General features: G+C 39.0%; 2 protein-coding genes across 2 annotated transcripts; one reads left to right on the forward strand and one right to left on the reverse strand.

The window, feature by feature from the left end:
• The first annotated feature begins 22447 nt into the window (after window positions 1–22447).
• Window positions 22448–48478, forward strand: LOC128508259 (CD209 antigen-like protein E). Its single transcript, XM_053479488.1, has 6 exons — window positions 22448–22679; window positions 30297–30431; window positions 46866–47099; window positions 47775–47899; window positions 48134–48234; window positions 48331–48478. Exons 1-6 carry the CDS (start codon window positions 22448–22450, stop codon window positions 48476–48478), a joined length of 975 nt encoding a protein of 324 aa, XP_053335463.1.
• A 20294-nt stretch (window positions 48479–68772) lies between these two features.
• Window positions 68773–70187, reverse strand: LOC128508260 (C-type lectin domain family 4 member E-like). The gene is made up of 4 exons (XM_053479490.1): window positions 70016–70187; window positions 69216–69340; window positions 69017–69117; window positions 68773–68920 (listed from the first exon to the last, which is right to left on the reverse strand). The coding sequence occupies exons 1-4, from the start codon at window positions 70185–70187 to the stop codon at window positions 68773–68775; spliced, it is 546 nt and encodes a 181-aa protein (XP_053335465.1).
• Window positions 70188–72089: the final 1902 nt, after the last annotated feature.

Below are 72089 nucleotides of genomic sequence, written 5' to 3' on the forward strand. Positions count from 1 at the left end.
GTCACTAAACTGCGGGGTGCTGGAGGACAAGCTTGGATTGGTCTGAGTTACAGAGAGAACAAGTGGAAGTGGGTGGACGATACAACACTGATCACTGGGTAAGAAATCACTGAACTAATAATTTACTTCTGATACAGTTACTGACTCTTCATTAGTCTGAGAAACACAACAGATCCTCTGTACAGTACATTTCTATTTTCAGTTTCTATTTTTAGTTCTATTTTTCCTAGTTAAATTTTATTTTATTTATTTTATTTTATTTTTTTAAATTTTCTATCGTATTTCTTTTATTCATATTTATTACTATTGTAAGCTTTAATTCTCTTTTTAAGGTCACTGGCGGTCGTGTAAGCATTTCACTACATTTCGTACTGTGTATAACACTGTATGTGACAAATAAAATTTGAATTTGATTTGATTTGATTCTCTCCTTCAGGTTCTGGTACAGTGAAGAACCAAACAGTGCTGCAGGAGAAGATCGTTGTGTTATAACTGGTAAAACATCTGATTCTGTGAAGGACTGGGGTGTTTATGCCTGTAGTGATCAGTTTATTTCGATCTGTGAGAAGAAAATCTTTAACTGAACTGCTGTATGTGAATGAAAAGCAGTAAATTGAATGTACATGTGTATCTGTGTGTGTGAGTGTGTTGTGTCTGTAAAATCCTCATTACTGTTAATAACTCTGTAACCATCACGGTGTCACCTGTTTATCTTTCAGAGATTATTTTTCATTCAGGTTTGTTTATGAAACGCTACAGATTCTACAGTAGTGACGTGTACAAACACCAGAGCTGTGGGGTTTCATTTGGGATTTAACTGCATTTGGGCGACTTTACAGTCATGTGTGTGTGTCAACATGGCCGCCAGATTAACTTAGTCTAATCTAATTTAGGTGTTGCAACATTAATAAATAAATATAAATACAGTGGCTTGCAAAAGTATTCGGCCCCCTTGAACTTTTCCACATTTTGTCACATTACAGCCACAAACATGAATCAATTTTATTGGAATTCCACGTGAAAGACCAATACAAAGTGGTGTACATGTGAGAAGTGGAACGAAAAATCATACATGATTCCCAACATTTTTTACAAATAAATAACTGAAAAGTCGGGTGTGCGTAATTATTTAGCCCCCTGAGTCAATACTTTGTAGAACCACCTTTTGCTGCAATTACAGCTGCCAGTCTTTTAGGGTATGTCTCTACTAGCTTTGCACATCTAGAGATTTAAATCCTTGCCCATTCTTCTTTGCAAAACAGCTCCAGCTCAGTCAGATTAGATGGACAGCGTTTGTGAACAGCAGTTTTTAGATCTTGCCACAGATTCTCGATTGGATTTAGATCTGGACTTTGACTGGGCCATTCTAACACATGGATGTGTTTTGTTTTAAACCATTTCATTGTTGCGCTGGCTTTATGTTTAGGGTCGTTGTCCTGCTGGAAGATGAACCTCCGCCCCAGTCTCAAGTCTTTTGCAGACTCCAAGAGGTTTTCTTCCATTTTTGCCCTGTATTTGGCTCCATCCATCTTCCCATCAACTCTGACCAGCTTCCCTGTCCCTGCTGAAGAGAAGCACCCCCAGAGCATGATGCTGCCACCACCATATTTGACAGTGGGGATGGTGTGTTCAGAGTGATGTGCAGTGTTAGTTAGAAAAATAATTAATGCTACAATGTTGACTTACTTTTTAACACCTTTTTTTTATTTTTTTTTTCACCCAAGCACTAAATAATCCAATAAATCCTATACGATCCTAAACATATGAAAATGACTTTGTTTTGATGAAAAAAGTATTAGAAATTATATCCAGACTGCCCTGTATTAATTTAACTATTATTTGTGTTTTTAGTACAGATGATACAAACCTCACTGGTTTAATAACAATATATTAATCAACCCTTTGTATAACAAGGTGAAACCTTGGTGAAAAAAAACAAAAAACTTTTGGATCTGTACCATACATCAATACATGCAGTGTCTGTCCAAGTGTTCGTTATCTGTGTTAAAGTCTCTACATATCCACAACTTTATGTCTTGTCATTTTTAAATGTTGAATGATATTAAAGGCTCTAAAACCCCAAGAAATGCAATAAATGACAAAATAAATGTTCATATGTGCAGTCGTATAAATAATAAAATGCAGCAATAACTAGTCAATTATAGAATAATATTTATTTAATATTAGCTGATTACTTCTCTCAAAATGCTTTATTTCATAATTACCTTTTATTGTAATCATGTTTTTGTTTTTTAAACAGACTGAGACTTTGTCATGACCAGACCATTTGAAGGACTGAAACCAGACCCTGTAAATGTTGTGTCCTTATGTTTGTCCAGCTGAAATTGTCACAGCATCACGCAAAACTGGCTGAACAGAAACTTTGTATTTCCCTTAAGTTAAAATTATATCATTAATGAAATCAAAATGTTAAGTAGACGGGAAGTTAGGAGCATTTGGGTGTCAGATGCTGATGAGCTTATTTTTAGCTTCAACCTTTTAACTATTTCTACAAACTCTTTACACATCAACAAAGGTACTTATTCTAGTAACTACTAAATGAAAGTGCCACTAGAGGGCAGTGTTGTTCCATGCTTTCTGACAGGATGCTCTCCATGAGGCAGATACAGAAGTTCCTCATCCTGAAAGAAGAAAAAGGAATAAACAGTGTGTGAGGTATCACTGACAGTCACACCCACATAAATATAAAGGTATTAATTCACTGATCTGATCTTCTAGTTTTTCAGCATGGAGCATGAAAATCTAGTCTTATTAGCCTCACCTGAGTGTAAAACATTCAGTCATGATGTTCTCTGATTCACTCGGGCATACTGAGTCCACTACAAAGTGTACATCTGAAGCTCCCTCAGCCGGGACTGAGATCATGCCTAAGCAGGGATTTCCTGACTGTGTGTATGCACAAGCAGCAGATCCTTTCCCACAATCCTGTTTTTAGACACTGGGAATGAAAAGAACATGAAGCACAATTAGCTTCGGGCTTAGAGCTGCCATTCACTACTTTCAAATGAAACTCATAGCTCAGTAGATTATTTATTTATTTATTTAATGAACCTTTAACCACAAATAGATTGATGTTTTGCAATATCTTAATTCCCGAAATCTTGAATAAAAATACAGTAATAATTTTTGTAGAGGATCTTCAGATATAGATCCAAGTGTTGTAGTTTCTAAAAAAAAAAAATTGAATTTATGATGAGGATAATCTCAGCTGGATACTGTAGATCTGTACACAAGACCTGCTGCTGTGATCATAAAGCCTGTCCTGTGCTCTTCACACTCTAACTGAACACCATGTCAACACACTGAGTACTGTTAGTCTTCACTCTTCTACTCCTGCATACTGTACTGATTTATAACCCCACCATCACCAGCGTCACACACAACCCATAGATCATCTCCTCTTCTGTGCCTGTACCTTCTCAAGACTTCTTCCTCGTGTCATCTCAGAGTTTTTAATCACCGTTCAGCACTCGAGGACGATCTAAATCTCAATCTTCACCTGGACTTCATGTGAAGCTGCTCGTCTGCTGTTAAAAACGTTTTACTGAAGTGAGTTTAATACACAGCATTCATTTATAAAGCAGCACATCACTGTTTCACCTCCTAATAACTGATCTCCCAGTGCATCACTCTCATCTGTCTATAATTCACTCTTATACACTGTTTACATCTAGAAGTCTGACTCTGTATGACAGATTACACTGAAATGATTTTAGTTCATTTCTCAGGAAAAGTAGGATCAGTTTCACATCATATCATTATATTATTTACAATCATATTCACAGTCTATAATAGAAGTTTAAAATTCCACTCAGAAAATAGACACTTGAGACATGAATTATGAACAGAAAAATTATATTTATTGATTATATTTAGATTCATTTGGACTTTAGTAAAGAAATATTATATTATTTGCTGTCTCTTACACACACACACACACACACACACACAAAAAAAAAGGCCTGTAAATGCCTATATTTATAGTTCAAACCCTAAATCTAGAGTTTTGAGCCCCTAACCATTTTAATTACATTTTAAACTCAGCCTATTACATTACCATTTAAAAAAATGTAAACCCGTATACTGTACAGTACTGTACTGTTGTGTCTCCCGCAGTGCTAGAATGTAAAATACTGATGTTTCCCCTTTATATGTACTGTAATTCATGCAAGCGTGTTTTTCTCTGTATACAATGTTTTTTGTTTTTTTTGGTATAATTACTGGAGGGTAAATACGGTAATAATTCACCGTCCCGAGCCACATTTTCCACTACAGTTGCTTTATGTTATTACTAAAAAATTATACAGTATTATATTTTATATGGAAATTTAGCTGAATTAACATTAATATTTATGTTACAAAATTTGTAAATTACATTGTTCTTAATAGTTTAGAGTTAAAGCGCATGAAAATTTATATATTGTCAAAAAAATAAAAAATAAAAAAGATGGTGGATGATATTTCCGGGGGTTTTCGTGAACATTTATTAGTTCGATTCTAAAGGAAAAATCTGAGAACTACCGAGGCTGTGAACTCTGAACCGCGACTTCACGAGGTCGACTGTATAACAGAAAGCTTTAGTTATATTTACAGTGGCTTGCAAAAGTATTCGACCCCTTTGAACTTTTTCACATTTTGTCACATTACAGCCACAAACATGAATCAATTTTATTGGAATTCCACGTGAAAGATCAATACAAAGTGGTGTACACGTGAGAAGTGGAACGAAAATCATACATGATTCCAAACATTTTTTATAAATAAATAACTGAAAAGTGGGGTGTGCGTAATTATTCAGCCCCCCTTGGTCTGAGTGCAGTCAGTTGCCCATAGACATTGCCTGATAAGTGCTAATGACTAAATAGAGTGCACCTGTGTGTAATCTAATGTCAGTACAAATACAGCTGCTCTGTGACGGCTTCAGAGGTTGTCGAAGAGAATATTGGGAGCAACAACAACATGAAGTCCAAAGAACACACCAGACAGGTCAGGGATAAAGTTATTGAGAAATTTGAAGCAGGCTTAGGCTACAAAAAGATTTCCAAAGCCTTGAACACCCCACGGAGCACTGTTCAAGCGATCATTTAGAAATGGAAGGAGTATGGCACAACTGTTAACCTACCAAGACAAGGTCGTCTACCTAAACTCACAGGCCGAACCAGGAGAGCGCTGATCAGAAATGCAGCCAAGAGGCCCATGGTGACTCTGGACGAGCTGCAGAGATCTACAGCTCAGGTGGGGGAATCTGTCCATACAGGAGGACAACTATTAGTCGTGCACTGCACAAAGTTGGCCTTTATGGAAGAGCGGCAAGAAGAAAGCCATTGTTAACAGAAAACCATAAGAAGTCCTGTTTGGAGCTTGCCACAAGCCATGTGGGGGACACAGCAAACATGTGGAAGAAGGTGCTCTGGTCAGATGAGACCAAAATGGAACTTTTTGGCCAAAATGCAAAACGCTATGAGTGGCGGAAAACTAACACTGCACATCACTCTGAACACACCATCCCCACTGTCAAATATGGTGGTGGCAGCATCATGCTCTGGGGGTGCTTCTCTTCAGCAGGGACAGGGAAGCTGGTCAGAGTTGATGGGAAGATGGATGGAGCCAAATACAGGGCAATCTTCAAGGTTCACCTTCCAGCAGGACGACGACCCTAAACATAAAGCCAGGGCAACAATGAAATGGTTTAAAACAAAACACATCCATCTGTTAGAATGGCCCAGTCAAAGTCCAGATCTAAATCCAATCGAGAATCTGTGGCAAGATCTTAAAAGCTGCTGTTCACAAACGCTGTCCATCTAATCTGACTGAGCTGGAGCTGTTTTGCAAAGAAGAATGGGCAAGGATTTAAATCTCTAGATGTGCAAAGCTAGTAGAGACATACCCTAAAAGACTGGCAGCTGTAATTGCAGCAAAAGGTGGTTCTACAAAGTATTGACTCAGGGGGCTAAATAATTACGCACACCCGACTTTTCAGTTATTTATTTGTAAAAAATGTTGGGAATCATGTATGATTTTTCGTTCCACTTCTCACATGTACACCACTTTGTATTGATCTTTCACGTGGAATTCCAATAAAATTGATTCATGTTTGTGGCTGTAATGTGACAAAATGTGGAAAAGTTCAAGGGGGTCGAATACTTTTGCAAGCCACTGTATTTATATTTATTTATTAATGTTGCAACACCTAAATTAGATTAGACTAAGTTAATCTGGCGGCCATGTTGACACACACACATGACTGTAAAGTCGTCCAAATGCAGTTAAATCCCAAATGAAACCCCACAGCTCTGGTGTTTGTACACGTCACTACTGTAGAATCTGTAGCGTTTCATAAACAAACCTGAATGAAAAATAATCTCTGAAAGATAAACAGGTGACACCGTGATGGTTACAGAGTTATTAACAGTAATGAGGATTTTACAGACACAACACACACACACACACACAGATACACATGTACATTCAATTTACTGCTTTTCATTCACATACAGCAGTTCAGTTAAAGATTTTCTTCTCACAGATCCATTTATACTGTGCACTACAGAGATCATAACCCCAGTTGTTCACAGGATCATTTATTTTACCAGTTATAACACAACGATCTTCTCCTGCAGCACTGTTTGGTTCTTTATCTTCCCAGAACCTGAAGGAGAGAATCAGAGGATCTGCTGTGTTTCTCAGACTAATGAAGAGTCAGTAACTGTATCAGAAGTAAATTATTAGTTCAGTGATTTCTTACCCAGTGATCAGTGTTGTATCGTCCACCCACTTCCACTTGTTCTCTCTGTTACTCAGACCAATCCAAGCTCTTCCTCCACCCCGCAGTTTAGTGACGAATTCCTGTCAGTGTTTGTAGTAAAAATGTAAGAATAAATGACTCTCAAACACACACACACACACACACACACACACACACACACACTCAGACACACTCAGACACACACACACACAAACACACACTCTCTCAAACACTCTCACACACACACACACACACACACACACACACACACAAAGACACACACACACAGACACACACAGACACAGACACAGACAGCCACACACAGACACACACACACACACACACACACACACCTGTTCCTCTCTGCTGGTTATGATCACCAGGTCTGCTCCTGTCTCTGTGCAGTTCTTTCTGCTCTCAGTCCAGGTCTTCTGCTCATTAATCGTGATGTAAACACTGGAGTTGAAATAATTCCATCCTGAACTCAATCATGGATTTTTTTTTTTTTTAAGGGAGAAAAACAACATTATTTTTGCCTCAACATTATTATTTTAACAGTATATTTGTAAGTCAGTATTTTTAACTCCGTAGATAAATTTCTGTTTTCTGTTTTCCTAGTGTCATGAGAGCAACAAAACAACAACAACAACAACAACAACAACAACAGAAGCACAGAGTATTACAGACTCGCTGCTACAGTATAAAGCACATGATAACAGGAACAGACTAATTTTAATGATGTTCAATTAATAAATTAATAAATGTCCATTAAATGTAATTATCAATGTTTACAATTATGTTCATTAATAATCATGTGACAGTGCAGTAAAGTTTTACTCACCCAGATTTAAAAACTTCTGGAGTTCAGCTCTCTCCCTCTGTAACTGGTCTTTGGCTGTATTCAGGTTGTTTTTACAGGTCTGTAACTGGTCTCTCACTATAGTCAGGTTAAAAATACAGGTCTGTGACTGGTCTCTCTCTGTAGTCAGGTTGTTGTTACAGGTCTGTAACTGGTCTCTCTCTTTAGTCAGGTTGCACTTACTGGTCTGTGACTCCTTCAGGTTGGGGTATTTGATCCACAGCACTATGACGGCAGTCAGCAGTAAACACAGCATCACCAGAAACACTGCAATCAGTCTGTACCACCTGCTCCATGCAGTGTCTCCTCCTAATGGTAAATGGACACAGAGATGTGTTTATTTTCATTTTTTAAAATACGTTTAACCATAGACTCACTGACAGACCTTACGCATGTACATGGTCCTATTTGCAGTTAACCACATGTTAGTGGAATATTAGTGTCCATGTAAACACATCTAGTCTACAGGATCTGTCATGTGTTCACATGGATATTAATATTCCACTAATAATCAGAATAATGTCCTGATCTAAATATAACTACATCATGTTAACCACTTCAGTCAGAACAGTCTGACCCGATCCAGCCGATCAGTTTTTAACAGTAATGAGTGGGGGGTGTAAACCCTGCTAATCCATTCAGTAAGTTAATATTATCTGTAGGGCTGCAACTAACGATTATTTTAATAATCGATTAATCTATCGATTATTTTTTCTGATTAATCTGTGAATCGGATTAAATAAAAAGAAAAGCATTCATTTCCAACCCTTTATTTAGAGACCAAGTGTGTTTACTCCGCGCTCAACTAAAGTAATAATAATTAAATGTCTCCACATCGCGCGACACAACAAATAAATAAAACTCGATTACTAAAAGAGTTGGCAATGAATTTCATAATCGATTTGTTGTGTTGCGCCACGCAGAGACATTTGATTATTAAAAAAAAACTTTAGTTGTTGCAGCACTAATTTTGCGTGTAAAGACTTAATGCGATTGCTTCTCACCTAATGGAACAATATGAACAGTTTGACAGCAGAACAACATTTCTCAGACTTTTATTAATTTCGCCAAATGTTTATTCTCTGACAAACATTGTTTATGACAAAATATTTAATTTGAAAACTGCTATTATAACTTTATTTTAGAAGCATAAACTTCCACATTTTGAGCAAAGCTAATTTTCATGTGTCGTAACTATTTAATCACATTGTTTCAACCTTTCATGTGATTAGTGAAGAACGTATGCACAAGAAACTCAGTACACATTTAGAGCACTGTATGTCCTGGGCTCAACTCAACAGGAGGTCAGTTATTTTGGATACTTTGCCAAAATGCACCCGATGGATTTTTATTTACTTCTCCTTAGGGGATTTATACGATCGCCACCAAGTCGAGCTGTTGTAATTTAAAGACATTGAGAACGCAAAATTGTAGAGGGGTTTATCTCAAATGGGTCACTCTCACACAAGCTTTTTGGAGGTCTAAAATTTATCCTATTCTACACATGTACACATCACAAATTTTAACACACACACACCTAAACACACACACACACACACACACAGTTGATTTGTCAAATATTTAGGGCCCAAGCTGACATCAAGCCTATTATGTCATATTGTGTAAAGTGTGCGAGTTGTGCGGTGCACCCGGGCAGCGATGCCTTTTTGTAGGTCTTAATACACTCAAAAGACAAACAGGTTGTGGTGTGATGGTGCAGGGTGCTTGGGCCCACTCATCATTACTTGCAACTATATTTCTCGGTTGTTTAAATTTTACTGTGTGTGCTTTACAACGTCAGACAACATTCAAATGCAAATAATGCACTCTTCCCCAGGTGTGAACATTTCTCACCTACAGTATACAGGGGAAAAGGCAGGGAGAAAACCAGAAATACACCCTTCCCCACATTAAAATAACTCAAGTCAGCTCCTGGGACGAGGATTACTTTTAATAACCCTTCTTCTAGATTCTAAAATTTACAGTGTAACCGTTTTAATCCCTGGAATAAAAGATACGAACATTTTCCTTACAATAACATAAAAATTATGGTAATAATAGTTGTAAAATAGCATATTTAGAAATCATGGGTTGTGTATAGAGTGATTAAAAAAACAATACAACGCAGGTTATGGTAAGGAAACATTGCCTCTTCCATTGCTGGAATTAAAAAAAGGCGGTAGCAATGTATTTTAGAATCTGTAGAAGCTCAATAGTTTGCACACAACCTCTCGCTGGCCGCGCCTTTCTCTGAATGCAGCGTTGATATGGGGGTGGGGCTAAGGAACACGCATCTTGGTTTATTTATCTGCACACTTAGTTTTAGTATTCAGAGCACATGGCGACACCACACACACACACACGCACACACACACACTCAGATCACAAACTTAAATGGTAACTTCCGAAAACCAGAAAAAACGTTATCAGCACGTAACTCCTCCCCCAAAACAGCGCAGCAATTAACATTTACTTACATCTGAATAGAGTTGTTTAAATAAATCATTTATAAATAGTTTATGATGTTTACGTTTATACAATTTATATCTGCGTGCATGTTTATAAGCATTTTAATAAAAACGCTGCCTTTTGTAAAATTAAAATGTGCATGCGCAACAGCACTCACTTTCACTGCAAAAGGCAGTGTTTATTGTTTTAAAGTGCATATACACAATAAAACTATAGTTTTAGGCTAACTTATTATACATTTTTGTACTTCGGCTTTTTGCACAAACGCATAGGCGCGTGATAATAATAATAATAATAATAATACATTTATAGCACTACTACTAATAATAATACTAATGAAAAGAAAAAGTGCAGTCAAAGAAGATTCATTATTGAGGGACAGAAGAAAATGAAGACAATATGTTAGATTGTAACATGACTGCCCCCTACAGGTAATGAAGGTCACGTGCCTGAGAACTTCAATGCCATGGCAGCTCGTGAAATTCCTTTTCTCAAAAGGCGCACTTTTAATGGCCACATCTGTAGCGACTGCTGTACTGAGGAGGGACGGTTGGCCTGACGCTTCAACCTGGACGCTATGAGTAAAAGCTGATCACAGACCTGAGAGATGTGCTGGACTGGATGGTCACAAGGTCACAAACGTCCAGCAGTGCTAGATTATTAAAGGCTTTGTAGATTATTAACCTTGAACTTGACCCTGAACTGAACATGTAATCAGTGTAGTGTATCTCCTGTCCACTAGAACTGTTTTGTTAAACCTGGAGAATGTAAATGTGTTTCCTATCCTCTGTCTGTGTCCGGGTCTCTATGACTGACATGGTAATGACTGGTTCTTTTGATGTTGCGCTTGTACAGTGCCTTGCAGAAGTATTCACCCCCCTTGGCATTTTTATGTTTTGTTTCCTCACAACCTGGAAATAAAATGGTTTGTTTTTGTGAAGTAAACAACAAATAGAAGTAAATTCTTCTTAAATTTGTCAATTTAAAATCTGTACCAATATAGCAGCTAACATTTTCCCTTATTGATGTAGAGCACAAACTGGGCTTTCAGAATGTGGCTGATGTAAATATGTCAGATTCGTGTGCAACTTTAAACCTTATGTCAAATTGCACAAATACAATTTCAAACTTTATCAGAAAAGCAGAGAAAAAGGAGAATAAACAAACCTGGAAGATTGTTGTGAACACAGAACTGAGTTCATTAAAGTGTTGGGTGTGTGTCCATAGCAGAACAACTCAATTATAACACTCAAAGACCTTTTATTTGGGGTAAAGTGACTGATGTGACTAACTTTTTTCAGCAAAACCTCTGTTCCACTGAATAATCTATGACTTTTCATGAATATGTAAGACACATTCACACCTGGCTCAGGTTACATCAGGTTTCACCTGGTCTCCTATTGTCTCAGCTGTTCACACCTACACACTTCTTTTGAGATAAAAAGCACAGTTTCTGAAACATTAATTGAAATACAAATTATGTATATAAATGTAAATAAATCTCTTCTTAATCTATATATCGGCGCACGCAATATCTGTCTTTTGATCAAAACTTCGCAAAGTTAAAGAGCACGCAGACATTTTATTAAAAAGGCTTATTCACAACCACATTTCAGCCATTCACAGACACCATGCATTGTGCCGTGTTGTTGTTTGTGATCTAAGTATTTTATGAATGAAATAAAGCTGCTTATTTTGGTGCACACTTAACTTTGGACCTCCACTTTGATCAAACGCTGCCGATATGAGCATCTGTGTTTTTAGTTATAATCATGGGCATCACTAGGCCATTTTTAGGGGGGCTTAAGCCCCCCCTAACATTTGTACTCAGCCCCTCTAAAAATTCTCCATAAACTTCACACACATTGGTGATCGCTTCGTCCCCTTTAAATTTGATATGAAAGCGGCGGCAGACTTCGGCTCCTTCGGCTCATCCCCGTCTTATAGCGCGGTCTTCAATTCACCATCACACAGGGAGGATTAAGGCAAGGTGTGTGTTTTTCGATAAATTGTTATATCTGCATCAGTGCAGTCCTTTCTTATAAATACAGTTTACAAAATGTCATGAGGGATTAATCAAGTAAATCTTCACTGTGTTCACCGTCATCACATCAGCTGTTTCCTCTAGTGAAAATGAAGCCCTTAATACACACTCTATGAACCTATAGTCTACTTTATAAAACAATCATGCCGTTGCTGTTTTAATTGTAAAACCTAACTGTCTATATAAAACATTGCACAGTGCATATGTCATTAACTACCATAGAGTTATACACATGAATGATTAAAAATAGTGACAGACAGCATTCAGTGCACTCGCTTTAACTGCATAGCAGTGTGATTTACAGAGATAGAAAAATCATGTTTTTGTAATAAATATTTTGTTATATTATATTGTATATAATGTCCCAAATCGTAAAATACGTTTAGTAGTCTTAGAGTAGGATTTTTGTCACTTTGATTTAGAAAGTTACTTTTTTAATAAATAGGGAAAAAAATATATTAAAAATATGCTTTGTTTAATTACTTTAAAACAATGTTTATAATAATGAATATGAATGAATAGCCTAGTAGCTATGAAATTTTAAGGGGTTGAATAGAGAACCTACTGTCTTATTTATGTAGCTATAACACTAAATTAAACTATATAACATGATGATCAAAGTTTTAATATTTATATTTAACTGTAGATAGAAGGTTTTTCAAGTCACATGAAAAAAAAGATGTTCTATTCTTACCTGCTGTTCATTTGGAGACCTACTCCCATGTGACTTAAAAAACCTTCTATCTATAGTTCTCTGTTCAGTTCTCTGAAACGCAGCCTCTCAGGCACATTAACACTGTGTTCCCAACACTGATTGAAGTCATTGCATCAAAAACTATTTTTCACATTTTTTATGTCTGCCAGTTTCCAACAAAAAGCAGCAGTATTGTCAAAGAATTAACAGATACATGTTTGACATTATTGGCACCCACAGTTTATTCCATTGTCCAGCCTCATAGGTGTGTTGTTTATATTGCTAATCAATGTAAGTGTCAAGTTATATTTTGTTTTCTGGTTACATTTCTCTGATTGTACCTGTACGTAGAAAAAAGGTTTATACGGTAAACAGTGTGTGTGATCAAGAAGACTCATTTAAGTACTGATTCTGAACAAGCCAAATATATGTTAAACATCTATGGGGCTGAGCCCCTCCTTAACTGAAAAGCCTAGAAACGCCCCGGTCATAATATACACAGATCACAAAGGGGACAACTTTTGCAAATAAGACAAAATGTAAAATCAGTACCCAGAAAAACAACAAAGCACAAACATATACTTACTATATAAACACTGCATTTTTAAAAGTGACAGCGAGCGATGTGAGCAGCTTTATTTCAGTTATTCCAATCATTCTTGGTCAAATAATAATTCACCGCTGGACATAAACAGCAAAAAATCATGATAATAATCAGAATAATAATCATAATGCTTTTTTGTGTTCAGTGTTGAATCGTTATTTGAAACTGAAGCACTTTGTGTGGATTCATTAAGTCATTTTATCATGGAGAGATTCTTACTGTATGTGCATATAAGAATATTTACGTAAAAATTCATTCAAACCCGTCCTGTTCTGTTGGACACTGGCATGCATCAGCACATCACTTCTCCAAACACAGCAATTAGCATTTACTTTCATTTGATTAGAGCCGTTTACATAAATCTTACACGTGAATGAAGCACTAGGTGCGGGGGCGGGGCTCCAACCTGTGACATCTCTTTTTAAATTTTTTACATGAACTTAATTACAAACATTTGTCAATAAACTTTTTGGAAAGAAAACCATACCATTTATGTACATACACACACTTGCAAAGAGAAAAGAAGTGATTGGCATCGTGACACTGCCGTCGACCCCTAAAGGTTAAACATTGAGGACGCAGCTTTAGTCACTTGAACTCATCAGCAGTCCATCCAGCAGCAGTAACACTGCAGAGAACAGAGAGGATTCAGGCCGTGCTATACAAAATGTGTCCACTAGATGTCAGTACAATCAGCCCTTAAATGAAGCTTCATGAAATAAACCTAAATGAGGCTTTATTTTGCCATCACTACACCACACACTTACACACACTGTACAAGTTCCTGAAACTGGAGAGACGGTCGGACTCATAAACCCAGACAATAAGGCAGGTGATGAGAACCAGGTGTGTCATTAATTGGATGAGCTGCATAAGCCCTCAGTGGCTCCATCTAGTGGAGGAAACAGGAACAATCTGAAACCTGAAAGCCTCATAGAAAACAGATAGCAACGTTCCATTTTCCTGCCTGAAGCCTAGAATTAACTCACATACTCCTGCACAGCTGTACCTCTGTACTCATCCTCTCTGTACTCACACAGTTTAGTGACTTTTGTTGATTTTTTTAAAGACACTCTAGCTCTGTATCGGTTTCTTGCATGTGCTTAAGATTTTTGCACAGTACTGTAGATCCCTTTAACCCATACACGTACACTTGGAACAGATTAATAAGTGATTCGTTTTCAATTACAGGGTAACTATGGACAGCATGCAATTAATGTCAGATAAATATTTAAACAGCTTCTGACATCTACAGTATTTAACATTTTAATGACTGACTTGGCAGACGTCTCGATAGAACCTCAGGTTCATGAAGCAGAGCTGCAGTTTCTCTAATGTTTATTCTCTAATTGGTATTTACTTTAATATAGTTTAATGGTTGCAGTACTTTTACTCAGTGCTCATCTAACAATTGGGTACGCACAGGATCCTTTAAAGATCACTGAACTACAACTGTGTGCTAATGTCATGCATTATACAAATGTATTCTTTTAATTATTACAACAATACAAAACAATACTGTCTGTGGCACTTCTGTTCTTTCTGTGCCAGTCAAGTTTTCAGCTGATTATCACACTAATAGAAATATATATAAAAAAAAAGTATCCAATAATGCAAATGCAGAAAACTTTAGCTTGAATAGTGTTCAAGCATCAGTGTATTTTATGTGCTTTATGGTATTTATTATCTCATATATATATCTCCATTTCCATTTTTTTATTCTAACGTTACACATATTTTGCACAGAAATGTCTGCAAAAACTCAATCTTGAAACATTGCTTTAATAAAGCTTGAATTACTTCATCTGTGCACATAGAAACTGTCACGATTCGGGTGTATCGGGCTGATGGTGTTGGGCAGGCATAAACGCAAAGGGTACTTTTCAAAATAAAGAGTATTTTATTGACAAACAGACTAATCACATGAAAACTAAACAAAAACACTGGCTCTGGTTACATTACGCTCTGGTTTTTAGGAAACACACACACAGGGACTCAAGAACCCAAACACACTCAGGGATTCCATAAAACAAAACACATAGGGATGTGGGAAACCTTTACCACTTAACACTAGCATAGAGTGGGGACAGAGACTCTTACACACAGACTCTAATACCTGAGACATACATACAATAGCTCTAGGCTAGACATATCACACTAGCAGTGTTGTGACAAAGGCTTGAACACATCTCTTATACACATAACCACAGCCCTTGCAGGTGGAGTTAAACCTCTTCTGCTGCTACGAGCGCCACACACTCACTCCTCTGAACGATACTCACACACACGCTCCTGTGTATGAGCGGCCCTCAAACATCCTCCTCATGCACGCTCACGCACACACCTCACGCACACACCTCATGCACATCATACACGCTCGCACACGCACCTCATGCACGCTCACGCACACCCCCCTCACGCACGCTCACGCACGCTCACGCACACACCTCATGCACATCATACACGCACCTCATGCACATCATACACGCTCGCACACGCACCTCATGCACATCATACACGCTCGCACACGCACCTCATGCACATCATACACGCTCGCACACGCACATCATGCACGCACGCTCACGCACACACCTCACGCACATCATACACGCTCACGCACACACCTCACGCACGCTCACACACCTCACGCACATCATACACGCTCACACACGCACATCATGCACGCTCACGCACGCACGCTCACGCACACACCGCACACACCTCACGCACATCATGCACGCTCACGCACACACATCATACACGCTCAAACCTCACGCACGCTCACACACCTCACGCACGCTTACGCACCCTCGCGCACGCTCACTCACACACACCTCACGCACGCTCACACACACACACACCTCATGCACGCTCACACACACCTCATGCACGCTCACACAAACCTCATGCACATCATACATACTCCTATGAGCAATACACACACACGCACTCAGAGCAGACCCAGGCTTAGAGCTTTGATTAAACACAGGGAGATACACTAGAGAAAGGGAAAGACACTACAGACACAATGACAAAACAAATAGGAGTGACTAAAAACAAAAGGACACTGGTTTTGCTTCTGTTTGTGAGTGTTAAGTATGTGACTAAAGATACACTTAATCACATTTAACACAAAAGACATGCCCTCAGAGCCAGTTCAACACAAAACTGAATTCAAACAAAACAAAAGCCCACTAGACAATATTATTGCTCGACCCAGTTTCCCAGAACTAACAGCTTTTTATAACGTCTCTAATGAGCCACCTCGGCTCAGGTGAACTTCGTCATCATCTGACCGAGGTGCCTTCTGGGAAACTGGGTCTTCTAACAAAACTACAAACAAAAAACAAACATAGCCACAGTGCCCTCTAGGGGCAGTCCCTTACAGAAACCTCTTCGGCTTTATCCTGCATCTTCACCTATTAGTAGTGTACTTTACTGTCAGTAACCAGTGACACCACACCAGTGGTCAAAGAGCGAAGACATTTGAGTTGCACTCGTACATCACATGCTCGTTAATGTCCAGAAGTATATAAGTATATAAACATTCATTAAGATAAATGCATATGTTCACAGCACTGCTGATTTCTGTCACATGAAATAGTTGACGTGTTGCTGAAGTTTCTGATGCCTTATAAAATTAAGACCATGTAAAAAGCTAAAACTGGCTAAAAATGAGTAAAAACAAATGTCTCGGTAAAGCTTCTTCAAAAGGTAAAATACCCATCGATGAGACAGTTGATGAGACTAACAAAAAGAAAGTTGCGTTTAAAAGAAAACGAGTCCTACCTAAATAACGGCCTCATCACAACTGGTAATTCACACACTCCAAGCCCGCTCTGTATAATAGATGCGACCTTATGCAAGTATGTCTGAGACGACTTTGACTTTCTGGATTAAAAACAATATCTTGAGATCACCACAAAACAACTGAATAAACTCTGCTTTTATTTCCCACAAGCTATCTTTGTTATTTTAATCTTTGTTTTATCTCCCATTACTCCTAGATAGAAATGTTTTATCACAGGGAACCAAGCTCAGGACTCACATTGATTTTGTTATCATATGCTGTATTTATTATGCACTTTATTATGCTTTATCAAAACTATTTTACATAAAACTGGTCTGTGGTGCTAAAAAAAGTTGGAGGCTACTGTTCTATCAGATGCTAGAAACAGAGACTGTTGAGACGCTCAATGTTTCTTCAGATTCAGTATTTTAAAATATATTGGAAAGTACACTCACCTAAAGGATTGTTAGGAACACCATACTAATACGGTGTTTGACCCCCTTTCGCCTTCACAACTGCCTTAATTCTACGTGGCATTGATTTAACAAGATGCTGAAAGCATTCTTTAGAAATGTTGGCCCATATTGATAGGATAGCATCTTGCAGTTGATGGAGATTTGTGGGATGCACATCCAGGGCACGAAGCTCCCGTTCCACCACATCCCAAAGATGCTCTATTGGGTTGAGATCTGGTGACTGTGGGGGCCATTTTAGTACAGTGAACTCATTGTCATGTTCAAGAAACCAATTTGAAATGATTCGAGCTTTGTGACATGGTGCATTATCCTGCTGGAAGTAGCCATCAGAGGATGGGTACATGGTGGTTATAAAGGGATGGACATGGTCAGAAACAATGCTCAGGTAGCCCGTGGCATTTAAACGATGCCCAATTGGCACTAAGGGACCCAAAGTGTGCCAAGAAAACATCCCCCGCACCATTACACCACCACCACCAGCCTGCACAGTGGTAACAAGGCATGATGGATCCATGTTCTTATTCGGTTTACGCCAAATTCTGACTTTACCATTTGAATGTCTCAACAGAAATCGAGACTCATAAGACCAGGCAACATTTTTCCAGTCTTCAACTGTCCAATTTTGGTGAGCTCGTGCAAATTGTAGCCTCTTTTTCCTATTTGTAGTGGAGATGAGATGGTACCTGGTGGGGTCTTCTGCTGTTGTAGCCCATTCACCTCAAGGTTGTGCATGGTGTGGCTTCACAAATGCTTTGCTGCATACCTCGGTTGTAACGAGTGGTTATTTCAGTCAAAGTTGCTCTTCTATAAGCTTGACACAGTCGGCCCATTCTCCTCTGACCTCTAGCATCAACAAGGCATTTTCGCCCACAGGACTGCCACATACTGGATGTTTTTCCCTTTTCACACCATTCTTTGTAAACCCTAGAAACGGTTGTGCGTGAAAACCCCAGTAACTGAGCAGATTGTGAAATACTCAGACCGGCCCGTCTGGCACCAACAACCATGCCACGCTCAAAATTGCTTAAATCACCTTTCTTTCCCATTCTGACATTCAGTTTGGAGTTCAGGAGATTGTCTTGACCAGGACCACACCCCTAAATGCATTTAAGCAACTGCCATGTAATTGGTTGATTAGATAAATGCATTAATGAGAAATTTAACAGGTGTTCCTAATAATCCTTTAGTTGAGTGTGTATATTGGATGGAGTCATGCTGACTTATTCTGACCTGTTCTGGTTCTGCTGCTCCTCTTAAGTCTTCAGATGGTTTTCAGGTACCAGAATTTTTTTAATTTTCTAATTCATAATTTCAGCTCTTTAAACATTTTTGTGTGTTTGAGAGTCATATAGTTTGTGAGCTGGTGTCCCCACTGGCTTGAGTTTACAAGGGGGGCCAGCGGTGGACATGCCCTGGGTGTGTGTGTGTGTGTGTGTGTGTGTGTGTGTGGACGCATGTGTGCTTCTCTTGTAGGTAGTGGAGTGTTTGATTGCAGAGCTGGTGTGTGTCTCTCTCCACTGCTTACTCTTTGTACTATTTGGTTTGAGAATTATTTTTTATTTGCATTTAATAACTTATGCCATACATATTTTACTCTTACGTTGTTGCTATTGATTAACTAATTCTGTACAGTTTTGCTTAATTTCCTATTTAAAATAAATAATTAGCTTGGCTTGTATTTGGGCTTCCTGATTATATGATTATTGTCACGATTCCTCAATCGGCGTGTGTGTTTAGGTGAATGTGGCATAACTGCAGAGGCGAGCTGGCGGTTCAATAAAGGCTTTTATTAAGGTTACTACACAAAAACAAAAGTACAGTGGAACCTCGGATTACGAGCTTAATTCGTTCCGGAAGCGGGCTCGTATTCCAAAACACTCGTAAACCAAATTTAATTTACCAATAGGAAATAATGGAAACTTAAATTATTCGTTCAACAGCCCAAAAAAATAAATACATAAATAAAATTAATACAAAATATAAAGTAAAAATAAAACAAATTAACCTGTATTTTACCTTAATTTTTTTTTTTTTATAAATCCCAACAGATAAGGGTTTTCGTTTGTGCATGCAGGGTGTATGTGTGTAAAATGTCCACGCACACACACACACACACACACATTAACGGATAGACCGTTTTTAAACCCGGTTAAAAATAAAAAAAAATTAACAAGGAACATTCCTAGTCACACTCACGTGAGCGCATACTAACAGGATCACTGCTGTAAGTAAAACAACAACAACAACAACCAAATTAAACAGCTCCTCACCTTTGAAAACAATCGCGACAGAGAGAAGTTTGTGTGTTTATTTGGCAACCTGAGAGGAGGGGGGCTGAAGGGGGGCTTGCTCACGCTAATTTTTAAACGGTTTTAAAAATGGTCTCTCCGTTAATGTGTGTGTGTGTGTGTGCGCACGCACGTACATCACACACACACACGCACACACGCTGTGTGTGTGTGTGTGTGTGTGTATTCACCCAGCAGGAGAGGCGATTACCTACAATTCTGCTGCAAGAGAGAGAAAAACCGTTGGCTCACTTGTGATGATGTAACGCTCGGTGTTAAAACAAGAAGCGCATAAGTGAAACATGATACTCGGTGCTCGTAAACTAAGACAATGCTCGTTTTTTAAGTCAAAATTTATTAAAAATTGTTGCTCGTCTTGCAAAACACTCGTAAACTGCGTTACTCGTAATCCGAGGTTCCACTGTATAGCTCTTTCTTTAGAGCACGTATGACGCTTTTAATGTAACTCCTTAACAGAAACACAACCGACATAAATCATAATTACGGCAACAAAAGCTAGACGCCTGACTGGCTTTCAGTCAGGCTATTTATAATTAACATAATTACTTTCCTCGGTTCAGGTGAATGCTTGCATCACCTGACCGAGGTGCAGCCTGGGAAATGAAGTTTAACCTAAATCAAACTACAAACATAAATCAACAAAACAGTCTTTGGGCGCTTTGGCGCCCTCTAGGGGTTTACCCTTACAGTACCCTCCCCTTAAAAACGCTCCTCCAGAGCGACACCGGAGGTCCCGGACTCCCACCCCAGCGGGACCAGTCTGGACCCCCAACACTGAGGCGGTCGATCCCCTCCCGCGAGCAGGGCCGCAACGCCTGCATAACACGATCCCCTACGCCCAGCTGTAGCTGAACCGGCTCTGGACCGATTTCCCCAAAGCCTGAAGGCGGAGGCAGGGCTGGGGCAATGTCCGCTGTACTCGGCGGCTGAGGAGCTGAAGCGACGTCCGTTGAGCTGGGCGGCTGAGGAGCTGAAGCGACGTCCGCTGAGCTGGGCGGCGGCGGAGCTGGAGGGACGTCCGGTGAGCTGGGCGGCGGCGGAGCTGGAGCGACGTCCACTGAGCTGGGCGGCGGCGGAGCTTGAGCGACGTCCACTGAGCTGGGCGGCGGCGGAGCTTGAGCGACGACCGCTGAGCTGGACGGCGGCGGAGCTTGAGCGACGACCGCTGAGCTGGACGGCGGCGGAGCTTGAGCGACGACCGCTGAGCTGGGTGGCGGCGGAGCTTGAGCGACGACCGCTGAGCTGGGCGGCGGCGGAGCTTGAGCGACGACCGCTGAGCTGGGCGGCGGCGGAGCTGGAGGGACGTCTGGTGAGCTGGGCGGCGGCGGAGCTGGAGCGACGTCCGCTGAGCTGGGCGGCTGATGAGCTGGGCGGCTGATGAGCTGGGCGGCTGATGAGCTGGAGCGACGTCCGGTGAGCTGGGCGGCGGCGGAGCTGGAGCGACGACCGCTGAGCTGGGCGGCGGTGGAGCTGGAGGGACGTCCGGTGAGCTGGGCGGCGGCGGAGCTGGAGCGACGTCCGCTGAGCTGGGCGGCTGATGAGCTGGGCGGCTGATGAGCTGGAGCGACGTCGGAGCTGGAGGGACGTCCGGTGAGCTGGGCGGCGGCGGAGCTGGAGCGACGTCCGCTGAGCTGGGCGGCGGCGGAGCTTGAGCGACGACCGCTGAGCTGGGCGGCGGCGGAGCTGGAGGGACGTCCGGTGAGCTGGGCGGTGGCGGAGCTGGAGCGACGTCCGCAGAGCTGGGCAGCGACGGAGCTGGAGCGACGTCCGCTGAGCTGGGCGGGGGTGGAGCTGGAGCGGCGGTGGAGCTGGAGCGACGTCCGCGAAGCCTGGAGGTGGAGGAAGGACAATGGTCTCCCAGTCGCTCCACGACTCGCCACCCTTGCTTTCGAGCAGAGGTGGCGGAAGCGCGTCGTCCTCACCGTCCAGCAGCGGCGCGTCATCCTCAATGAGGAAGAGAGGCGGCGGTGGTGGAGGAAACGCGTCCTCGTCGCCGTGCAGCAGCGGCGCGTAGTCCTCCACATCAGGCAGAGGCGGCGGAGGTGGAGGAAACGCGTCCTCGTCGCCGTGCAGCAGCGGCACGTAGTCCTCCACGTCGGGCAGAGACGGCGGAGGTGGAGGAAACGCGTCCTCGTCGCCGTGCAGCAGCGGCGCGTAGTCCTCCACGTCGAGAGCGCGTCGTCCAGATCAGAGAGACGGAGAACATCCGGGACTACAGCGTGGCTCTCCCGAACCTGGACCAGCAGCTTTTGGAGCTGCACCACCTGCTCCCGCAGGTCACAAATGCGCTCCTCGTTTTGCGGCGCCAGAAACATGTAGACATCTCCTGTTTGTCCCTCGCCACCGTCATGCCAGACCTCCTCGGCCCGTGCCTCTTCGTCGGTGCTTGGGACCTTGTATCTCCCCGCTGCCTCACCTTTAAACGGCGTCCGCCGAATGGCGAGCCTGCAGCCTTCCCAGTTCTGTCGCGCCTCTATCTCTCACTGCTCCTCGCCGCCGTCCAGCCAGTCCACCGGCTCGGCGAGCCTGCAGTCGTCCCAGCTCTGCCACAATTCTCTCTCTCCTTCCTCCCCGCTGTTGTCCAGCCACTCCGCCAGCTCGGGCGAGATGGTGATAGCTCCCCCCAAAAAACGTCTGGGGGAGAGACCTCCGCTATGCCACTTCGACGGTTTAGCTTTCTGTCACGATTCCTCAATCGGCGTGTGTGTTTTAAGGTGAATGTGGCATAACTGCAGAGGCGAGCTGGCGGTTCAATAAAGGCTTTTATTAAGCTTACTACACAAAAACAAAAGTATAGCTCTTTCTTTAGAGCACGTATGACGCTTTTAATGTAACTCCTTAACAGAAACACAACCGACATAAATCATAATTACGGCAACAAAAGCTAGACGCCTGACTGGCTTTTAGTCAGGCTATTTTTAATTAGCATAATTACTTTCCTCGGTTCAGGTGAATGCTTGCGTCACCTGACCGAGGTGCAGCCTGGGAAATAAAGTTTAACCTAAAACAAACTACAAACATAAATCAACAAAACAGTCTTTGGGCGCTTTGGCGCCCTCTAGGGGTTTACCCTTACAATTATAGTGGAATTATCACAACCATGGTGTCGTGATCCATCCTGGTGTGGAGAGGATTCACTCTTACCGCTGTAAAGGGACAACACAACCCAAAGTGTTTTCTGTGTACCATAACAACTGTGAACCATACCAACTCTTTTGCACAGAAATGTCTGCAGGAACTCCAAATCTGGGAACATCTAGTCTTCAACTAGTTCATGTTACGTTTAGAATTACACTGATCTATAAAATCTATAAAAATAATATTAAAAAAACCTGTTAGGCTTTTCACCTGCTGCTTTTAAGATAAACTCATATTTACAGCACTGTTGATTTCTGTCATATGAATTAGTCGACATGTTTCTGCTGTAGATCTGGAATTCTTTATAGAAGCTTTTCTGCAGCTTTAATGTGAGGTTGAAACACAAAAGAGCCAGTGATCTAAGATCAGTGTTAACCACTGCTCTCTTTCACACATCAGTATGTAATAAAATAGCTCACAGCAACGGCATACAAGGATGTACATCACAGATGGGCATTCTGTCTCACACATGGGTATACTAAAGATATTCATTTAATATTTACTTTGTAACTGAGCATTTTACTGTTGCCTATTTTTTTTCTGTTAACTTTGAAAGAACGATAAAAGAAAATAACTTGTAAATGGAGCAATAAAGGTTTAAAAAGATTGTGTCATTTTATGGGAAAAAAAATTGGTCAATTGATGTATGGACCTGCGTACACACTTAATATACTGTCAGCAACTCAGGCAAGTCAGGTAGACCCTCTTTTTGTCTTCATTAAAAGGGAAGAAGGCGAGGACATATTCATCTTTCTCTCTCTAGTCATGCTGTTGTATCTGGTCTGGTTATTTTCTGCACTCAATGCACTGAATTTGATCCACAGCACTGTTACGGCAGAACACACTGCTCTGGAAACCGACACAAGAGCCTCATTAAAATCAAATCCCTTCAGCAGTGACCTGGAGAACATCTCGGTGACTCTATCCAGCCATCACTGTAAAACTCCTCCCTTTGCACTAATACATGCGGTGATGAGCTTTGGGCTGGTATTTAACAAACTTACCTGCAGATCTGAATCATGTCACCTGTTCTTCCTCTGCACTATGATGACTGCATGAGCCAAACTCAGTAAAGTTTATGACCAGATTTATGAAAACACTTCTTAATCATCTGTATATGTCGATCAGCTGGAACTAGTAAAGCTCATTCCTAACCGAGCTTATTTGCATTAAGTGATGGCCGTAAGACTCCATAAAAGTTTAACTGCACAAACAGCTAAAAGCTCAAAATAAATGATAAAAACTATGTTTACTGGCCCCTGAGTTGTGCAGTGGTAAAGTGCTGTAGAGAGAGTGAAATTGGCTGAGCTCTCTCAGCGGGGTGGGATGGGAGGCACTTAATGCTCTCACATTAATTACGGCTCTAGGACCAATCAGGGGCGTCTGTGAACTCAGGCAAGCAGAAGGGGAGGATAGCACTGTCCTCTAAGTGTGTTATGCCTGCCCCTAACAGTGCATCAGTGAGCAGTTTAAAAATAAATGCGGTCCGTGACATCACGTGGTTTGGAGAAACACGTGATAGGGTTCGGCCGTCCTGACTGAAGGGTTGTTAAAGCCTTAATGTGGGAGCTCCTAGTGACGGGGAGGAATTGGACACGGCTAAATTAGGAAGAAAACAAATTAGGAAAATAATTACAAATAAATTTTATATATATTAAATATAAATATATATTAATATTTACTTTATAAAAACTGAACACTGAGGCTGTTAACATGAATTAACAACTCAAATTATCAGAAAATAAACTGTTGCTAATGAAAACCACCTTTTCTCCACTTGTTTTGTTTGTTAGTAATGACAATTGGAAGACCGCAAATAGAAGAGCTCCGTCAGAGTGTTATTTTTAGAGTAGTATTTTTACCTGCAATTTCCATATGTCATATAGAGGGGTTGGACAACGAGACTGAAACGTCTGGTTTTAGACCACAATAATTCATTAGTATGGTGTAGGGCCTCCTTTTGCAGCCAATACAGCATCAATTTGTCTTGGGAATGACAGAAACAAGTCCTGCAAAGTGGCCAGAGGGATTTTAAGCCATTCTTCTTGCAGAATAGTGGCCAGGTCACTATGTGATGCTGGTGGAGGGAAACGTTTCCTGACTCGCTTCTCCAATCCCCATATTTCCATATTTCCATATAACAATATTTTTGTTGTTAAACATAAAGAATATTGAATTGGAATTAGTGATAATTGTAGTTCTTAAAACTAATCAGTATAATTACTCCATTACCAAATATTTTGATTAAAATGCAAAAAAAAAATATTAAGTGCCTGTTAAAAATATAATTCAGTTTGTAAAATTCTATTTGTGAAATAAACTTAAATTATAGTGTAAATTTAAGACTAAATCAATAGTTGTTTTTTTAGGCATTTATTTTGATTTGTCTAATTTAAACAATCATGTATGTGATTTTTAGAGATTTTATTAAGGTAACGTAACCTTTTTATAACTGTGAAATTAACAAGGCCACAGAATCATTTTTTAGAGAGTAGACACAACTTAGAGATGTGTGCCTTGGCTGCATGATGTTATCCTAATCAGACTGCTTCAATCACAGCTGTTTAAAGCCTCTATAATAGAGCTGTGTAGGACTGTCATAATCTCATCAAAATGACTTCTAAAAAAAGAAACTGGAGAGAGGATGAGAGCGTTTGCATTTTGAATGTGTGTGCCATGGATGATGCCCACAACTCCATGAAACTTGTTTTTAGTTTCCATGCACACAGAGACGGGAATTGAACCTGGACCCTGGAAGTGCAAGGCGACAGAGCTCACCCTGAATATAGTGTGCACTTTTTATTTTTTATATTACAAGATGATGATGCCAGGATTCATCAGGCTTGTGAAAGAGTGGTTCAGGGTGCATGAGACATCATCTTAATACCTGGATTGGCCACAACAAAGTTCAGACCTTAACCCCGTTGAAAATGTTTGGCATGAGAAGGGTTATGGAAATGATAGCACTGTTGTAATCAAAGCAAAAGACGGTCCAATGAAATATTAGAGTGCCCGAGCATGCACATGTCTTTATATATCTTTATATCACGGCACATTATACCGGAGAGTAATGATTCAACTCAAATATGTTCAGTTCAAAACTGGAGTAAAAATCCAACACCAGCTGCTTACAGTTAAAACCTGTTTCATAAACAGTCACTACTTGTCCATGTCTAGAAATTACTGCAATCCTGTGGGAAAACTTCAGTAAATAAACACGAGCACGTCAGTAGCAGCAGCACTCTGTGTGTGTGTGTGTGTGTGTGTGTGTAGGTCCACTACAGAGTGCAGAGACTTGTGACTGGGAGATCAGAGCCAAATACAATGAAATAATTAAGTAACAAGTAACATTTGTTTTCCTCTAACAGTGTCTACATTCTCACAGATTTCCACCATCATCTCCATCACTGTAATAAAAGACTGAATTACTGCACCTCTGCATTTTCTAGCACTTTCACCCAAGCAAATTTAAACATTCTGTACCTGTGTGTTGAGCTTCTAGGCGCGTCTCAGCTTCTTCCTCCTCTGTGTCAGGGTCATGACTTTCATCATTGTCTGCAATCTTGTAGATAACTTTCACCATCTCATCCTGTTCAGGAGAACACCAAGACATCTTTACTCTATAAAAGTCTCACTAAAACATTAAATGACTGTCCCTGTGTGGACGAGGCTGAGCATCTGTACTCTGTAGAGGGAATTAAATGTGCTGCTGCAGTTAGAGGAAGTTACATGTCAGTGGCTTATAGTCAGTGTGAAGACATTTGAGCTGCAAAACTCACGCATACCTCAGATGTGCAATTTTACAATTGTGTTATAATTATGTATGCTTTGCACCAAGGCATTACATTTTGTTTAATAGAATGTCATTCCACAAAGCTGTTAGACGTTTTTTTTTTTTTTTTTTTTTTTTTTGCCTGATACTTTTAAGTTCCACTGATCTAAGATCAGCATTAACCATGCTCTCTTTCACACGTCAGTACTGTATGTGAAAAAATAGCTCACAGCAACAACCACATGCACAACTGATGCACACACTCACACACGCAGGCATGCAAAGGGGGCAGGACTTTTATTTTATATAAACTTTGTAACAGTAAATTTCGCCTTATCTGAGAGTCCTCAGGACTGATCTGTGTTGTGGGTTTGTAATTATGGAGTTTGTGTTTTATGGTTTTTCATGACCATTGCAACCTGTGTGTTGGTTTTTCATTATTAACTTCATTAGAGTGAAATGCAGGAAGCTGCAGAAAAAATTACTGTTTGAAATGACTATATGTCTAAAAATATGTGGACACCTGCCCATCATGCCCATATGTATTTTATTCTCTACGTAAACATTACTCTGTTACTCTGTGTTCTCCCCGTGCGTGTTTCCTTTGGGTTCTCCGATTTCCTTCCTCAGTAGTAAGACCTGCAGATCATGCTGATTGGCATTCCCAAATTGCCTGTAGTGTGTGAATGTGTGTGTGCCCTGCGATGGATTGGCACCCCATCCAGGGTGTACCCCACCTCATGCCCTAAGTCTCCTGGAATGGGCTCCAGCTCCCCAGGATAAAGTGGTATAGATGATGAGTGTGTGAGTAAGTTTTAATTTAAGTGATCAATGGTTTGGAAAACATGACAAAGTAGACCAGACCACTATGGCTGTCCTCTGTGCACTCTCCTGGCCTCTCCCTTTCTAAATAAATGTTCAATGACCAGTACTCAGCAAAAGGTAATACTGCTAGTTGTAGTTTGAAGCTTTTATCATGTATCACTATGGCACATGGGGAATAGTGGCAAGTTTTTCAAAGGTTTTGATGTATTTCAAACCAGATGTCCGCACCAGTACAGTATCCCTGAAGCTGGGTAGTGGTATCAACATAACATTCTCAAATCTAGACAGTGAGGTAAGCACCATATCATTGAAGTCAGGCAATGAAAAAAGTGAACATTGTTCCCAAAGCTAGCCAACGGAGTAAGCAGCGGAGCATCTAACTGTGTCAGGTAGAGCCCCCTCCCAAAATTTTCTTAAAAAGATTCAAAACAAAAACCCTGAAGAATCAAACTTTGCCGAGTTATAGCCATCTGGCTTGGCCATAAGTATCAGACGGTCCATCTGAATAAAGGTGATGGAGCCGAACACTGCCATGACTATCCCATCATTATGCCCCCTTATCAAGGCTGCCTTAATGCACAGGCTTACCTCGGCTGATGTCCCAGGGCCCACAAGGATCAGGAATCCAGCTTACAAGGAATCAACATGGGCTCCATGACATAGCAGCCTATCACCATGTAGAGGAGTACATTTTCCCTGTCACATATTCAAATGTGAGTGACAGCTAATAAAGATCATGGCCAGGACAGAATGTTGGACAAGAAGAAGTTTAATTGGGGTGAATGTTTAAGATTCTTTAAACGGGTAAATAAGAAACAAGGAGAGGCAAGCAGGACCCTTTCTTGAGATGTGTGTGTGTCTGTGTGTGTCTGTGTGTGTGTGTGTGTGTGTGTGTGTGTGACTCATAGGCCCAAACAAAGCTAAAGAAGAAGCTATTTCAGTCTTTTTTAGCGTTAGCCACTGTCTGTCTGTATTAACATTTGCATTAAATTAACTGAGAATTTACTTAATGCACTTTTCATACAAATAAGTTAAGCGACATAACACTCGTATATGAGCATTAGTCCATCTCTGAAGCCAAACTATAACTTAGCGAGTATTGAAGCCCCCAAACTCCTTAACTTATGAACACTTCAGGGTTTTCGTTAACTAAGTGCTCGCGCTACCGTGCAAAGTCACGGCCAAAGTGGGTGAAATATAAACCTGATTATGAGCGTTTAGCTCGCTAGCTCCTGTACATCTAGCCTCAGCTTGTGTCCTTCATGAACTGCATCACATTATTTTCCAGTCACAGTAATAACCTGCAGATCATTCAAGCAGGTCAGAGTCACATGGAGAAGTCAAATACACTGTTTAATCTATTAATTATTAATTTGATTATATTAGTCAAATTGACTTTTTGTGTGACACAACATGCAACATTTAATATTTCTGATACTAATCGAACATTTCTAATACTTTTACAATAACCTAACCTCATGTTAAAGTTAATTAAGCAGTATGTTAAAGTTTTGTGACACTTGTAGATTTTTGGATTAAAAAAAAAAAAGTCATGCTCGAGATTCGAACCCGAGACCTTTGGATCCACAAACTTTAGATTCTGGGCAAACTCATTGGTCACATGACACTCAAAGACCACTCTCAGGGTTAGTCCACACGAAGCCGGTGCGTTCCCTATCCGATCATTTTTTCCCTCATTCTAAAAAAAAATTGCGTAAACACGGCGTCGTCTCAAGAAATATCTGTGTACACACGAAACCACTAAAAACGGTGTAGTATACATGCCAGACTAGTATGGGGCGCTGTAGTTCTGCCATAGAGATACACTATACACGGAGGAAAAGACTTTGAGCATGCGCATAACCTTGCGCGCTGTATACGAACCAAGATGGTGTTGTCCATTATCGCTTGTTGCTCATACCAGTTGCATAGAAGCAATAGATTTTGCTGTAATAAAGCTAGTAGGCTTTGTAGCAACACGAACACAATCATGTAGTCCGCCATTATTGTTGTTGCTGTTACGTGTGACGCAGCCGACACGTGATGTAATGACATCATCGTTTCACAAAATATAAGGATTGGCCGTACACACGAAAACACAAGGGTGTCGTTTTTAGATTTATCCACTCTGGGACCCGGTTTCAAAAAATAGCGGTTTCAGTCTCCTAAAACGCCGGTTCCGTGTGGACGAAACGCCAATACGATAAAAAATGTATACGTATACAGTGAAACCCGTCTCCGGGTGGACAGGCCCTAAGCGAGGCGATTAGAGACGGCGAGGGTCAGACACGGAGAATAAAAGATACTTTAGGACTAAGCAGCTTCTGCTTTTCCCAGATTAAATACTGTGTAAAGTGACTCAGAGGCTGAAAAAAGTTACAGGTTCAAGTTGTTCAGTGTAGTTTAGCGGAAACATGTCAGAGAGTCGTTTTGTCTGTCGGAAGTCTAAAGCTCGGTTTAAAATAAAGTTAAAAGTCTAAAGCTCGGTTTAAAATAAAGTTAAAAGTCTAAAGCTTGGTTAAGCCCCATGTTGTGTTTGTTTCCCGCTAGTCGAGTGTAAAGAGAGTCAGAGTCTGGATCTGTACGTCTCCATCACTCACAGCTCTGCACGTCAGTCTGGAATCTCTGTGAGTTTGGAAGCTCCGCCCTTCTTTTTGATTAACTACATCAAAAGTGACCGACACGGTGAGGGAGAATTTATTATATATTATTATCTGCACTAACGTATAGGATCCCAGTAATATTCATGATCACTAAATTCATACATCTTGTTCAACTGAATTGTGGACTTGATTATCTTGTGTAAATTCCTAATGTCCAAACCCCAGTCACTGGATACAGTAGGAGAGTTGCGTTGTGTCAGGAAGGACATTTGGCATAAAAATCTGAAACAAGACTGGTAAAGATTTTTGTTCCAATTAAAATGACTCATATAGTCTGGGGAAAAAACTGTGGAAGTCTAGTTTCCTTGACCCCCAGGAGAGAAGATCAGTGATAAAACTACACTCAGGGTGTCTGTCTGAAGTCTCAGTGTGTAAGTGACTGGATGTGTTGCTGTTGTACTGAAAGCCTGTTTCCTCTTTTATTAATTCTATACCTGCAAACAAACCACAAGTGAGAAACTGACAGCATGTAGCAACACTTAAACAGGAAGGCCTTAATGCACCTCTATACAGTCCTTACACAGTCATGTGACTACCAGACTCACACTGAGAAGTTTACTGAACATTTTATTATTATGTGGATGATGATTTTAAAAGCATGAATTACTGAATCCTGAAGTGAAGCAGCTTCATCACACACCTGCCTGCTGATCATCAGATGTTACATCTGTTCATTATAAAGAAGAAAAAGCAGACAGAGGTTAGTTAATATTATTGTGTTCACAGAAGTAATAAACATTTGTTTATTAACATTTACATTTTGTCAGGAATATTTAAAACAAATGCTGCTATAGCTACGGTGTATAAACACTACAGTCTCTGTGCAACAAGACGATGATGAATTACTGCAGTTTATTTCAGCTCTGTTTTATTACTGAACATTTTTTATTATAGTAATCCAGCACAACACATCCAGGATACTCTGACTGTAGTTCAAGCTGAAGGCATTTGTATAATAACGCACGCCTCATATTCCACTATGGTGTTGTGTTGCTTTACCCTCTCGACCACAGGAAGCTACTGCAGTTCGTCTCTTTCTTAACTGGGAGACAGAAACTAATAGCCCTTTTGTCCATAGAAGCTAAGTATTATTAACCACAAATAACGCTGCGTCCACTAAAGTGAGACACAGGTCTGATCCACAGTAATCAGGAGCAATGAACTACAACTGACCTCCTGTTTACTTAAAGCTGGGAGACAGTGTGTGAGCTTTAATGATGGTGTGTAATGTGTTAAGTCACACTGTACATTTTAATCAATTTAGTAATCAAAAGTTTGATATTTCTATTAATTTCACATTTCAGTGATCCAACCTATTAACTTTCCCCTCCATCTACCCACATGTGAAGAGTGAGATGAAGTAAAAACATTAAGAACTAAACACTCTTTAGTGTACAAGAGTACCTCTGTTTGTCAGATCCAATTAACTGTGTAAAACTGTGTTTCTCTACAGAGTGTGTGACTCTCAGTTCGCCCGTCTTACTCTTTTCATGGCAGCATCCGCTGTGTTTACTGTCTCTCAGTACACCACTCTCACGGTAGCAGAATAAACAGGTACAGGAGCCGTATTGTGAGAGAAAACTGTCTGTTATTAGTTAATCGATTGATGATGTCATCCTTCTCCTCTCATACACTCATATGTCAACACTCTCTCCTACCATAACCCCCCCCTCCTTGTTTTTCACAGCTATGTCATTCTCCTCTGTCTGCGCTGTCTCGAGGTTTGTGAGTGTCTGACTTGCAGCTCTTTATGGGGTGTTGAAAAAACAAAACAATGTTTAAGTCAGGAATAAAACACTCAGTGGCATGTTATTACAGTCGTGTGCAAAATAAAATTTTAGTGATTGGTTTGCTGGTTAATAAATGTATTGATTAGTAGCTGTGTTGTTGCTCTTTGTATTTAACTGTTATTATTATTATTATTATTAATATTATTATTATGATTTATTTTTAAATTACAAACAGGTTGATTCTGGCAGTCATGTTTAAGGTATCTGTGTGATCTGTTTTTTTGGCAAACAGTCTAACAGCTTTGATATTATATGAAACAATAATAATAATATACTACTGAAAAGTGTATAACTTGTAAATAAATTATTTGATTTTTGCCTGGGTTCGATTCCCAACAACTGGAAGAAGTGCCTGTCCCAAGCCCGGATAAAATGGGAGGGTTCTGTCAGGAAGGCCATCTGACGTAAAACCTGTGTCAAGCTTGTGTGTGGACCGGATTGTCAATAACAACAAACTCAAAAACTTATAGTTCTGTTTACTTAAAACTGGAAACATCATTACTTTTAAAAAATCGATGTAACTAATTCCCTCAAAATTATTTAGTTTTGCCAACTTATTTGGGTTTACAGTGTACATTACTATAAAACAATTCTAGTATTATTTTGTATTAATATAACTGCTACACTTTAACATGTACAGTTGGGGTATGTGTGAGTTTTGCAGTTTAAATGTTTTCACACTTTGAACACAAGAAGTGACTGATGATGTTGCGGCTCTGATGTGTAACTTCCTCTAACTTCATTTACTGGCAGTAGCACATTTAGTTCAGAGTACAGAGACTACAGAAATGTTTTAGTGGGACTTTTATACTGTACTCAGCTGTAAAAAATTATTTTTTTTATTTTTTTATTTTACTGCATATTAATCACATCGGGACAGGTAGGTTTGTTGATTGATTTTCCCTTAATAAATAATATTGCATTTTGTATTTATTTGGGTTGATGATCTCAATCATTTAAGTGTGAGAAATATGCAAAAAAAAAAAAAAAGAAAGAAAGTCAGGCAAATACTTTTTCACAGCATTGTAGATTAAAGATGTTTTGGTGTTGATCTGTGCAGGATAAGATGCCGAGAGGTTCCTACAATGCGGCAGACAGTGGTGAAGGTCATGGCACTGACTCTAAGACACGACGAGAAGCTCAACACTCAGGTACAGAATGATTAAGTTTGTTTGGGCAAAAGTGTTAGAAAGTCAGAGGTTTAGTAATTCAGTGTAGTACACAATTTACACACTGTTAGAGGGAACGGAAAACAGTACCTTTTTTACCTTGCTTTGCTTTTCTGATTTAGTGATGTCGTTCATGTGAGATTGGTCTCTTCATGCTTCCTCTGGCACCTTCTAATCTATAGTGTTTTATTCTTAGCTCTCTTCATGACTACAGCCTTGCCCCCCCCCCCTCTCTCTCTCTCTCTCTCTCACTCACTCACATTCACACACACTTGCATGTGTAAATCAAATTAAACTGTCCTCACATAAACACTGTAGTATAGATCCAAGGACACTTACAAAAGACAGTAGACGGACTGAGATGCCGGTCGGTTATAATCTGCTCCTGCATATGAGCCTTCCTCTTAGTTTAGTCCTTATAATCACACTTCTCTATTTAGGGAAAATAAAAACTTTTTCCTTTTTTTATTGTACTTTTAATCAGCTTATCGGGTTACTTGGCATTTATTACATTTTTATTTTTGAAGATGAAGGTGATATATGATGTGAAAATGCTCCAAAAACACTAAAGCATGTAAAAATATTACTCTATAAATAACACTCTGGTGGAGCTCTTCTACTGCAGGTCTTCCAATTTGTGTTACTGACAAACAAAACAAGTGGAGAAAAGTTTTTTTTTAGTATAAACAGTTTATTTGTTTATATTTATTAGTTGCTAATTCATGTTAACAGCCTCAGTGTTCAGTTATAAAGAGTTAAAACACAACTAAGAGCTGTAGAAGGTTGGGTTAGCCATTAGTCGCTAGCTGCTAACCTGCCCATCTTTAGCTTGTAAGAAACAGACGGACCAGAGAGCGTTTTATTAAATTATATATCAATAAACAGGTGTAATTGAGGATGATGTTACAAAGATATAAAAATAATAAATCTGTAAATACGCTTTTATCCACATACAGTTAATCTATTTTTACTAGATTTATTCAGCTTCAGGATGCAATACAAGCTACAAATGTCTAAGAGGAGAGAAGGATTAGTATTATTATTATTATTATTATTATTCTCTATATTATTACATATTTTAATTCACACATTACTGAGTAAACATAACTTTTAATCATTTATTTCGAGTTCTTAGGTGTTACACAAGACCCTTACACACCCTGTATTGCATGTATAGGGGGGTCCAGCTCTGAGTACACGCTAATATGAATGGAGTTAATTCGTAGAGTTTGTGTGATGTGTGATCGTGATCAGACAGAATCTCTTTTGGACTCTGACATGGGAGATGCCACGGTGGAGTAAACCACATTATTACATGCTGGGATTTTGTGAAGAGGCTTCTGGGTATAGCATTGTGTAACCCACTAAGACTAGCACAAAGCTCACACATTCCTCCTTCTCCCACCTTTACACACACACACACTCTCTTTCTCTCTCTAATAGAAACACTGCTCTGTCGCTAATCTTTTCAAAGGTAAAGTGCAGGTTCTTTTGTTTTATTTTTATTTATAGCAGTGATTTCATTAGTGTGTCGCTCATGCAAGAGTTATTAGCGATGTTCCTTGTTATTTTTTCAGATAAAACTTTCCAATAATGTGTGTGTGTGTGTGTGTGAAACTTAAATAAGAGAGGAGGAGGGGTTACTGTGTAAGATAAGAGGAGGGGTGGGGCTGATTCCTCCTCTCCTCCTACTTTAGCTTTACACACATACACACACACACACGCACACACACGCACACATTCACACATAGCGACTGCACTCATAAATGGAAACACTTATCTGTCGGGATTTTTTTTTAAAGGTAAAGTGCAGGTTAATTTGTTTTATTTTTACTTTATATTTTGTATTCATTATTTTTATGTATTTATTTATTTGAGCTGTTGACTGAATAATTTGAGTTTCTATTATTTCTTATGGGAGAATCTGCCTTGATGTACGAGTGTTTTGGAATGCGAGATGCTTTCGGAACGAATTATGCTCGTAATCCAACGTTCCAATGTAGTTCATAGTAATGGAGAACAGATGAATTCTATTTACATGTATTCCTGTGGAAATAACTGAATCGGTCCACGACCAAATTGGGTCATGACCAGAACTTAGGAACGAATTAAGTTTGTGAACCAAGTTTCTACTGTAACATTTCCCAGTAGCTTTTAGGAATCAACTGTTGTGGTGGTGTTGTTGTTGTTGTGGTCTAGTGGAATTATCCTGTATCACTCTGTACAATCAATCTTGGATAATGGAAAAATAGGGATGAGAAAGCTTAACATTCATCTGGGCCAGCAAAAGTAACTCAGATAAACACTCTTTACTAGTGTGGTAAATAGAAAAGTATTTCAGAATGTTGGAACAGTTGACAGTAGACAGGGACATGAAGAGGACAGAGAGAAACAGATTATACCAGTTAATCAGTCTCAGACTGGAAAAAAAGTGATGATTGGAGCTATTTAATTGTTTTTAAAAACAACCCCTGAAGTTTTAATCTCCAAAGAGGAAAATATTGTTTAGCACATTTGGTAATGCTGCGGTACATCATTAGATGTGTTATAGACGTAGTTGTGAGTGTAATGATTTTTTTAATATGCAAGAACTCTAAAAAAACACTTTTTTAACAGATGCTGGAGCACTGCAGGTCATTTATTGATACCAGTTTACAGTATTACTTTAACATTTACATAATATATTTATACATAAACATTTACATAAACATTTATAGTACATATGTTTCTCAATAAAACTGGGTCTGTGACAGAAGTGGTAAAAGAGAGTGTGTGTGTGTGTCACTGGCGGCTGGTGAAAATTTTTCCTGGTGGGGCTGATGTGACAAAATATTTCTTTGCTTAGTCCAATATAAGAATTAAAATCAACAGTCAGACGATGATTACAATTAACAGTAATGATTTAATCTCCTCCTCAAAATCACCAGTTTCACAGATAAAGTAAATGAACAAATTTCCATTGTATAATACGCCATGCATGCTTAAGAGAGTATCAAATACAATAATCAACATCAAAGGGTATGATCAGCTGGATCACCTTTCAAGCAAAGTTGCATCTTAAAGTGGTTCACACAAGTTAAGTTCGCCATCATTACTCTGATTGACCACGCCTCTCTCTGATTGGCCGCGCCTCAAAAGAAAAAAACTTAAATCTCGCGGTATTTTCTGCTGCTTGGGGCAGAATTTCCAGCGCCCCAAGACCATAAAATTCTGAGAAACTGATGGCCGCATATTTATTAATTTACCCTAGCAACAGTACATGACGGGCTATTTGGCTGCACTCAGGGGCGCTTTTTCTCAGCGCCCCATGACAGAAACGATACAAGTCTGTCTGTGGAAATTCACTGGTGAATGAATGTCACTAGGTGGGAAATGTTGTATATGTTATTCATATCGCATGTAGGCACATACTGGTGGGTAAACCGAATTAAAAAACTTAATTTGTAAAAATATATTTTACATTTTTAGCCCCTCTTTTCAGGGAGGGCGGTGCCCCAGCGCCCCCTATGGGCCGGCCGCCACTGGTGTGTGTGTGTGTGTGTGTGTGTGTGTGTGTGTGCGCGCGTGCAGTGTGCCTCTGTGCATGTGTGTGCGTGTATGTTCCAAGTACTTACTTCTTTTATGAGCACCACTCTGAAACTTTTTGACGTAACTAGTCAGAAGCTTCTCCTGTCACTTGTATTTGAACGTGTTCCACGCCAACACTACGGCTCTACATTCTGATAGGCTGCTGTGAATCAATCAGCAGCTACAAACATGAATATCAAGTGATGGAGAGAAAATTCACATAAAATACACAGATAGCCGAAACACTATTTAAGCAAAAGTAATACACAACTGTGTTACTAGTTACTAAAAACTTTTACACTGTTAATAGGTTGAAGACATATATTGGTATAATAGAGACAGAAGTGCCTCAGACAGTATTAGTCATTGTCAGTGTTGGGAGACGTTACTTATTAAAATAACTAATTACATCACAAAATAACTGTCATTAAAAAGTAATCAGTTACATTACAGCATTACTTTCTGACCTTCTTTTTACCTACGCGGTTAAAGCAAGCTCATTTGTCAGTCCCATGTTGATAGGAATTTTGAAAACATGAAAAAAATAATATAAACAGGATATAAACAAACAAGGGGAAACTGTAAATGCATATAACAGACATTAGCACACAGTGTGGTTCAATAATCTTAAAAGGATCCTATGAATCTACACACAACCTAATTTTAGGTGAGCAGAAGTATTGGAACAGTTTAAATATTTTAAAGTTAATACTTCGAGAATAAACATTAGAGGAACTGCAGCTCTGCTTCACAAACCTGAGGGTCTATCAAGATGCCTGCAAACACACTTATTAAAATGTTAAATATTGTAGCTGTTAAAAGCTTTTTTAATATTTATTTGTGATTAACTGCATGATGTCTATAGTTAACCTGTAACTGCAAATCAATTACTCATTTTTAATCGTATGTTTTAAACGTTTCTTAAAGGGATCTCCAGTACTATACAAAGGTCAGAGTCACACACAAGTAACTGATGTAGAGCTTCAAAATATCTTTCTTCTTCTCTCTAATTGTTATTTACAACCAATATAAAATTGGATATGAATATTATTGAACTACACTGGTGTGATAATGTGTGTTAAATTTTTCCCATTGATAAGACATGTTTTGAAGTTCAGATGTGGAAATCTCTCAGACTGGCCTAAATTTAAAGAGTGTTTAATAGTGTTTATTTATAGAGAATGTAACAGGAAATGAAACGGGTAACAAAAGTCACTAAACTGTGTGAGTACAGAGAGGATGAGTAGAGAGGTACAGCTGTGCAGGAGTGTGTGAGTCCATTCTAGGCTTCAGGCAGGAAAATACAAGTGGACTTGCTATCTGTTTTCTATGAGGCTTTCAGGTTTCAGATTGTTTTCGTTTCCCCACTAGATGGAGCCACTGAGGGCTTATGCCCCTCATCCAATTAGTTCAATTCAATTCAATTCGATTTTATTTATATAGCGCTTTTATTTAACAATGGTCAATGTCTCAAAGCAGCTTCACAAAAATGAAAAGAAAATTTGAAAAGAAAATTTATGGAAGTGTGTATGTGTGAGAAAAATGTGTCTAGATAATAATGAGATTGTCTCTGGCTAAGGGTGACGGCGACAGTGGCAAGAGAAAACTCCCTGAGATGGCAATAGGAAGAAACCTTGAGAGGAACCAGATTCAACAGGGAACCCATCCTCATTTGGGTGATAACAGATAGAGATGATATAACATTATGTGTGTTATGCTGAAAGTTCAATATAACAGAAGTTCTTTAAATTGACATGAAGTCCAGTTCAGCACAGGGATGAGTCAGTAGGTGCAGAGGGCAGATGGGGTCATGGCTGGACTGGCCATAGGGCATACCGGGCATTTGCCCGGTGGGCCGATGGTGATTTTCGTCTTTTGTGGGCCGGCCGCCGATGTTTTTTTTTTTTGTAACGTTATAAACTATTAAAGGTGGCGGATTGGCCAATTGGTCATGATCGACTCTGGGCTGGACCAATTACAGCCGAGGAGGTCAGATGCACCCGCCCCCTTGTAACGGCTCAGCAATCACATATCATTGCTGAACAAAAATGGAGAACAAAAAACGCAAAGGAGCAGGAGGAGCCGAAAAAAATTAGGGCCAAAAAGAAACTAGCCCTTCAGGCAGATGCTGCCAAATGTGCTAAAATATCACAGTTGTTTGGTGGCTATAGTGGAGCTTCCACTTCAGTAAAATTAGCAAGTGATGGAGGCCAGCAGCCGCAGGTTGAAGAGTGAAAGGGGAGGCAGGCGCAGTGTTGCCAACTTAGCGACTTTGTCGCTATATTTAGCGACTTTTCAAATCCCTCTAGCGACAATTTTTTAAAAAAGCGACTAGCGACAAATCTAGCGACTTTTCCTTGTGTTACTGGAGACTTTTGGAGACTCTGATGTGTCTGTACTGACTCTTCTCAACTTGCCACAGCAGCTGCCGCCGCCGGCCCCTCCCCCGTCCCAAAGCACTCACAGACAGGCCTGTCCTCTCGCAGAACTCCCCCCCCCACAGAAACCTGTTAATCAGCGTCAGGGGCGGGTCTATACTGTGGGGAGTGACGTCACTCGCTGTCGCCGACAAAGATGGGGGGGAATTTGAGCAATGGAGGTGAACAGCAGTAAAGTTGTGTTATGCGCTAAAATGCCCCCTGTCACGGATTGCACCCCCCCCCCCCAACAAAATCTCTATCAAATATATTAGGACATCATAACCAAAAATTCATATTATTATTTTTATCAAATATATTATTACCAATATAATTAATCCTAGGCACGTGAAAAAATTATACACGAAAATTAAGACACGTAATACAAATTCTGATATAATGTTTATTTTGTGGAACATTTATTTTGCAGGGGTTTGTCATGTAATACAAAAATGTTTACACTAAATAAATATTGTTTATGATGAAAAATTACACGACGCAATTTTTATTATAAATAAGCAATATAAAAATATACATATATAATTTATATAGTTTTTACCCATACAACATCTTTTTTTATATTGATTATTTTATAATCAAATTCGTTTGGTGCAATTTGTAAATCATAAACCTATTAATTTATGTTCTAATATAATATTTGATAGAGGTTATGTGGGGGGAGGGGCAATTCGTATAGGCATTTTAGCGCAAAACATTACAAAAATAAAGTTTAATAGCTTTTTCGTTATGTGGATTACACATGTAAAACCAGTTGTACTATAATCCACTCTATCAGTTTGATTTCATTTTTATTTATTAATTTTTTTCAAAAAATGAATAAAAAGATTAACTGAATTAATATCAAACTGATCATTGCAAAGGGAAGGGTTGTAGTTATTAGCGAGGATAGAGTGCATTATAGTACAGTTGGTTTTACATTTTCTAATTGCCAAATTTCTAAAGCAAAAAAGTTATTGAATTTTTTTCATTTAATTGTCATTTTTTACAACTCATATTAGACTGTACCAAAGTGCATTCATTTTGATACATACCTTTCCAATTATTATTATTATTATTTTTATGATAAAACCCACCCGACTCTCATTTAACAAAATCTCTTGGCACAGAAATTGTCTGTATAATCATTTGTTTCACAATGTACCTTAAAATAATTATTAATCAATTAAACAAACAAATAAATAAATATATAAAAATCCATACTATAGCCTAACAGTGTAATATGTTTGATGTCCTGTGAGGTATTTCTGTGTAACTTTGTATTCTTCTGTACGGTTGGGTCTTGGTCATGCACTTTTTAGACGGTCCCTTAGTGACTCCATCGCTATAAAGCGGCGGTAAGCAGCGTTTCTGAAAGATTTAAGTCCAGCAGGCTGTAACAGGAGAGGATATAAAAATACATTTATTTGTAATAGCTTCTCTGTCTACTAAGAAAGTAAGAAAATATGCGAATTGTCGTTTTGGGGTATTTATTTCTTTATAAACAGATGAGATAATCTTGAATGTGTGGCGAATGTCCAATATAAAACCAACTTCACCGCGGTTGAGAGAGAAACATAAAGGTGAAACCAGTAGGTTTACGTCCTTATTGAATCATCAGAGTTAAACAGGTGATGGAGAAACAGGTTTATCTTTTAGGTGACATGAATGAGTTGAAGGGAAGTTATGAACTGTTTCTGAGAGACAGATAACACCAGGATCCTTTTCTACATAACTGACAGCTGGTAACTGTGCAGGGGCGGGTCTAGCAAAGTTTTGCCAGGGGGCCAGGTAGGGCATTTACAAGGAAAGGGGGGCACAAAGAAATACTTTTCTTTCTTATTCTCATTTTAAATGTCTAACTTTTAAATAATTATCTGAATCTTACAACCAAAGTGGTCATTTGATGTTAAATGTATAGAAATCCATTATCATTTATAGTAAATATTAAGTCTAAAAATATTAAGTCTCTGTAAGCCCAGAAAGCTTACCATCTGTGCAGTCTGAAATTATGTCAAAGAAAGATGTTGAATCTATTTAATTATTGTAAAAAAAATAATTAATTTCTGTGCATTTGTGTTACGATTTAGCTGGTTGTGGCAGCCCAGGTCTCTGGATGACACTCCAGCGATCGTGATCTCTGTGTTTTGTTGTGTTGTCAGTTCTTGTGCCATGTACTGTGTGTAAAATGGCATCAAAAATTCAATTAAGTGTTATTCTTTCTCAACTTTCTTTCTCTGTCTCCTTTCACTTTTTAAAGGTTGCCATGTTTAAAAAAAAGATTTTGTGCTGCCATGCTGTTTGTTGATGTGGTAAATAAATAGTTTATGAAAATATCACTAAATCTGTAATTTATTAATTTTAATACTCATTAATGATCATGTCTCACCTCTAGTCTTATCTGTCTTAATTTCAGGTTTCCACCATGTGTTGTAGATAGTTCAGGAGGTTAACTCGACCAAGCAGTCTTTTGTTTTTCACTAAGTACTGTTTAGAATACCAGAATAGGGAGGATGGTGTAGATTTAGGTTTATTAGATTGATACATATATACCAACAGGACAGTGTACATCGCTGTCAGAACAGCGTTTGTTTTCATTCAAAGGCTTTATGGCTTTGCCAATAATACCTAGTGGGCCGATCTCTAGTCAAAATGCCCGGGCCGATTTTTTGTCCCAGTCCAGCCCTGGATGGGGTCTGGATCATTGGGAGCACAGGAGCAGCATGTGTAACTCCAGCCATCATAAAGCAGAATCCAGCTGGAGCTGGTCCTTCTCTGGATGCCTCAGAAACCTCGCAGGGTTCAGATGCCTCAGGATGGGAAGAAAAGTACAGAACAGAAGGAGAGAATTAGCGGAACGTGGTGGATTGTAGCGTATCAGAAGACTGGTCAGGTATGTGGGAGCTAAACCATTTAAGGCCTTGTATGTAAGTAATACTATTTTGTAATTATTTCTAAACTGAACAGGTAGCCAGTGCAGGGATGATAATATAGGTGTTATATGATCATATTTTCTGGATCTAGTGAGAACCCTAGCGGCTGCATTTTGGACTAACTGAAGCTTGTTTATTGAGGATGCAGGACAACCACCTAGTAATGCATTACAATAGTCCAGTCTGGAGGTCATGAATGCATGAACTAGCTTTTCTGCATCAGATATGGATAAGATGCTCCTAAGTTTGGCGATATTTCTAAGATGGAAAAAGGCTGTTTTTGTGATATTGGAAATATGATTTTCAAAGGACAAGTTACTGTCTAATATTACGCCCAGGTCTTTTACTGTTGAGCTAGTAGTAACAGTACATCCTTCTAAACGCAGGCTGAATTGTGAAAGCTGTTGTGTGCTGGTTTTTGGGCCGATGAGTAATATCTCTGTCTTGTCTGAGTTTAGTAAAAGGAAGTTATTGGTCATCCAATCTTTTATGTCCTGGACACACTCGGTTAATCTAGACAACTTAGGTATTTCGTCTGGTTTTGTTGAGATATATAATTGGGTATCATCAGCATAACAATGGAAACTAATCCCATGTCTTCTAATGATGTTACCCAGGGGAAGCATGTATATTGAGAACAGCAGAGGTCCTAAAACTGACCCTTGTGGGACCCCATATTTCACTGACATTACACCAGACAGTTCTCCATTTAGATCTACAAAATGGTATCGATCAGACAGGTATGATCTAAACCATTTTAATGCCTGTCCCTGAATACCTATGTGATTTTGTAAGCGATCTATGAGAATATTATGATCTATAGTGTCGAATGCAGCACTAAGATCAAGCAAGACTAGAATTGAGGTGCAGCCTTGGTCCGAAGCTAAAAACAAGTCGTTTGCAATCTTAACTAGTGCAGTTTCTGTACTATGATGGGGCCTGAAACCTGACTGAAATTCTTTAAGGATGTTGTTTTCCTGCAAAAATGTGCATATTTGAGCTAATACTACTTTTTCTAATATTTTTTATATAAAGGGGAGGTTTGAAATCGGTCTTTAATTTGTTATTTTATTTGCGTCCAAATTAGATTTTTTAAAAAGCGGCTTAATAACTGCCAACTTGAAAGGTTTAGGGACGTGACCTAAATATAATAAAGAATTAATAATGTTTAGAAGTGGCTCTCCAACCGTATGCATCATTTCTTTCAAAAATATGGTTAAGATTGGGTCTAACAGGCACGTTGTTGAATTAGCTAAGTGATAAGTTTATAAAGCTCTTCCTGTCCTACACCTGTAAAGCACTGAAAAACTAAATGTGAAACTTTAGGCTGAACTAGATCATGAGATGCTATTAGAGGTTGAACTTCCGTTATTTTCTTCCTGATGCTATTGATTTTTTCATTAAAGAAGTCCATAAAATCTTCACTACTAAAATGTTGTGGAGTACTCTCTGCAGGCATCTTAGGTTTTGTTAGGCGGGCTACTGTACTAAATAAGAACCTGGGATTGTTTTGGTTTCTTGCTATCAGTTGGCTAAGATGCTCGGTCCTAGTAGTTTTTAGAGCTGCATGTCTATAGCTGCACATACTGTCTTGAGATGAGGGATGATAATATTGGGGTTATATGATCGGCTGGTGGCTGCATTTTGGACTAACTGAAGCTTGATATTGAGGATGCAGGACAACCACCTAATAATGCATTACAATAGTCCAGTCTGGAGGTCATGAATGCATGAACTAGCTTTTCTGCATCAGATATGGATAAGATGCTCCTAAGTTTGGCGATATTTCTAAGGTGGAAAAAGGCTGTTTTTGTGATATTGGAAATATGATTTTCAAAGGACAAGTTACTGTCTAATATTACAACCAGGTCTTTCACTGTCGAGCTGGTAGTAACAGTACATCCTTCTAAACGCAGGCTGAATTGTGAAAGCTGTTGTGTGCTGGTTTTTGGGCCGATGAGTAATATCTCTGTCTTATCTTAATTTAGTAAAAGAAAGTTATTGGTCATCCAATCTTTTATGTCCTGGACACACTCGGTTAATCTGGACAACTTGGTTTTCATCGCCTGCCTTATTGTCTGAGTTTATGAGTCCGACCATCTCTCCAGTTTCAGGAACTTATCTTTAAATAAATAATACATTGCTGCCTTCTGGTCTGTTCTGTGACCGGGTTCCTCATTTAGGTGTCAAGGCTTCCCAGCCAATAGTTTCACCCAAAGGTTCATTTCATGAAGTTTCATTTAAGGGCTGATTGTACTGACATCTAGTGGTAGCAAATATATAGTAACATCACAAGCAGCACAATTAATATGACATGCAGCTGCAAGTGAAGAACTTAAACAGAAAGAAGAAGTAAAGAACACAGACAAGTCCTAATGTTTTTCTTTCTTTTCTTATTTTATTAAACTACAAGCCACTGTGTAGAATCTTTAAATAGAATAGATACATTTTCCAGTCAGTGTTAAAGATTAAATTTATAAATCAATGATTAAACACAATAAAGAAAATTAGCTGAGGAGGGAAAGAAAAGGGAGATTAAAAACCTGGATACAAAATTAATAGAGTTTATAAAAGTTCCAAAATAAAATAAAAAAAATCTCCAAAATAACGAGTATTCACTTACACCTAATGAAATCCTGAACGAGTCAGTCACATAACTCTCCCGTCATAGTATCTAATAGTGTATATAGGGTTTATAAAAATGGCGTATTTAAATAATTTATGTATTTGTAATGTCCGGCCTCCGAACACTGAATAGCGAATCTGTTTGTTTCATTGGAAACTTTAAGGAGGAAATGCAGAACAAACCAGGTTTTAAAAAAGCTGAAAGTAAGGTACAATGTTTAACAAGATCCATTAAATAGATGTGATCAGCCCCGCTGTGGTTCTCCCACATGGCTCTCTACACTCAGTCCAGAGGCTCCGCACTCCTGCTTAACATTTATGTGTGTATTTTAAACACTGAGGACGCAGCAGTAGTTACTTGTGTGAAAAAACGTAAATGCATCAGCTGTGTATCCAGTAACAGTAACACTGCAGAGAACAGAGAGGATTCAGGGCCACAGCTCTGAGCAGTACAGCTCCAGTCGTCTTTAAGCTTTTCACTGCATATCATACTGTGTATGACTGTGTATGTGACTAATAAAGTTAGAATTTGGTTTGTTTTAGAGCCTTAGAGGCAGGAAGAAGACAGCAGGAAGCTAGTATGAGTTTAATTAGCAGAGTTAAATTATGTCATACTGTCATCACACTGTTCCACACCGACTGTATCAGTAGATCATCATCATCATCTATGGTGAATTCAGGGCTACTGAAACCCGAGGTCAGACCACAAAGCGTTTATAGCGAAGTAACTCCAGCTGAATTATAGTCTGGAGAAAACTTTACTACAAAATAAACATAAAATGGAAATATTCAAGTGAAATATGTGATGTATGTTATGGTTCTGACCCGACCCAACAATACAGACGTGTTGAAAACAGCTGTTAAAGCACCTTGTTCTTCAGTAACGCCTCAGCAGTGCCACAGACTGATCACCGCTGTGCCATGACACACTGATGTAGGAATTTGTGCTAAAGGTGTCCTGAGAGTGTAAATTAGGATATTAATCTTATGTGTGTGTGTGTGTGTGTGTGTGTGTGTGCCCTGTGATTGATTGGCACCCCGTCCATGGTGTACCCGGCCTCGTGCCCCGAGTCCCCTGGTATGGGCTCCAGGCCTCCTGTGACCCTGGATAAGCACTAGAGATAATGATGGAGTGAATGTTTATTGTTTTATAGATAAATTATTTTAATGCACTGAGGGAAATGTTATTTCTTATTATTGTCTTTTTTTATAGCCTGTGTATAGTGTCTGGAGCTGTTTATATTGTTTTGACTCTACAGCACTACAGCACAAATCTCATGCCTCTTGTACACAAATTGCATATTTTAAGTTTTGTATCATTATTTCTTGTCTTCATCACAGTGCTATAAGAGTGTAAATGTCCTTTTTTGTCTTCAGTGGTCTCCAAAAACCCTTTGAACACATTTCAACCACTCAGGGCCGCTGTGTTACACAAGAAACATCTTCACTGATCACATGAAAGAAAGTAAAAGTGGTACGATTGAATCGTCACAACACATGGAAATTAGCTTTACACCAAACATGGAAGTTTATGCTTCTAAATTAAATAGCAGTTTTAAAATAAACATTTGGCAAAATTATTAAAAGTATGAGAAATGTTGATTATCATGTTCTGCTGTCAAACTGTTCATATTGTTCCATCAAATGAGAAAAAATCAGATTAAGACTTTACACAGATAATCTTTATTATCCCCCCCCCCCCCACACACACACACACACTTATTACAGTTAAAATCTCATTCTGATCAGCTGGAATATTAATATCCATGTAAACACATGACAGATCCTGTAGACTAGGTGTGTTTACATGTTTACATTAATATTCCACTAACATGTGAATAACTGCAAATATGAGTATGTACATGTGTTCAGGGCCGCGGTCCGTCAGTGAGTTTACTCTGGTTAAACACATTTCAAAAAATGAAAATAAAGACGTCTCTGTGTCCACGTACCATTAGGAGGAGACACTGCATGTAGCAGGTGGTACAGACTGACTGCAGTGTGTGAGATGCTGCTGTGTGTTCTCCTGCTGACTGCCATCACAGTGCTGTGGATCAATTACCACATCCTGAAGATAGAAAACCAGTTACAGACCAGCAACAACAACCTGACTGTAGCCAAAGACCAGTTTCAGAGGAAGAGAGACCAGTTTCAGAGGGAGAGAGCTGAACTCCAGAGGTTTTCAAAACTGGGTGAGTAAAACTTTACTGCAGAACTGTCACATGATTATTAATGAACATAATTGTAACCATTCATAATTACATTTAATAGACATTTATTAATTTATTAATTGAACATCATTAAAACAAGTCTGTTCCTGTTATCACTTCTCCATACTGTAACAGTCTGTAGTAGTCTGTGCTTCTGTTGTTGTTGTTGTTGTTGTTCAATTCAATTTTATTTGTATAGCGCTTTTAACGATTTACATCATCACAAAGCAGCTTTACACAATCAAAAGAATTAAGTTTGTTGTTCTCATGAAACCAGGAAATCAAAAATAGGGTGAGATAGATTTAAAAAACTGGGTGAGTAAGACTTTACTGCAGAACTGTCACATGATTATTAATGAACATAATTGTAAACATTCATAATTACATTTAATGTTGAACTTAATGTTCAGACTTCTGTTGAAAGTCTGTTCCTGGTATCACTTCTCCATACTGTAGCAGCTAGTCTGTAGTAGTCTGTGCTTCTGTTCTTGTTGTTGTTGTTGTTCTCATGAAACCAGGAAATCAAAAATCAAAAATTTATCATTAGAGTTAAAAAAATACTGACTTACAAATATACTGTAAAAATAATAATGTTGAGGCAAAAATAATGTTGTCGTATTTCTCCTATTTAAAAAAAATATATATCTTTGACTCCAGGATGGAATTATTTCAGCTCCAGTGTTTATATCATCATCACTGAGAAGAAGAGCTGGACTGAGAGCAGAGAGAACTGCAGCAAGATAGGAGCAGACCTGGTGATCATAACCAGCAGAGAGGAACAGGTGTGTGTGTGTGTGTGTGTGTGTGTGTGGGTGTGTGTTTGAGAGTGTGATTGTGTATGTGTACGCAAGTGTGTGTGTGTGTGTGTGTGTGTGTGTGTGTGTGTGTGTAAGTATGTGTGTGATTGTGTGTGTACGCGAGTGTGTGTGTGTGTGTGTGTGTGTGTGTGTGTGTGTGTGTGTGTGTGTGTGTGTGACTCTTATTTATTCTTCCATTTTTACTACAAACACTGACAGGAATTCGTCAATAAACTGCGGGCTGGTGCACAAGCTTGGATTGGTCTGAGTAACAGAGAGAACAAGTGGAAGTGGGTGGACGATACAACACTGATCACTGGGTAAGAAATCACTGAACTAATAATTTACTTCTGATACAGTTACTGACTCTTCATTAGTCTGAGAAACACAGCAGATCCTCTGATTCTCTCCTTCAGGTTCTGGGAAGATAAAGAACCAAACAGTGCTGCAGGACATGAAGGTTGTGTTGTAACTGGTATAAAATCTGATCCTGTGAAGAACTGGGCTGAATATCCCTGTAATAAACCGTATAATTGGATCTGTGAGAAGAAAATCTTTAACTGAACTGCTGTGTGTGAATGAAAAGCAGTAAATTGAATGTACATGTGTATCTGTGTGTGTGTGTGTGTGTGTGTGTGTGTGTGTGAGTGTGTTGTGTCTGTAAAATCCTCATTACTGTTAATAACTCTGTAACCATCACGGTGTCACCTGTTTATCTTTCAGAGATTATTTTTCATTCAGGTTTGTTTATGAAACGCTACAGATTCTACAGTAGTGACGTGTACAAACACCAGAGCTGTGGGGTTTCATTTGGGATTTAACTGCATTTGGACGACTTTACAGTCATGTGTGTGTGCCGACATGTCCGCCAGATTAACTTAGTCTAATCTAATTTAGGTGTTGCACCAAATTAAATAAATAAATATAACTAAAGATAACTAAAGCTTTCGGTTATACAGTCGACCCTGTGAAGTCGCGGTTCAGAGTTCATGGCCTCAGTCGTTCTCAGATTTTTGCTTAGAATCTAACTAATAATTGTTTACGGAAACCCAATATATAATATTTTATGCGCTTTAACTCTAAACTATTAAAAGAACAATATAATTAACTAATTTTGTAACATAAATATTATTGTAAATTCAGCTAAATTTCCATATAAAATATAATACTGTATAATTTTTTTGTTCTGTAGGGGGAACACAAAGCAACTGTAGAGGAAAATGTGGCTTAGGACGATGAATTATTACCGTATTTACCCTCCAGTACTGATACCAAAGAAAACACTCTTCTTCCGCAAATTTCAGAGGTCAACTGTATATGTTTTTGCCTGTAGCACTGATTCTGCACATAAACACAGCATTCAGAGCCACAGAGACCACATCAAAAAGTTCGCAAATAATGGGATATTTCTTTATATGTAAATTCATTTGCAGTTTAGTAATTAATAAATTGAATATTTCTGTTCATAATCCATGTCTCAAGTGTCTATTTTAAACTTTTAAACTATTTTAAACTTTTATTATAGACTGTGAATATGTTTTAACAGATCCTACATTTCCTGAGAAACTAACTAATTTCGGTGTAATCTGTGATACAGAGTCAGACTTCTAGATGTAAGGAGAGAATAGGAGTGACTTGTAGACAGATGAGAGTGATGCACTGGTAGTTTAGGTTAGACTGGTAGACTGGTTATTAGGAGGTGAAACAGTGATGTGCTGCTTTATAAATGAATGCTGTGTATTAAACTCACTTCAGTAAAACTCCTTTAACAGCAGACAAGCAGCTTCACATGAAGTCCAGGTGAAGATTGAGATTTACAGTAGATCCTCATTGAATGATGAATGTTAATTAAAAACTGAGATGACATGAGGATGATGTCTTGAGAGGGAGCAGACTCAGAAGAGGAGATGATCTATAGGTTGTGTGTGACGCTGGTGATGGTGCGGTTATAAATCAGTACAGTATGCAGTAGAAGAGTGAAGACTAACAGTACTCAGTGTGTTGACATGGTGTTCAGTTAGAGTGTGAATGAGCACAGGACAGGCTTTATGATCACAGCGGCAGGTCTTGTGTACAGATCTACAGTATCCAGGTGAGATCATCCTTGTCATCCTCATCATGAACCTGATTATTGTTTAGAATATAACACTTGGATATCTATATCTGTAGATCCACTACAAATATCATTACAGTATTTTTATTTAGGATTTCGGGAATTAAGCTATTGCAAAACCTCAGTCTATATGTGTTAAACCATTAAAGGTTCACTAAATAATTAAATAAATAAATAATCTATTACAGCCTTAGTTTCATTTGAAAGTGGTGAATGGCAGCTCATATGCCTGAAGCTTTGTGCTTCATGTTCTTCTCATTCCCAGTGTCTCCTGCAGGGGGCGTGAGACAGGAGTGTAATGGATAACACTGTAATCCAGGGTCTTCTAATTCCAGGATGCTTAGGTATAACCTCAGTCCCGGCTGAGGGGGCTTCAGATGTACACTTTGTAGTGGACTCAGTATGGGCTGCCCCAGTGAATTAGAGAACATCATGACAGGTGCAGCTAATAAGACTAGATCTTCATGCTCCATGCTGAAAAACCAGAAGCTCAGATCAGTGAATTAATGCATTTATATTTATATGAGTGTGACTGTCAGTGATACCTCACACACTGTTTATTCCTTTTTCTACTTTCACGTTGAGGAACTTCTGTATCTGCTTTATCAAGAGCATCCTGTCAGGAAGCATCACAGCCTGCTTCTGGCACTGCATAGCGGATGAGAAAAACCTACCATTAAACTTCACACTACCATTGAGTGCCATGTTGAATGACACAACATTGCCCTCTAGTGGCACCTGCATTTATTGGTTACTAGAGTAAGTACCCTTTGTTGATGGGTAACATTTAGATTTTATTTATAAACCAGGTTTAACTTCTGAGAACTGCAAAGTTTCATTCAATTCTGTTCTATTCAGATGTGACAAAATTCAGCTGGACAAAAATTTCGGTCCTCCAAATGGTCTGGTCATGACAGTCTCAGTCTTTTTAATGAAAAAAAAAAAAAAACATGATTACAAAAAAAGGGCATAATAAAACTAATGATTTTTTAGCAGAGGAATCAGCCATTTTTAAATACATATTTTGGTATATATATATATATATATTTTTTTTTTTAATACAAGAGAGAAATAGAGAGTATATTCTGTCAAAAGTAATTATAATTTTGATTGATTGCTGAAAGGTCAAAAAGGTCAAAAAGGTTAAAAAGCTCAAGGGTAATCATAATTAATAATATGTTGACATGTCTAGGTCAAAGGTCATCGTAATTTGTGAAATGCTTACGGGTAATTAAGGAAGTAATTAAGAAACATGCTGACAAGTAATTGATAAATATGGTGACAAATCTAGGTCAGCGTATTTAAAAAATAATTAATGATATAATTATGTAATTGTAATTATGTTGCCATTTTTACAAACAGGGTATATGATTAAAGATAGTAATGATGTTAAATGATCCTGTGTGTCCCTGACACACACACACACACACACACACCCCTTAAACCATACTAATTAACTGATATCCCCACACCCCACCCTCTCTCTCACACACTTGCCCCAACATTCATATGTTAACAATTAGCTAACCAGAGGTATGGTCAGTCCACCACCCTTGCCCCCCAAAAAGCACACATATATACAATTGTCTCCAAAAGTCCTCTGTTGCCAATTGTTAGTAATTACCACCTTGAGGGCGATATCCCCCACCCCACCCTCTCTCTCACACACTCGCCCCAACATACATATGTTAACAATTAGTTGACCAGAGGTATGGTCAGTCCACCCCCCCCAAACCCATTTTCCCCTGATGTCAAACCCACAAAAGCCCTGAGTCATCAGAAATCCCCCCCCCCCCCCAATCCCCCCCCCCCACACACACACTTTTTTTCCTTGGGGGGTTCAGCCGTCGTACTGCTGTTCAGGTTATCAGGACCTGGTCACATCCACTGGAGCTGCGCTACTGCTAAAAATTTTCGCAAATGGTGCAAGGAGTTTGACTACATTGTTCAAATGGGTTTCTTTTCATCAGAGGCCTACACATGGAAATGGAAAAACAGTACATCTCCGCAACAGATATATCGCATCAAAGCCACAATTTTCTCCAAGAACCAGGTTTCACTGCACTTTTCTGGGACTACTGTTGATAACTGCGCATCTGATAACAAAGAGAAGTGAGGTATGACAGAACCAGTTGGTACATCCTGCAATGCTACTTTAATCAAATCGACGAATTATTCGATGATGCGGTAAAAAACAAAGAAGCGGATGAAAATTTTGCTGATCTTTCAACACTGATCCACAAAACTCCTTACGCCCTCCAACCGACCACATACCGTCAACTGCATAAACCCCAGACCCCATGCCGCTATCCCATCATTTATACATTAGGTATGGTCAGACCATCCATCTGACCCTTGACGCCCTCCCCCAGACACACACCTCAGAAACACCCCTATAAAAGCAACAACTTCCGAAAAGTTTGTCATTCTGGAAGTCTGCCAAGTGATATTACAGCTTTGAAACTCTGTCAGTGGTGACATCGCTTCTTCATCCTAAAGAAAAATCATGGACTTCTCATCGGGTAAGACCTTGGCTTGTAAATGTTAACATTTTTTCACTTAGATTAGTTTCTAAATATGTGATATATAAAAGAATGACTCTATCTATCTTACAAATGGGTTAGACCTAAACTTTAATTTAATACGTTTTATTACAGAACAAGACCATGGTATGCTTATCTGATTGTAATGTCTAGGATATTGTGAGTCTTTAGGTAATTTCATTCTACCATTTAGAACTTTGTTTTGTCATAAAAGCTACGATACATAACACTAAGATAACATTTAATTTGTTTCCCTCGATTTTAGTCAACAACGTTTTGATTATTTCGGACGATGAATTACCTGACACACCAGTGCAAGACCTACTTCAGGAATCTCGTCCAAAACCAATAGCTGTTGTAGCTCCCCAACCAAGACCAGTACAACAACAAACAGGGGTCAATGAGGATAATACAAATGCTCCAGGTAAGATGAATAGGTATCATCTACTAATTCATTCTATTTTCACCATCTGTTTAGTGCATAAACACATTTTCTCTACAATTTCTGCTTTTTTTAGTTGTGAGTGACATAGCGGAAGTAAAAGCGTGGGTTGTACCCGAAGATCACATCAATCAAGAGGATCCTTATCAACTGCGGCTCAGGGACACGCTTAGAGACTTCTATCAAGAATTTCAGGTTTTATTTGAAAACTTTGATAACCTTGATAAATCATTGGAGAAAAACTCTAGTAGGGATTGTGTTTCATCTTTGTGTGATAATCGTGACTGCTTGAATAACTGTGTTTCGTTAAATACAAGTTTGTTAAGATCATTTTACGATATTTATGGCGCATAACATTCTATTAAAGTGTCAGCTTCAGAAACTAAAAGAAATAGAAATGAAGGTAATCCGGCATCACCTCATGATTTCAGCTTCGGTGAAAACTCATTTTTTTCAAATAGTGTGTTACATCATGATTCGTGCACAACCCTAAATCCGTATTTAACTGATGCAATCAACCAACTAAAAGAAAGTTTAAGACTACCGCACCAGCTTGTTATTCAGACCCCTAGCTCGGGTTACAGCGTAACTACTGCATCTCCGACTCAACACGACATATTCTCAGAACTAAATCAGAGTCTGTTAAGATTACAGAATACCCTATCTGATTATTACCAACCCACTCAATTAAATCCAGAACTATTAGATGCGGTAAATCATTTGAATGAAAATCTCAGAAGTCCAGACCTAATCATTAGTCAAAATGAACATCTCAGCCAAAATTCCGGTCAAAATGTAATAAATGCGCAGACACAAACGCATGATATATTCCACAAGTTAAATCAGAGTCTGTTAGGGTTGCAAAATAGTCTAAATAAACGAAGTGATTCTGTAGAGTTAAATCCAGCACTATTAGACGCGGTAAATCAGCTGAATGAAAGCTTGGCCATAACTACAGAACAAAACATTCATATCCTCTCACCCCTAGAAACCGATCAACAACATAGGTCATTACCTCCTACAGATATGTTTCACGATCTTAATCATAGTCTTATATTGTTAAATGACAGTCTAATTAACTTATTTGATCACCCATCCAATGTTTCACAAAACTCTGATAATCATCACGTCCCTGAAACGTCAAACCCTCAAATTGATATCGATGAGGAGAATGTACCATCTCCTAATGTTCAAAATGTCCAAATAGATGTCGATGAGGAGAATGTACCATCTCCTAATGATCAAAATGTACAATTCGGTAATGGAGTAGATCCTAATATTAGTATAAATAACCGTGATCGATTCAATAACACTGAGATTAGAAGAAGAGTCAATTTTTCCTCGATCGCTAATGTCAACAGCTTTGCTGAATTTTATAATTATGTTTTAGAGGTTTTAAACAGTCTGATAAATGTGGCAAATGAAATGATCTTGCCCAAAGATGCTGTGTTTGTTGTAATTAGAGGTGATACGCTAAATTTGTCATCCCGCATTCAATTAGTCAATGGGTCTATCGATTTACAGTCTTTTCTTACCATGCTTGAAAATGCTATTCATTCAGAGAAATTTTGACAGACAATACGCTTGAATTAGTGATCCGAATAGTTCGACCACCTAGCGGTGGTACAGCTAGAAGAAAAATAGGTTCAATCTTTTGCTATTTTAAAGAAAATGAGACATCTATACATATTCATCAATTAAGACAACATGTGCTTTGCTTTGTGTGTTACACAACTTTTGAATCCTGGAAAAAACAGTTTTCAAATAGAAAAGATCGCTAGGCAAATCCATAACAATGTAGGTTAAACCGAAGACACAGCCGTAACCTTCGCTGATGTAGCAAAATTTGAGGCGCGTTTAAACTGTAAAATTGTAACCATCTACAGTTCAGTCAACAAGGCCGGCTACTCTTTCTTTCAAACCAACAAGACACCGCACGAAAATACATTGTACTTGTTTTTACACGACAACCACTATTACGGGGTTAAAAGCATCAAGGGCTTTTGGGTTTTGGTCACGTCTGTCGTTTCTGTCACTCAGGTTTTGAAGATTCGCGAAAACATCGATGTGAATTTACCAGCAATGTTTGCCATAATGGGGATTGTTACAAACATGCTCAAAACTTAATTAAGTGTCCAGAGTGCTCGAGGCTATGTAGGTCGGAATTTTGTTTTGACGTGCATAAAGCAAAGCTTCAGTCGAGCGATGGTAAATTTTCTTAGTGTGAAACGGGTTTCTACTGTAGTAACTGCAATAGTGTAATATATCAGAACCCTTTTAACCGTAAAAAACATGTGTGCTCTGAGAGGAAGTGTAAACTCTGTGGTGAAAAACTTGATACAGATACTGAACATAGTTGTTTTATACAACCGATAAACATGAAGTCTGTGAATAGTCATTACATATTTTATGACTTTGAGACTAGACAGTATTGATTTTCATGGAAAGGAGTGGGTGTTTGAAGGAGACGGTTGTGTCGCTGAGTTTTTCAAGACGTTCCGACGTAACAAATATAAAGGCTATACCTTTATAGCACATAATGCTGGAGGGTTTGATTCCTACCTTTTGTTAAATCATTTAGTGAAAGAGGGAATAACGCCCGATATCGTTGCGCAAGGCGGAAAAATTCTTTGCTTCAACGATTCCAAGTTCCGTCAGATCTACATCGATAGCATCGATCTTTCTTACCCATGAAGCTTAGCAGCCTCCCTAAAGCCATGGGATTTTCAGAAAAAAAGAAAGGTTATTTGTATAACTATGTAGGTCCATATCCTGAACCAAAGTTTTACGGTGTGGATAGTATGATGCCTAAAGACAGAGTCGAGTTGTTCAAGTGGTTCGCTACAGTAAATGACAAAGTCTTTGATTTTAAGAAAGAGATGGCTGAATACTGTATCAACGATGTTGACATTTTGAGAAAGGGGTGTTTAGCTTTCAGAAATGAGATACTCCAGAGTACAAAGGTCGACCCTTTTAAATGCATAACTATCGCTTCTGTTTGCATGAAAATCTTTAGAACCATGTTTCTACCTAAAAACACTCTAGGTATTCCGCCGCTTGACAATTACGTCAACAGGCAGAAATCTTTTTCAACACCGTCTATCCAGTGGCTCGAATACATTTCAGTCACACAAAATCTACCCATTCAGCATGCATTGAACTCGGGTGAAGCTAGGTTTGGTCAGTATTTCGTCGATGGTTATTGTGAAGTAGGTCAGATGCGAAAGGCTTTTGAGTTTCTCGGTTGTTTTTACCATGGTTGTGAAAAGTGTTTTCCCTCAATGACCCCGCTCTTCTAAGGTTAGTTTTGGAGATTTCCGTCAAAAATCATTGGAAAAAATCAAGAATTTGTAAGAATCCCTCAATTTACATGTCACAACAATATGGGAACATGAGTGGAGTGAAATAAAGAAAAAAAAAGAGTTGGACTTTCCAGAGCGCTTACTGTAAACCCTCGTGATGTCCTTTGGTGGTCGAACAAATGCGTTACATTTACATTACGTAGCTATCCCAGGTAAGAGAATCGATTATTTTGATTTTACCTCTCTTTACCCGTATGGAAACAAGACAAAGACGTACCCGATTGGTCACCCTATCATCATTTATCGCGACTTTGAGCCTCTGGAGAATTATTTCGGTATAATCAGAGCTAAAGTATTACCGCCTAGGGGTTTATGGGCACCCGTTCTTCCATATCGCATGAAAAGTAAACTCCTCTTTCCTCTATGTAGAACATGTTGTGAACAGCAACAACAACAGCGATGCAACCACGCAGAGCAGGCCAGAGCTCTGACAGGTACATGGGCCTCTATCGAAATAGCTAAAGCCATCGAAAAAGGCTAAAAAATATTAAAAGTGTTTGAAGTCTGGCACTTTCCTCAAAAGTCCAACAATCTTTTTACAGAGTACATTAAAATGTTTCTCAAGACCAAACAGGAAAGTTCAGGATATCTGTCCTGGGTAGTGGATAAATCTGCTAAACGTGAATATATTCAAAGATACAAAGAAAACGAGGGAATCGATCTAGATCCAAAACGTATTGACATCAACCCCGCCAAAAGATCAGTGGCTAAACCCGCTCTTAATTCATTGTGGGGAAAGATGTGTCAAAAACCAGACAGATCAAACACATCTCTGATCAGTGATCCAGCCGAGTTTTTACATTTCATGTTCTCTGATATGTACAATGTTAGTCAGTTCTCCTTTTTGAATGATAAAGTCGCACTCACACAGTGGCGTTATGCTGATGATAGAATGATTAAACCCGGGAATGCTAACGTATTTATCGGTATTTTCACTACAGCATATGCTAGACTTGAACTGTATAATTTGATGGACCGATTGAATCATCGTTGTTTGTACACAGACACAGACAGCGTAATTTTTAAAAGTAAACAAGGTGATTGGATGCCTCCTTTAAGCGATTATTTAGGAGGACTTACCAGCGAGCTAGATGACGGTGATCAAATTTTAGAGTACAGGACCTAAAACCTATGGTTACAAAACTCTGAAAGGAAAAACAACATTGAAAGCTAAAGGTATTACGTTAAATTATACCAACAATTATACGCAAGTAAGAACGACGAAGTAGAAAAGGCTTTTACAAAATAAACCCACCACAGAAATCTGAGCGTCATCTATCTTGTTCAAAATTAGTTTTTTCAAGGTAAGACTAGTAGAACAATCAACCTGAACACCAAATACATGATTCTTTTTAAAAATCCTAGAGACAAATTAAAGATCAGCGTACTGGCTCGGCAGATGTATCAGAGTAACAGCAAGTATTTTTTAGAAAGTTTTCAAGATGCCACCGCTAGACCATACGGTTATTTATTGGTTGATCTAAAAGCCGGAACGCCAGAAGAACTACGTCTCCGGTCAGGGGTGTTTCCACAAGAAAAACAGGTTGTTTACATCCTCAGGAGAAAGAAAAAACTTTAACAATGTCTAATCGATTGAAAAATTCCCTGCCGTTGTTGAAAACATTACACAGATCTACACCACAGCGGAGAAAGGATATATTACGCGATGCACCCATAGATCTCATTTTGAGCATATGTGAACTTGCCTTAAACGTGCTCAGAGGGAACGTGCCGCTAACGTCGAAACAGTACAGAGCTTTTAAAAAACAGAAGAAATTTATCAAACTTTTTGCTGATAGGAGAGCATCTATAGAAACAAAAAGGAAATTTATTAATCAATCTGGATGATTTCTTCTCCGTTGCTCAGTGTAGCCGTTCCCTTTATAACCAGCTTAATTGCATCTTGTAACAATTAACATGGAGACTGCAGAGAAACTGTATTTAGTCCCTCAACATCAGCTTGATAAACTTAGAAACACAGCCGCGGAGATAAAGAGTTTAAAAAAAACTGTTGAAAACAACTTGGACGAGGCAATTCGTCACATTTTGTTAAGGTCAGATCTAAATGAATATGAGAAGGCTAAGCTCTACACGTCGACTCTGCAAAGGTTTTTAAACTTGGTTAAACTAGGAGATCAGGAAACCGCTGAACTCACCCTAAGCCTACCTAAAATACAGGAAAGCAAAACAGAAGCTACAGCAACCGAAGCTCCTCACCCCCAAAAAGATGAAATTGTACAAGAGTTGATTGCCAACGTTTTTGCAAGGAACAAAAGAAATACTTCATACATTATGAAAAAAAATTCTTAAATCCGACAATGTTGCTTCATGGAACGATGACTGTGAATTTATTTTTAAAGGAAACACTATCGAAGGTTCTTACATGGTTGATCTGTTAAAGAATCTCACTGCCCCTTATAAAGTATCTGAAGATCAGAGACCTTTAGGTTGGAAGGAATTGTTACACACTGTAGCGAACCTAAACATACCCTTTTCAACTATACCTAACGGGGATGTTCGATGCAGAATAACAGACATAAAAAGATCTAAAGATCCGAACTCCCCCAGTCGTGTTTCCTTCACTAAAAAGAAAGACTCTTTGTCCCCCAAACGTGTTTTTAAATCATCTGAGCTTAGCACCTCTGTCTGGTTGGATTTTTAAAATAACTGACGAGGAACTACATTTGTTGCGATGTATTTTTGTTACCATTTATTTCAATAAAACTCTTTGCATCAAGAATTTTTGTGAAGCATCATCATCATTTTGATAGTATACTACACACATTAATGAAGCATGTTCAAAGAGCTAATGCATTGTACACAACTAAATGAATGCTTTTTATTTACTCTAGGGTACAATTTTTTAACAAAAGCCACAACAACATTATCATTTCTGCTTAAATCGTAGCTATACATAGACATTATATGATTAAACGAATAACCTTTAGCTCTATGACACAGAAAAGATACACAGTGTTGTTCGCAAAAAAAACTGAATTAAAATTTTGAACTTGAACAGGGTTATATTTTATTTTGCCACAGTTCTTTCTCAAAAAAATATTAATAGAATCAGGAAATAGTTCGTAGTCTGGTGGATTTCCATATAAGTCAAAAATTCTCTAATCATTAAGACATAAAGCTAGCCAGTGTTCACCTGGCATGTGTCTCGGGTGCGTATTTACGATGAATGAGGCTGGATATTGACTCAGTGTATTCGTAGGTAACTCGTCGCTAGCCATCACTCTGCAGAATATTTGATCTATTTCAGAGCAGCTTCTCATAACAACGGTTAGTTCTCTAGTATCCATGCGTTACTGGTAATCGATGAGCACGTTTCTTCAGTTGTTTATTTCTAGAATACTGTCAAAACTGGCGTACACTATTAGGTTCACGGTTCTTGGGAGAGGCTGTCGAAATCTGAGTTTCAGACGCATATTCCCTGACCTTATTAATGACAAATGCTTGCCACAGTCATCGTCAGGATTCAGGTTGAATGCGAATAAAGTATAACCGTTGGCATACTCCTCTCTGTTGATCGCCATCGACTGATCCTTTAGCTGCTTTCCTGATGCTAAAATTAAAGAATGGAATTCACGAACCGCATTCCCGGTCTGAAAAACCGGTTGAAACGGTTTTGCAGGATACTGAGCACCGTCTACATAGAGCGCTACAAATTCTGTATCGTAATGTTGAAAATTAAACAGGTTCTTATTGTATGCTCCGCTAAAGGCATAGTTGTCTACTATTCCAAAGATCACGGTTTTAGGTAATGGGCCGATGAAAAGATTCTCTTGTGAGTAAATGCGGCTCCCCGCAGCTAGGCTGAAGGTCTTCATGCAGTCTCTTTCGATAGGATACTTGGCGGTTGCGCTAAGTAGAGCTTGTGCATGCCCCAGTTTTACTGGTGGTGAGACGGTTACTTTCTTCACAAAAAGAGAGGCGTTGAGTATTTTAAGTGTGAAATTGGCATTTCCTTTTTTCATTAAGCAAAATTCGTCTTTACTGCCTTTATTTTAATCCTCAAATCAACGCCATTGAGTAAAAGTTTATCTTGAAAAAATATATCTGAGTGAATATGTCCAATCAGGTCAAAGGTGTTGCTTTCAGCACTAAATCGAGCCCTTTTTTTAAGTCCATCGTTTCGACCATCCGGATCAGTGACATCCATGTGCCTCGCAGTGTCTTTGTAAAATAATCCGGTGCAAAATTGTGTTTCCAGTGTATCTTTTCCATAGTTGAGAAGACATTCAAAAGCAGCGCGGTACTGCTGGACTGAGAAATAAGACGATCCCCTAAGACAACATCCACTTGTGAGAAAAGTGATGCTATAGGATAGTTAACAACCCCCACCTTTGCATAATTAGCAATGTTGGAACCATCTGCATTCACAATTTTACAGGATAGTTCTAAAAAAGTGTTCGGTAAATCATAATAAAATTCCCCACTCGACGCAATAAAAAACTCAATTGGTGAGTTGTCCGTTAGAGCAGAAAGCGGTGGTATTTCGACGTAAGTGTATTTTTCGATGCTCGTTTGGGTATACGGCAGCGTGAAAATGTCCAATTCTGACTTTGTACACTCTGAGGATAGATTGTGTAAGAAAGCCATGATGTTAGAAAATGCTCAGCAGCTTTCTTTTGCGAGAGACGGGCTAACGCTTGTTGCCTCTCTGCTTGCTCTTTTTCACACTGCTTTTGATTTTAGTTAGCTTACGCCTTTTATTTTCGGAGCCGTATGTCGATCTCCCGGGGGTTTCTTAGATTTTTTACGCTCAATCAGTGCTAGACCCGACCCATCCTGATTTCCAGTTTGAGCTTTGCTTATAATGTTACTCACTACATCACTCACAATACCTTTAGCTGCAGTTTTTAAATGAGGTTTCGCGATAGCAAATCCCCTTTTTACGAACGGGACCGCCATTCGAAAAAGACCCTTGAACAGACCTCCTAGACCCGCCCCATACATGGTGGGAGCTCCAGAAAATCCCGGCAAGCCATTGCCCGCTTGTGTCCTATAGTATTCTATATAGGCTTGCGGACCTATATAACCCCTGTCCATCATTTTACAAATGGAACGAATGCTTAGCCGGTCTGAAATGTAGTTTAGCTATAAATTTCCCGTAACTGAAAGGTACAATCTTGTTCTGATCAGACTTGACTTCAATTACAATATCGGTAATGTGGTTCTTGGTGAGCGGTACGTAATGTGGCTTATCATAAGTAATAGTGACAACTTTGTTGTTTTCACCCGATATACAGTATGTACACATCTCAGTAACGGGACAAAGCTGTCACCGACTCGTTTATACTCAATAATGTCCGTATATACATACATTGTGTAAAAACCCGCATGAATATCCGAGGGATTTGGTGCTTCTTGATGTCGGAATGTCAATGGTATGTCGGGTATCAAACCGAGCATATAGGCTAAGCTTCCATTGGCTTTGAAAGTATATGGTTTTAAGCTCTCCACGCGTATTTTATTTTTCACATGGTTATTGGACATCTCCATGTCAAGTTTCAGCACTTTTATAGGTTTGTTAATTTCATTAATCAGTTCTATGATACTTTTATAATACCCAGGACTGGTATTAAAAAAATGGTTGTGGATTTGATTTCCCTCCTTCACACTAACGTGACATAGAGTGTCTTGCTGTGATAATGAGTACCAGCTATGGATATATTGTACCTCTGAAAGCGCTACCTCCCAGTCACCTTTAAGATCTATTGGCTTGGCGAATTTAGTGGTATAGTGAGAAATCTTGTTATTCGGATAAATATCCTTCGATGCGTTGCTTGGAAGGGTCACAAAGAATCCGCACTCATCCATGGCTTAGTGATTAAAGGTAACAGTTATGTTTGTGACGATTCCTTTTAAATTCTAATGCTCGATGTTAACTACGTCTTTGGCAGGAACCCAGGAATTGAATTTTTCGGGCCACCCCACCCACTTCACCAGACAGACTTTTTTCCGGTTTTGAATCTTGACGGACAAGATTTTCTCTATTTTGAACGCTCTGTCTTTTCGAATGATAATCTTTTGTAACTCAGGTTCATAAAACGCACCTTTAATTTCTTGATTATCATATTCACGCAGTTTATATACCGGAGGATCTCTCGGAATCCTCTCAGAAATTTTAAAATATTCATCAGTAAAGTTTTGCTCATAACCTTTTTCAAACTGCCTTTTTAAACGAGAAATTCTAACAGTATCACCGACTTTAAACTTAAATTTTAGTTTCTTTACTTTCGGTGACCATAGTCCATAAAGGGTTTTAAATACGCTAAAGAATTGGTTTCGTTTACGTCGATAGGTTTCATTTTAATGCTGGAATGGTGACTGTTATTGTAGGCATGAATCAAATCCTGCACAATATCAATGTATTTCCCTTGATCAGTTTGAAATTTTTGGGGGATTCTTCCTTCCTTCAGAATAGAGTCAAAAGCTTTAGTGACCTCGGTTCCAGACTTGTTTCGTAACACTCGTACCCAGGTATATTTGGATAAAATATCTATACACGTTATCAAAAATTTTGCGTTATCATTACTGTCTGACAAGTTGCTCATATCAACTAAATCAGCTTGCCATTGTTCATCGATTTTTTTTTACAAAAACTTTTTGGTAGATAACGGATCACTATTTGGTAGATAACGGTTTATGTAGACTGTTTGCATCCTGCTCCGCTAACCAGTTTTTTATCTCAGAATCATTAACTCTTTTTCCGATTTTCTCTATGATGGCTCTTTGGAGACTTTCAACACCACCGTACGACCCAGGGTCTGACGGTGTATAATATATATTCTTCAACAAACGCTCAGTCATTTTGGGGTGTCGGGACAAGAATGACCAAACATCGGTGTAGACTATGCATTTATTCTCAGGCAACTCATAATGTGAGGAAGATTTACATTTTTGTTCATTAAATATTCAAACAGGTAATCAAAAATATTAAAGACATCAACGTTTTCCTTTCTAAGTAATTTAAAAACACACATATCGGTTACATAGGTTAAGATACATAATACATGACTAGTTTTGCAGTCAAAAGGTTCAGCAAACATAGCAGATTGGACTCTGTGAACATAAGTGTGAAAAGGATATTCATTACTTAGATTACACAAAGAGTCCCAATTTCCCGTAAAATCTCGTACGGTATTCATGAGTCTTTCTAGTCGATAAACTGCGTCTTCATCAACAGGAAGTTGATTAGAAAATAATACTTTGGTCATGGACTCTCAGTTCAACTATTTGTTGGAGAGCAGAGGGGAATTCTGTCTTCAAATCTTTCTCAGAGTCAGAATTGATGTAGCGCATTTTGAAGGTTCCCATGTATGAGGTTCCCGGAGGTTGGGGTTTCCGCTCACCAGATCAGAAGAAATTATCTAGTTTTACTCTTATTTCATCCGCTTCTTTGTTTTTTACCGCATCGTCGAATAATTTGTCGATTTGATTAAAGTAGCATTGCAGGATGTACCAACTGGTTCTGTCATACCTCCCTTTACAGTTCTCTTTGTTATCAGATGCGCAGTCATCGACAGTAGTCCCAGAAAAGTGCAGTGAAACCTGGTCCTTGGAGACAATTGTGACTTTGATGCGATATATCTGTTGCGGAGATGTACTTTTTTCCCATTTCCGTGTGTAGGCCTCTGATGAAAAGAAACCTATTTGAACAATGTAGTCAGAGTCCTTGCACCATTTGCGAAACTTTTTCCAACCACACCGATCAAAAGATACGGTCTCAGTAGCGCAGCTCTAGTGGATGTGACCAGGTCCTGATAACCTGAACAGCAGTACGACGGCTGAATCCGCATTGAAAAAAAAGCCGGCTGTTCACCCCTTTGATGATGACCTATACTGAATATTTGCACACTCTAAACTTTGTGAACATCTTGGCAGAGTAGTTGTAGATTTTTTGGGGGCGTTAGGACAAACGGCCATAGTTGCGCACGCTTTCTGATGACTCAGGGCTTTTGTGGGTTTGACATCGGGGGAAAATGGGTTGGGGGGGGGGGGGGGTGGACTGACCATACCTCTGGTTAGCTAATTGTTAACATATGAATGTTGGGGCAAGTGTGTGAGAGAGAGGGTGGGGTGTGGGAATATCAGTTAATTAGTATGGTTTAAGGGGTGTGTGTGTGTGTGTGTGTGTCAGGGACACACAGGACCATTTAACATCATTACTATCTTTAATCATATACCCTGTTTGGAAAATGGCAACATAATTACAATTACATAATTATATCATTAATTATTTTTTAAATACGCTGACCTAGATTTGTCACCATATTTATCAATTACTTGTCAGCATGTTTCTTAATTACTTCCTTAATTACCCGTAAGCATTTCACAAATTACGATGACCTTTGACCTGGACATGTCAACATATTATGATTACCCTTGAGCTTTTTAACCTTTTTGACCTTTCAGCAATCAATCAAATTTATAATTACTTTTGACAGAATATACTCTCTATTTCTCTCTTGTATTAAAAAAAAAATATATATATATATATATATATACCAAAATATGTATTTAAAAATGGCTGATTCCTCTGCTAAAAAATCATTAGTTTTATTATGCCCTTTTTTTGTAATCATGTTTTTTTTTTTTTTTCATTAAAAAGACTGAGACTGTCATGACCAGACCATTTGGAGGACCGAAATTTTTGTCCAGCTGAATTTTGTCACATCTGAATAGAACAGAATTGAATGAAACTTTGCAGTTCTCAGAAGTTAAACCTGGTTTATAAATAAAATCTAAATGTTACCCATCAACAAAGGGTACTTACTCTAGTAACCAATAAATGCAGGTGCCACTAGAGGGCAATGTTGTGTCATTCAACATGGCACTCAATGGTAGTGTGAAGTTTAATGGTAGGTTTTTCTCATCCGCTATGCAGTGCCAGAAGCAGGCTGTGATGCTTCCTGACAGGATGCTCTTGATAAAGCAGATACAGAAGTTCCTCAACGTGAAAGTAGAAAAAGAAATAAACAGTGTGTGAGGTATCACTGACAGTCACACTCATATAAATATAAATGCATTAATTCACTGATCTGAGCTTCTGGTTTTTCAGCATGGAGCATGAAGATCTAGTCTTATTAGCTGCACATGAGCATTCAGTCATGATGTTCTCTAATTCACTGGGGCAGCCCATACTGAGTCCACTACAAAGTGTACATCTGAAGCCCCCTCAGCCGGGACTGAGGTTATACCTAAGCATCCTGGAATTAGAAGACCCTGGATTACAGTGTTATCCATTACACTCCTGTCTCACGCCCCCTGCAGGAGACACTGGGAATGAGAAGAACATGAAGCACAAAGCTTCAGGCATATGAGCTGCCATTCACCACTTTCAAATGAAACTAAGGCTGTAATAGATTATTTATTTATTTAATTATTTAGTGAACCTTTAATGGTTTAACACATATAGACTGAGGTTTTGCAATAGCTTAATTCCCGAAATCCTAAATAAAAATACTGTAATGATTTTTGTAGTGGATCTACAGATATAGATATCCAAGTGTTATATTCTAAACAATAATCAGGTTTATGATGAGGATGATGAGGATAATCTGACCTGGATACTGTAGATCTGTACACAAGACCTGCCGCTGTGATCATAAAGCCTGTCCTGTGCTCATTCACACTCTAACTGAACACCATGTCAACACACTGAGTACTGTTAGTCTTCACTCTTCTACTGCATACTGTACTGATTTATAACCGCACCATCACCAGCGTCACACACAACCTATAGATCATCTCCTCTTCTGTGCCTGTCCCTTCTCAAGACTTCTTCCTCGTGTCATCTCAGAGTTTTTAATCACCGTTCAGCACTCGAGGACGATCTAAATCTCAATCTTCACCTGGGCTTCATGTGAAGCTGCTCGTCTGCTGTTAAAAACGTTTTACTGAAGTGAGTTTAATACGCAGCATTCATTTATAAAGCAGCACATCACTGTTTCACCTCCTAATAACCAGTCTACCAGTCTAACCTAAACTACCAGTGCATCACTCTCATCTGTCTACAAGTCACTCCTATTCTCTCCTTACATCTAGAAGTCTGACTCTGTATCACAGATTACACCGAAATTAGTTAGTTTCTCAGGAAATGTAGGATCTGTTAAAACATATTCACAGTCTATAATAAAAGTTTAAAATAGTTTAAAAGTTTAAAATAGACACTTGAGACATGGATTATGAACAGAAATATTCAATTTATTAATTACTAAACTGCAAATGAATTTACATATAAAGAAATATCCCATTATTTGCTGACTCTTTGATGTGGTCTCTGTGGCTCTGAATGCTGTGTTTATGTGCAGAATCAGTGCTACAGGCAAAAACATATACAGTTGACCTCTGAAATTTGCGGAAGAAGAGTGTTTTCTTTGGTATCAGTACTGGAGGGTAAATACGGTAATAATTCATCGTCCTAAGCCACATTTTCCTCTACAGTTGCTTTGTGTTCCCCCTACAGAACAAAAAAATTATACAGTATTATATTTTATATGGAAATTTAGCTGAATTTACAATAATATTTATGTTACAAAATTAGTTAATTATATTGTTCTTTTAATAGTTTAGAGTTAAAGCGCATAAAATATTATATATTGGGTTTCCGTAAACAATTATTAGTTAGATTCTAAGCAAAAATCTGAGAACGACTGAGGCCATGAACTCTGAACCGCGACTTCACAGGGTCGACTGTATAACCGAAAGCTTTAGTTATCTTTAGTTATATTTATTTATTTAATTTGGTGCAACACCTAAATTAGATTAGACTAAGTTAATCTGGCGGACATGTCGGCACACACACATGACTGTAAAGTCGTCCAAATGCAGTTAAATCCCAAATGAAACCCCACAGCTCTGGTGTTTGTACACGTCACTACTGTAGAATCTGTAGCGTTTCATAAACAAACCTGAATGAAAAATAATAAAGTCCAATCCGTAAAAGTCCAAAGTCTTGTGACCCGTTTAAACTTTGAATGATGTTTCTACGAGGAATTATGGCCGAACGGTAAGCTTTCAAAGTGACCCGTGTTTTCACCCTTTTTCGGGCCATTTCCCATTGAAATGAATAGGGGAAAATAGGGTGGTTATTTGGGAATTTCGGGAAAACCGTGCGACGGATCCCTACCAAAAGTCATAGCACACCATTCCCGAAAAAGGCGCACGGTTTGACACCTCACTCATGGCACTCGGGCAAAGTTAGTCTCAATGTTAAGTCTGTGGGGGGTTAATTGCCCCCTGCGAGGGCAATTGATCACTCACCCCTTAGAAATGTCACAGCACCCCATTCCCGAATAAGGCGCTCGGTTTGACACCTCACTCATGGGACTCGGTCAAAGTTGGTTTTAATGTTAAGTCTGTGGGTGGTTAATTTCCCCCAGCGGGGGCAATTAAACACCCACCCCATAGAAGAGTCACGGCAACCCATTCCCGAATAGGGCGCACAGTTTGACACCTCACTCATGGGATTCGGTTAATGTTGGTCTTAATGTTAAGTCTGTGGGTGGTTAATTGCCCCCTGCGGGGGCAATTAACCACCCACCCCTTAGAAGAGTCACGGCAACCCATTCCCGAATAGGGCGCACGGTTTGACACCTCACTCATGGGATTCGGTCAATGTTGGTCTCAATGTTAAGTCTGTGGGTGGTTAATTGCCCCCTGCGGGGGCAATTAACCACCCACCCCTTAGAAGAGTCACGGCACCCCATTCCCGAATAAGGCGCACGGTTTGACACCTCATTTGTTGGTTTACGATGAACGGTGCGGAACCAGTTATAATTCGCTAAAATCCCCATTATAAGTCAATGGAACGGTTAATTGCCCCCTGCGGGGGCAATTAACTGCCCACCCCTTAGGAAAGTCATAGAAAAATTCTTCCCAAATATTCTGCACGCTTTGACACCTCACTCATGGGTCTACGATAAATGGTGCGGGACTAGTTCATCGCCAAAATCCCCATTATATGTCAATGGGGCAAATTGGGGACCTCTCTTGCCCCGGGGGTAAAACTTATACCCTTGTGCATGGTATCTTTTGACAAAGGCTGCAAACATCTTCAAATAGGGTTAATTTAACGTTTCTACAAAGTTCCCTCTCTGCGCAACAAACCGTCAAAATTCGTCTCAATGTTAAGTCAATGGGATTTTTGGGCCGGTTAATTGCCCCTGCGGGGCAATTAGTAAGTCCGATCAGTTAGAAAAGATATAGCACATAATAAAAATAATCTCTGAAAGATAAACAGGTGACACCGTGATGGTTACAGAGTTATTAACAGTAATGAGGATTTTACAGACACAACACACTCACACACACACACACACACACACACACACACAGATACACATGGACATTCAATTTACTGCTTTTCATTCACATGCAGCAGTTCAGTTAAAGATTTTCTTCTTACAGATCCAATTATACTCTTTATTACAGGGATATTCAGCCCAGTTCTTCACAGGATCAGATTTTATACCAGTTACAACACAACCTTCATGTCCTGCAGCACTGTTTGGTTCTTTATCTTCCCAGAACCTGAAGGAGAGAATCAGAGGATCTGCTGTGTTTCTCAGACTAATGAAGAGTCAGTAACTGTATCAGAAGTAAATTATTAGTTCAGTGATTTCTTACCCAGTGATCAGTGTTGTATCGTCCACCCACTTCCACTTGTTCTCTCTGTTACTCAGACCAATCCAAGCTTGTCCTCCACCCCGCAGTTTATTGACGAATTCCTGTCAGTGTTTGTAGTAAAAATGTAAGAATAAATGACTCTCCCACACACACACACACACACACACACACACACACACACACACACACACACACACACCTGTTCCTCTTTGCTGGTTATGATCACCAGGTCTGCTCCTGTCCCTCTGCAGTTCTCTCTGCTCTCAGTCCAGCTCTTTTTCTCAGTGATGATGATATAAACACTGGAGCTGAAATAATTCCATCCTGGAGTCAAAGATATATTTTTTTTTTAAATAGGAGAAATACGACAACATTATTTTTGCCTCAACATTATTATTTTTACAGTATATTTGTAAGTCAGTATTTTTTTAACTCTAATGATAAATTTTTGATTTTTGATTTCCTGGTTTCATGAGAACAACAACAACAACAAGAACAGAAGCACAGACTACTACAGACTAGCTGCTACAGTATGGAGAAGTGATACCAGGAACAGACTATCAACAGAAGTCTGAACATTAAGTTCAACATTAAATGTAATTATGAATGTTTACAATTATGTTCATTAATAATCATGTGACAGTTCTGCAGTAAAGTCTTACTCACCCAGTTTTTTAAATCTATCTCACCCTATTTTTGATTTCCTGGTTTCATGAGAACAACAAACTTAATTCTTTTGATTGTGTAAAGCTGCTTTGTGATGATGTAAATCGTTAAAAGCGCTATACAAATAAAATTGAATTGAACAACAACAACAACAACAACAGAAGCACAGACTACTACAGACTGTTACAGTATGGAGAAGTGATAATAGAAACAGACTTGTTTTAATGATGTTCAATTAATAAATTAATAAATGTCCATTAAATGTAATTATAAATGGTTACAATTATGTTTATTAATAATCATGTGACAGTTCTGCAGTAAAGTTTTACTCACCCAGTTTTGAAAACCTCTGGAGTTCATCTCTCTCCCTCTGTAACTGGTCTCTCTCCCTCTGAAACTGGTCTCTCGCTATAGTAAGGTTGTTGTTACAGGTCTCTTTTCCTGTCTTCAGGTTGGGGTATTTGATCCACAGCACTATGACGGCAGTCAGCAGTAAACACAGCATCGCCAGAAACACTGCAATCAGTCTGTACCACCTGCTCCATGCAGTGTCTCCTCCTAATGGTACGTGGACACAGAGACGTGTTTATTTTCATTTTTTGAAATGTGTCTAACCATAGTAAACCCACTGACAGACCGCGGCCCTGAACACATGTACATACTCGTATTTGCAGTTATTCACATGTTAGTGGAATATTAATGTAAACATGTAAACACACCTAGTCTACAGGATCTGTCTTGTGTTCACATGGATATTAATATTCCACTAATAATCATAATAATGTCCTGATCTAAATAAAACTACGTCATGTTAATCACTTCAGTCAGAACAGTCTGACCCGATCCAGCCGATCAGAATGAGGTTTTAACTGTAATGAGTAACATCCCCAATGTGTTCTGTAAAACAGGAGCTTATGTGATTTGGATGTTATGTGTACACCATGTTATATACTTAAAACCATGTGGGATTCTGTAGTGAAGCACTGTGCTGAAGCAACTTTACAAAACTATGTGTACAAGAGACATGAGATATGCAAGTGCTGTAAAGTCATAACATAACTGCAGACCCTATAAACAGGCTATTAAAAATTAACATGCTTTAAAACTCTGCTGCCATTAGGATGCCTGAAAGTCGCGGGGCCCCCACACAAGGTTTTGCTGCATAGCTCATACACACTTGCACATATGCACACGAAACCCGGAACACATTTAGAGCTTATTGAGCTGAACAACTTTTGCACTGCATGTCCTGGGCTCAACTCAACAGGAAGTCAGTTATTTTGGATCGTTTGCCAAAACGCACCTGATGGATTTTGATATACTCCTCCTAGGGAATTTATACAATTGCCACCAAACCGGGCCGATGTGATCTAAAGACATTGACGATGCAAGATTGTAGAGGGATTTTTAATATCTCAAACGGGTCAGCAGTGACGATGCCGTAAACTTACGCTGAAAAATGATATGATGAAAATAACTTTCTATGTGGCTTTATATTAAGTGACATTATAGTCAGTGACACATCCTGTGACATCACACTGAGGAACATAATAGTCTGATGCTTATTTTCCACCATCTGTGGCCTATTCCACACACGTACACATCACAAAAGTTAACACTCACACACACATCTCTCACTCTCACATGTACACAGTTGATATGACAAATAATTAGGGCTCAAGCTGACATCAGGCCTATTACATCATATTGTGTGAAATGTGCAAGTTGTGCGATGCACCCAGGAGGCGATGTCTTTTTGTAGGACTTAACACGCTCAAGCGCCAAACAGGTTGTGTGGTGCGCCCGGGGTGGCAATGGTGCAGGGTGCTTGGGCCCACTCTTCGTTACTTGCAACTATATTTCTCAGTTGTTTCTTTATTGTTACTGTGTGTGACTTACAACGTCAGACAACATTCAAATGCAAATAATGCACTCTTCCCCACATTAAAATAATCTCGGTTTATTAATCAGCGCACTCAGTTTTAGCATTCAGCAGCTCATTTCAGTATTCAGAGAACACTGTGACACCACACACACTCAGATCACAAAGAGTGGCAACTGCGGAAAAGCAGACCAAACGTTATCAGCATGTCACTCCTCTCCCAAAACAGTGCAGCAATTAGCATTTACTTACATCTGAATAGAGTCATTTAAATAAATCAATTCTAAATAGGTCATGATATATACTTTGAAACAATTTATATCTGCACGCGTTTATAAGCCTTTTGATCAAAACACTGTAAAATGAAAATGCGCACGCGCAACAGCACTTACTTTTACTCTGCAAAAGGTAGTGTGTATCATTTTAAAAGTGCATATACACAAAAAAACAATATTGTTTTGGGCTAACTTATTATATACTTTTGTATTTTGTTGTACTTCATCTTTTTGCACGAACGCATGGGTG

The sequence above is a fragment of the Clarias gariepinus genome, chromosome 20, assembly GCF_024256425.1.
Source record: "Clarias gariepinus isolate MV-2021 ecotype Netherlands chromosome 20, CGAR_prim_01v2, whole genome shotgun sequence".
In the NCBI taxonomy this organism is placed as follows: Eukaryota; Metazoa; Chordata; class Actinopteri; order Siluriformes; family Clariidae; genus Clarias; species Clarias gariepinus.

Bases quoted from the DNA above. Each gene is read 5' to 3' on its own strand.
- LOC128508259 (XM_053479488.1), top strand. From the start codon at position 22,448: ATGGCGAGCCTGCAGCCTTCCCAGTTCTGTCGCGCCTCTATCTCTCAC. The intron at 47,100-47,774 runs GTGAGTAAAACT...CTTTGACTCCAG, and splicing joins CCAGAGGTTTTCAAAACTGG to GATGGAATTATTTCAGCTCC. The intron at 47,900-48,133 runs GTGTGTGTGTGT...AAACACTGACAG, and splicing joins TAACCAGCAGAGAGGAACAG to GAATTCGTCAATAAACTGCG.
- LOC128508260 (XM_053479490.1), bottom strand. From the start codon at position 70,187: ATGCTGTGTTTACTGCTGACTGCCGTCATAGTGCTGTGGATCAAATAC. The intron at 69,341-70,015 runs GTGAGTAAAACT...CTTTGACTCCAG, and splicing joins CCAGAGGTTTTCAAAACTGG to GATGGAATTATTTCAGCTCC. The intron at 68,921-69,016 runs GTAAGAAATCAC...TCTCTCCTTCAG, and splicing joins GATACAACACTGATCACTGG to GTTCTGGGAAGATAAAGAAC.